We start from the raw sequence: 72089 nt of genomic DNA on the forward strand, positions 1-72089 counted from the left end.
TGGGAGGCTAGTTTTTTACTTTCTGCCGTTTTGTACTGGGAATGGCGATTTTTAGCATGCTCATGCACAGTGCATGTTTCAATCGCGACTGGCAGGGTCATTTGCTTGATCTTCAGTAACTGCTCCCGCAGAGGATCAGAGTGAACTCCAAAAACGATTTGGTCTCTGATGATGGAGTCAGTGATATCACCGAAGTTGCAGGATTGCGCTAGCAGTCTAAGGTTAGTTATATAGGAGTTGAAGGATTCGTCTTTACCTTGCAATCGCTGCTTGAATATGTAGCGCCCAAAGATTTTGTTGGTGTCCACCTCACAGTGGCTGTCAAATTTGTCCAGGATGGTCTGGTACTTTGTCTTGTCCTGGTCTTCGGCGAAGTGAAAAGAATTGAATATTTCTATGGCATGATCACCCGCTGTGGTGAAAAGAAGAGCTATCTTCTGTGCATCAGACGCACCATTGAGGTCTGATGCTTCAACGTAAAGCTGAAATTCCTGTTTGAATGTCCGCCAGTTGGCACTGAGATCGCCGGTGGTCCTGAGCTGGTGAGGAGCCTGACTCTTTTCCATTGTGCCGGTATGCAGTCGCTGGTCGTCACGGATCTTGCTGAGTTGAACTAACTAGATTGAACAGACTCCTGGTATCATGTTGTGTTATGTAGTTTGGAATAACACAGGCTGTCATTTGGTGCAGTTTTAAGTAAAAGATGCTCCAGACTTTGAAATGAGTTCAATGTGTTTATTGAACTATTAACACAGTTCTCAATGAGTTTGACTCTCTGCTAATCTAATTGTAGTACCTCAGTCTAACTGAACCAGCCTTGCTCTAAGCCACGTGCTGGGGTGTGATGCTGAAGATACACCCTGTCTCGCTCTGTAGATGTTGGTCTGTGGAAAGAGGCGGGGTGTGAGTGCCTCAACCCTTTTATAGTGAGATACCACCCCTGAGTGTCCTGACTGCTCATTGGTCGTGTCCTATTCTAAGTGTTCATTAGCTGCATGTTTGCATATCATGACAATATTAAACTGTTCACACACAATCTGCGTTATGTGACTTCCAGAAAGAAAAATTGAATCATTTGTAAAAAACAGAATTTGCATTTGGCAAGCATCTATTTTGTATTCAACATATCAAAATGTGTCACAGTTAATTTCTTACTTTTGAAGTGTAGTCCCTATTATGAAGACAAATAAAACAGTCAATTTGAATCCAGCAATGAATTGCATGACTAGTTATTAAGTTTAGTTGATAATGCTTTTTAAAAAATAATGCCATGGTGTCGGTTAGAATTACTTGAACTTGGGGACAAACTACAATTCGAACTGAAACATGGAGCTGGATTTTTAAATTAGTGCAAGGTCTGGAATGGGGCGGGCAGTTGCACAATTTGGTACCAGTTCATCGCCATGATCCTGTCCCTGAGCTATTTTCAATGAGTGTGGCTTGAGGTGGAATCAGCTGCCCATTTGAGATCAAGCTGCAATGATTCTGCTATTATACTGCAAGAGGGCTGATGATTGCGACCATAGTGTACTATTTAAAGGAACCCGCTGAATGTAGAACAGAGTCATTAACAAGAGTGAATAACTTGTATGCTGAAAGAAAAGAATAGGTGAGCTGATGTCAGTCAAGGAAATTTCTGATTGAATGAAAAAAGAATCAAAGTTTCCAAAAATGACAGGATTTAGGATGAAACAAGACTGCAGTAAGTTAATTTTAGTGTAAAGTAAGTAAAGTTGCCATAAAGATGACAGTAGGCTGCTTTTCCCTTTGAGGGGGAGAGCTGACTGGTGGTGATTTAACCTGAGGATCACCACACCTCAGGCAAGGGGCAAGTTTGAGAAGGCGAGCCCTTCAAGAATAACCTCAGCTAGTACGGGAATTGAACCTATGCTGCTGGCTTTGCTCTACATCACGAACCAGCTTACTAGCCAACTGAGCTAAACCGACCCCCAAAACAAAGCAACCCACTTGATTGGTACCCCATCCACCACCTTCAACATTCACTCCCTACACCACCTGGCTGAAGATAATTTCAAATGCTTCAGTCTGGCAGAATAAGGAAATAAACACAGACATATTTCAAAATAATGTGATTGATACTTAAAAGGCCAGTGATCTTATTGAAGTTCGGAGATACAGGGAAGCAATCCGGATGCTAGCCTGGTGAAGCTATAACACTGGATTACATGCACGGTAAACTTCAGAAGCAGTATGCAATATACTGAACAAAATCATTCCACAACCAATGGTTCAGATCAACACTCTACAATCCTGCCATGTCCACTTCTGAAAGATGGTGGCCAATTCAGCAACTGACTGGAGAAGGTTCAACAAACATCCCATCATCAATGATGGAGGAGCCAGCCCAGTACATCAGTGCAAAATACAAGATTAAAGCATTTGCAATGATCTTCAGCCAGAAATGTAAATAGCTGATCCATCGTGGCCTGCTCCTGAGATCCCCATCATCATAAATGTCAGCCTTCAGTCAATTTGTTTTCTTTATTCTTTTATGGGATGTGAGCGCTTCTGGAAAGGCTGTTCCTCTTTTCTAATTTCCCTTGAGAAGGTGGGGCTGAGCCACCTAAGAGACCAATTGCTGTCCATTAGGAGTGGCACAGTGCTGTTAGGAAGTTCCTGGATTTTGATCCAGTAACGGTAAGGGAATGGTTGATATAGGACACGATTTAATTGAAAAGGTTTCAGCATAATTTTGAGCGCGATTGATGAGGTGTTTCTCAACAGCTGGCTGTGTGAGATTGCAGCCCTTTTTTAATGACACTTAGTGCCAAAAATGAGCCCCCACGGGCGTCTCGCCATTACTGGTAGTCTTGCCAGACTCGTGCCTCAGCGTCTCACCACTAACAAAGGGGAGAAACTTTTAAATGCTCCCTCACTACTCACTCCCAGTAAACACGCAAGCTTGGAAGCACACACACACACACATGCCCCTCGCTTTGGGGATGCCTATGTGGACAGGCTTCTCGACGCTGTGAATGAGAGACAGGGTGCTGCACGATCAATTAAACTCAAAGACGAGGTTGTAACATAACTGAAGGCTTTAATAGACTAGATCTGTTCCCCAGCAACTTCGATACTGAATGAGAGCGGCTGGGATGGCACCGGTTCTTATACCCCGCCTGTCAGGGCGGAGCTACATACCAAACAGCCAATGGTAAACTCACAGGTTTACCCAATGGTCTACAGCCTCTCGGGTACTGCAATACCTGATAATACCACACGGGGCATCCTGTTCCCCCAAGGGTGTCAGGGGGCCAGCAGCAGGGACACCAATACCGCCTAGGAGGCAGTGACAGTGGCTGTCATTGCAGGCAACATGACCAGGGGACCAGTGTCCAAAGTGGGAAGAAAACCAATGACCTCCACCGAGCTGCAAGGGTAAGTTAACACCTCTCCCCTGGCATTAGTTCCGCCTGCCACCCCTCAAATTCCCAACCCCCCGTTCTCCACCCCCCCCACACCCCCACCCCACACCCCACCCCCAACCCCCCCCTTTTCTCACTTAGCCTTTTACCTTCCCTTTTCTACCTCTTACCTTGCACTGACTTCATCCCTATCGCTTACAGCCTCTCTCTCTTTCTCTTCCCCATTATTTTTCTCTCTTCCTCTCTCTACTCTAAACTCTGTGGCAAGCATCCTCCTAGCTTCATGGGACTGCCTTGATGATGATGGAATTTCATATCCAAACAATTGCCCTAACCTATCCATTCATTCTCTTGGGGATGATCATATATCTGTAGTATAGGGTTAGAGTGTTAAGATTACTGATAGAGCATGCAGTCGATTAACCTAGCCAGCAATCCTTCAAGGTGCCTTAAAGGCTGCTCGGAAAAGGCAAAGAAATTTCTAATTTGTATTCCTATAAGGTCACAAAAATGTTTTGGCCTAAAGAACCCTTTGCAACTTACCAACATAATTAAAATGAAGCCAAAACGTAAAGTGATTTGGACCTTCTGATTCTTTGGGCAGGTGGTACGGTTAGCCTGGCAAATTCACACTTTTCAGCTGTAAAATGATCAGGCACTCTTGTATTCTCTGGCATAGGAGATTTGATAATTTTATATCATTTTTCAGTTATTTGAGAATTATAAAGCAGCTTTAGCAAGTGGCAACAATTCAAAAATACACTAAGTACATTTAAGTAGATATCTCCAAATGTAACACTGCGACTATAAAATGTAGCATCCTGTACACTTAAAAATAATTAAACTATTGTTTAATTGAATTGAAAATTGGTGTTGTTTCATTACATTAAAAGGCTCAACGTCATCAATTGTGATCCATCAGGGCACTAGTTGCAACAGTCGGAATATCTCATATTACCATTTTCTGTGCTTTGTATGTCTGTCCCATGAGAAGCTAACTGATTAGCACTCAGTCCTTCACCTAGTTTTCCTGGAATAGCAACTAAATTATAACATTTTATAAAATAACCATACTGGCAGTATTGTTATTTAAATGGGAATTGTGTCCTTTTATGATTTATGCCTCTTGTCTCATTGGTAAATTTTGGTTTAAACAACAATAATAACATGGAAATCTACAATACCTTTAATATAGCAAAATCTCCATGGTATTTTACATTTGGGGATGAATCAAGAGTAAAGTTAAGAGGGTAGAAGGAAAACAAGGTCAACGGACTAAGTTTTGAGGATATTTTAGGAGGGCAGTCCTAAAGCACTGAATGAAGGATTGCAGAAATTGGGAAGCATGCAAAGTGATCAGTGTCAATCAGATTGTAAAGTAAACAAGTAATATCCTGGCTGACTAAAAAATATTCAGTTGACCCTTTCTCAGGATTGAGGAATCTTACTGATTTTGTGAGGTTCCTTCTTCCACTAATTAATGCCAACCCGAATCCTGTCCCCAGTGCCAATGAAGCATTGCGGAAGGAGGTTGCTGGGAGGTAAGTCAACCTTTAAAAGCACTTCTCTTTGCAGGGGCAGGCCAGTCGATTTCGGCGGCGTGAGAGCAGCTGGTTAGTCAGTTTCAGCGGGAGCATTGCGGAAGGAGGTTGCTGGGAGGTAAGTCAACCTTTAAAAGCACTTCTCTTTGCAGGGGCAGGCCAGTCGATTTCGGCGGGAGTGGAGCTGGCTGGTTGGTCAATTTCAGCAGGAGCTGAGAATTTTTCTTTTTTTTTTAATTAGTTTTTTAGGCGGGATCAGGAAGTCGACCCGCGGACGTCTGGGAAGACCCTCCCAATAAATTCTGGTGGAGAGGAAACCCGAGACACTACACGTGTAGTGTCTCCCACCCACCCTCCTCCTCTAACCTAATAATAAAACCCATTGGTCTGAGGTAAGTACCATATTTTTATTATATTATTATTATTTTTTATAAAAATTTAATTTAGTTGTTAGCCAGATCTTGGTAGAAAGTTAGAGGAATGGCAGGGAAGGGAGTGCAATGTTCCTCCTGCAGGATGTTTGAGGTGAGGGATGCAGTTAGTGTCCCTGCTGATTTTACCTGCAGGAAGTGCTGCCATCTCCAGCTCCTCCAAGACCGAGTTAGGGAACTGGAGCTGGAGTTGGAAGAACTTTGGATCATTCGGGAGGCAGAAGGGGTCATAGATAGCAGCTTCAGGGAATTAGTTACACCAAAGATTGGAGATAGGTGGGTAACTGTAAGAGGGACTGGGAAAAAACAGTCAGTGCAGGGATCCCCTGCGGTCGTTCCCCTGAGAAACAAGTATACCGCTTTGGATACTTGTGGGGGGGACGACTTACCAGGGGTAAGCCATGGGGTACGGGCCTCTGGCACGGAGTCTGTCCCTGTTGCTCAGAAGGGAAGGGGGGAGAGGAGCAGAGCATTAGTAATTGGGGACTCTATAGTCAGGGGCACAGATAGGAGATTTTGTGGGAGCGTGAGAGACTCACGTTTGGTATGTTGCCTCCCAGGTGCAAGGGTACGTGATGTCTCGGATCGGGTTTTCCGGGTCCTTAGGGGGAGGGGAGCAGCCCCAAGTCGTGGTCCACATTGGCACCAACGACATAGGTAGGAAAGGGGACAAGGATGTCAGGCAGGCTTTCAGGGAGCTAGGATGGAAGCTCAGAACTAGAACAAACAGAGTTGTTATCTCTGGGTTGTTGCCCGTGCCACGTGATAGTGAGATGAGGAATAGGGAGAGAGAGCATTTAAACACGTGGCTACAGGGATGGTGCAGGCGGGAGGGTTTCAGATTTTTGGATAACTGGGGCTCTTTCTGGGGAAGGTGGGACCTCTACAGACAGGATGGTCTACATCTGAACCTGAGGGGCACAAATATCCTGGGGGGGAGATTTGTTAGTGCTCTTTGGGGGGGTTTAAACTAATGCAGCAGGGGCATGGGAACCTGGATTGTAGTTTTAGGGTAAGGGGGAATGAGAGTATAGAGGTCAGGAGCACAGATTTGACGTCGCAGGAGGGGGCCAGCGTTCAGGTAGGTGGTTTGAAGTGTGTCTACTTCAATGCCAGGAGTATACGAAACAAGGTAGGGGAACTGGCAGCGTGGGTTGGTACCTGGGACTTCGATGTTGTGGCCATTTCGGAGACATGGATAGAGCAGGGACAGGAATGGATGTTGCAGGTTCCGGGGTTTAGGTGTTTTAGTAAGCTCAGAGAAGGAGGCAAAAGAGGGGGAGGTGTGGCGCTGCTAGTCAAGAGCAGTATTACGGTGGCGGAGAGGATGCTAGATGGGGACTCTTCTTCCGAGGTAGTATTGGCTGAAGTTAGAAACAGGAAAGGAGAGGTCACCCTGTTGGGAGTTTTTTATAGGCCTCCTAATAGTTCTAGGGATGTAGAGGAAAGGATGGCGAAGATGATTCTGGATAAGAGCGAAAGTAACAGGGTAGTTATTATGGGAGACTTTAACTTTCCAAATATTGACTGGAAAAGATATAGTTCGAGTACAATAGATGGGTCGTTTTTTGTACAGTGTGTGCAGGAGGGTTTCCTGAAACAATATGTTGACAGGCCAACAAGAGGCGAGGCCACGTTGGATTTGGTTTTGGGTAATGAACCAGGCCAGGTGTTGGATTTGGAGGTAGGAGAGCACTTTGGGGACAGTGACCACAATTCGGTGACGTTTACGTTAATGATGGAAAGGGATAAGTATACACCGCAGGGCAAGAGTTATAGCTGGGGGAAGGGCAATTATGGTGCCATTAGACGTGACTTGGGGGGGATAAGGTGGAGAAGTAGGCTGCAAGTGTTGGGCACACTGGATAAGTGGGGCTTGTTCAAGGATCAGCTACTGCGTGTTCTTGATAAGTATGTACCGGTCAGACAGGGAGGAAGGCGTCGAGCGAGGGAACCGTGGTTTACCAAGGAAGTGGAATCTCTTGTTAAGAGGAAGAAGAAGGCCTATGTGAAGATGAAGTGTGAAGTTTCGGTTGGGGCGATGGATAGTTACAAGGTAGCGAGGAAGGATCTAAAGAGAGAGCTAAGACGAGCAAGGAGGGGACATGAGAAGTATTTGGCAGGAAGGATCAAGGAAAACCCAAAAGCTTTCTATAGGTATGTCAGGAATAAGCGAATGACTAGGGAAAGAGTAGGACCAGTCAAGGACAGGGATGGGAAATTGTGTGTGGAGTCTGAAGAGATAGGCGAGATACTAAATGAATATTTTTCGTCAGTATTCACTCAGGAAAAAGATAATGTTGTGGAGGAGAATGCTGAGCCCCAGGCTAATAGAATAGATGGCATTGAGGTACGTAGGGAAGAGGTGTTGGCAATTCTGGACAGGCTGAAAATAGATAAGTCCCCGGGACCTGATGGGATTTATCCTAGGATTCTCTGGGAGGCCAGGGAAGAGATTGCTGGACCTTTGGCTTTGATTTTTATGTCATCATTGGCTACAGGAATAGTGCCAGAGGACTGGAGGACAGCAAATGTGGTCCCTTTGTTCAAAAAGGGGAGCAGAGACAACCCCGGCAACTATAGACCGGTGAGCCTCACGTCTGTAGTGGGTAAAGTCTTGGAGGGGATTATAAGGGACAAGATTTATAATCATCTAGATAGGAATAATATGATCAGGGATAGTCAGCATGGCTTTGTGAAGGGTAGGTCATGCCTCACAAACCTTATTGAGTTCTTTGAGAAGGTGACTGAACAGGTAGACGAGGGTAGAGCAGTTGATGTGGTGTATATGGATTTCAGCAAAGCGTTTGATAAGGTTCCCCACGGTAGGCTATTGCAAAAAATACGGAGGCTGGGGATTGAGGGTGATTTAGAGATGTGGATCAGAAATTGGCTAGCTGAAAGAAGACAGAGGGTGGTGGTTGATGGGAAATGTTCAGAATGGAGTACAGTCACAAGTGGAGTACCACAAGGATCTGTTCTGGGGCCGTTGCTGTTTGTCATTTTTATCAATGACCTAGAGGAAGGCGCAGAAGGGTGGGTGAGTAAATTTGCAGACGATACTAAAGTCGGTGGTGTTGTCGATAGTGTGGAAGGATGTAGCAGGTTACAGAGGGATATAGATAAGCTGCAGAGCTGGGCTGAGAGGTGGCAAATGGAGTTTAATGTAGAGAAGTGTGAGGTGATTCACTTTGGAAGGAATAACAGGAATGCGGAATATTTGGCTAATGGTAAAGTTCTTGAAAGTGTGGATGAGCAGAGGGATCTAGGTGTCCATGTACATAGATCCCTGAAAGTTGCCACCCAGGTTGATAGGGTTGTGAAGAAGGCCTATGGAGTGTTGGCCTTTATTGGTAGAGGGATTGAGTTCCGGAGTCGGGAGGTCATGTTGCAGCTGTACAGAACTCTGGTCCGGCCGCATTTGGAGTATTGCGTACAGTTCTGGTCACCGCATTATAGGAAGGACATGGAGGCTTTGGAGCGGGTGCAGAGGAGATTTACCAGGATGTTGCCTGGTATGGAGGGAAAATCTTATGAGGAAAGGCTGACGGACTTGAGGTTGTTTTCGTTGGAGAGAAGAAGGTTAAGAGGAGACTTAATAGAGGCATACAAAATGATCAGGGGGTTGGATAGGGTGGACAGTGAGAGCCTTCTCCCGCGGATGGATATGGCTGGCACGAGGGGACATAACTTTAAACTGAGGGGTAATAGATATAGGACAGAGGTCAGAGGTAGGTTCTTTACGCAAAGAGTAGTGAGGCCGTGGAATGCCCTACCTGCTACAGTAGTGAACTCGCCAACATTGAGGGCATTTAAAAGTTTATTGGATAAACATATGGATGATAATGGCATAGTGTAGGTTAGATGGCTTTTGTTTCGGTGCAACATCGTGGGCCGAAGGGCCTGTACTGCGCTGTATTGTTCTATGTTCTATGTTCTATGTTCTATGAAGCTGGTGTATGTGCCTCAGACGCTGTTTCATCTCATAGCAGCAACACATGAACTCCTCCATCAATTCCCTGCAGGTGCCTTCAACTTTGCAGGATCAGGCTGTCAAGGAGTCCATGTCAAAGAGTCAGTCTGTTTAATGTTCATCCCAATGTTTGGGACCATAAGAAAAGGATCACCTCAGTCCCAAGAGACATATAATAATTTGCAACAATCAGGCACATCTCAGACCTCAGATCCTCACAAGGTACATTTATGGTCATAAAAGGTGTGAATGAAGACAGAACCAAATAATTTAGAAACAGTTAAATAGTTCTAATAAATTACAGGAATGTTTGATGTAACAAATGTTTTATTTGCAAGAACAATGAGGAAGAGGTAATGTGCTGATTTTGAGGCTTTGCTCCCCCCTAACATATATATTATATAAAGTGGGATTCACATTGGGAAGTCCGCTGGGTAATTCATCGCTTCAGATCTTAGCTTAATTATTTTTTTGACTTTCCATTGGTAATGCAGAATGCAGGTCAAGTCTTCCAGAGTGTAATACCTATGGTGCCAAAGCATAAGCAAAAGTTTCCACAAGCAATTTCAATTGTACAAGGTAATTTTAACCAAGTAACCCATGTTGATGAGTGGGGCCTGGCAAATTGAATTTTTTAAACAGTGGTGCACATTCTAAAATGTGGAGATGCCGGCGTTGGACTGGGGTGGGGCACAGTAAGAAGTCTTACAACACCAGGTTGAAGTCCAATAGCTAGTTTGGAATCACTAGCTTTCGGAGTGCAGCCCCTTCATCAGATGCCAATATACTTTCTTCCTCACCTGATGAAGGAGCTGCACTCTGAACGCTAGTGATTCCAAACAGACCTGTTGGACTTTAACCTGGTGTTGTAAGACGTCTTACCACTTTCTAAAAGACAGATGGGAAGGTGAAAGTCATGGCATTTAGAACAGGTGACATCATCCTATCTGAACTTGATCACCTGACTGTGGCTGCCACTGGGAGAGTGGGCATTGTTTCAATGTGCACAGAAACAGGTCAGATGTTATGGTGGGGTGAAAAAGTATAAATGCCAATATACTTTCATCCTCAGTCTAGAGCCTTTGGGATCCCTGAGCTTCTGTTGTATGCAGTCACTGAATTACTCCATTTTGATTTTGTCAGAAATCTTGTTTTCTCTTGTTGAACTCAAGATATAAACTATGCGACAATGCTTTTCATCTGAGACAAGTTTTAAGATCTACATCCTAAGTCCTTTGAATATTTTCTGCTTTTCTTTCTGACAAAAGAAGTATTTGATCTTCTGTCAGCAAAGTTGATATCAAGCGGTCAACATATGGAAAATTACACACACAGACCCAGTAAAATTACAGACACAGTATTATATAAACATGCAAATATGTGAATTAGAAGCAGGAGTAGGCCACTCGGCCCCTCAAGCCTGCACTGCCATTTAGCAAAGAACAATAAAGCACAGGAACAGGCCTTTCAGCCCTCCAAGCCTGTTTCGATCACGTGTCCTATCTAGACCAACCATCTGTATCCCTCTTTACCCCGTCTGTTCATTTGCCTATCTAGATAAGTCTTAAAGGTCGCTAACGTATCTGCGTTAACCACCTCACTTGGCAGTGCATTCCAGGCCACCACCACCCTCTGTGTAAAAAACTTGCCCCGCACCTTGAACTTGTGCCCCTTTGTAATTTTAAATTCCGCCCTTGGGAAAAAACCTCCAACTGTTCACCCTATCTATACCCCTAATAATTTTATAAACTTCTATTACATTGCCCCTCAGCCTCCATCTCTCGAGGGAGAACAATCCCAGTTTATTCAATCTCTCAAGATCATAACTGATCTAATTGCAACTTCAGCTCCACATTCCTCTCTACCCTGATAACCTTTCACTCCCTTGCACCCCCTCGCTACATAACACATGCCTGAGATCATTCTCAAGATTAGTCTTCAAGCCAGACCTGCTTGTGATTGTAGCACTCTTCAAAAATAGTAACATGTTGTAAATCATGCTTTGAAAATCAGAACAGGAGTTCCATCAATCTAGACATTTTACTATATATATATTAAAAAGTTGCTGCCTTATGTTTTGTTCTTGGTTTGTCTTATTTTTTTTCCTCCATTATGCAAAATCTGAATATGTTACGATACAATTGTACACTTTCATTGTTCTTGCTTTATGTTTTTAATCTGTTCAGCAAATAGAGATGAATATTGCAAATTTGCATATAGGTAAAGCACATAATTTGCCTCCAATGTTTATATTTGTGCACAGAAAAGAAAAGTATAGTTCTCCTGTTCACCTTATTTGAGCATATTTAATCAGAGGGGAATTGAATTCCATTCAAGTGAGTTGAATTTAGTTAAGATCCTATGCAGGATAAATTGAAATCACTTCAAGTTACAATAAGCAGTTAAATTATAAGCAATTGCTGAATCTAGCCTGGGTCGCAGAGATATTGGATTTTCTCCAAGAAGGTGTAGTTTGCTTTGCACAGCAGGAGGAAATTATTGATGTATAACAGTTTGATTTTTAAATTTTTGACTACAATGCCAACAGAAGTGGGAAATAATACTCTTTGAGATCTGTAGGCCACTGTTTGGCTATTTGGAAAGAAAATGGGACAAAGCTACCACCCCCATGTGCAGTTGGATACTTACCTGTGCAGGTCTGCCAGGAGGATTCAACCTGTGCATGAAACTCCAAGCATTGTCATGGTTTAGCAAGATGATTCTTTCTTATACACAGCAGATGTGGAAATGCCATATTCTGACTGCATCTCACACACCAAAAATCTTGTGTATTGACCAAACCAAATCCTGAGCCTCCCTGCAAAAAAGCAGGAACATAGATATGAGTGTTTGTTCTCATCAAAAATACAATGATCAATATTCCCTATCCAAGATTCAGTTATCAAGGGCAGCATGGTGGCGCAGTGGGTTAGTCCTTTTGCCTCACAGCGCCGAGGTCCCAGGTTCGATCCCAGCTCTGGGTCACTGTCCGTGTGGAGTTTGCACATTCTCCCCGTGTTTGTGTGGGTTTCGCCCCACAACCCAAAAGATGTGCAGAGTAGGTAGATTGGCCCAAGCTAAATTGCCCCTTAATTGGAAAAAATGAATTGGGTACTCTAAATTTATTTCAAAAAAAGATTCAGTTATCAAGTGTTCTCATATTATGTAACAAAGTTGTGATTTAACATGAAGGAACAGGAAAATTAGGCTTAATCGTCCAATCAAATGTGAGCTTTGTACGTCTTTTGGTCAGTAACGTCATCTGTAGCACAGAAATGGGACACTTTCAGCCTTATCGGAATTTCTTTTTGATGAGACATTTTCTTAACATTTTCATCTTTCAACCTAGAAGACAAAATGGAGAGACAAAGCTTGATGCAAGATACAGTCACATGAATTTTATTGAAAAATAAATCTTGCTGCATAGTTTCCAATGCCTCACTACCAATACAAGCTTCATTCACACTCCTATATTGCAAGGTTGAAACATAAGGTACAGAAACAGGCCATTTTGCTGAACCAGTCCATGCTGCTATTTAAACACCACTCAAGCCTCCACCCATCTTTTCTCATCAAAATCTACATCCTGCGCCCTTTTCCCTTTTTCCTCATGTGCTTGTCTACTTGCCCTTCAAAATCAGCTGTACTGTTTGCTTCAACTCTTCCCGTGGTATTGGATTGTACATGCTCATTACTCTTTCGGTGAAGAAATCACTTCTGTATTTCCTATTGAATTTCTTGCTTTCTATTTTGCATTGATGGTCTCGAGAAATGCTCTTCCCATAAGGGGACACATTCTTCCTGTATCCACTCTATCAAATCTTTTCACAGTTTCAAAGATCTCTGTTTGGTCACACCTCAGTCTTCTTTTTTCAAGAGAGAAAGACCCAGCTCTTGAATCATTTCTTGATACCATACCCATGTATTTCTGGTACATCCTTTTTATAATATCCAAGAATTGATACGACCTCCCGGAAACACCTGCCAAGCGTGCGGTCGAAGATGCGGCTCTAGGATCGGGCTCATCAGTCGTGCAAGGACCCACAGAATCCATGACCAATAACGCAGAGTTTCTTAGGTGGACAATCATATTCATTAGCGAGTGATCACCATAAAAGAAGATGCAGTACTTTAAGTGTGGCCAAACCAATGTTCCATACAAGTTTGGCAAAACTTCCCAACTGTTCGATTTTATCCCTCTAGAAATAAAACCGAGTCCTTGGATTGCTTTTGAATGGCCTTGCTAACAGTTGGCACAACTTTTAATAAGTGATGTATTTGTACTCCAAGATCACTTTGTTCCTCTACCCCACCTTGACTTGCACTTCCCAAGTAATAAGTGACCTCCCTATTCTTCCTACCAAAAATATACTATCTCACATATAGAATCCTACAGTGCAGGAGGCCATTCAGCCCATCGAGTCTACACCTACCCTCCGAAAGAGCACGCTACCTAGATCCAATCCCCCACTCTATCAATTTAGCAATTTAGCTTAACCAATCCACCTAACTTGCACATCTTTGGACTTTGGGAGGAAACCAGAGCACCCGGAGGAAACCCACGCAGACAAGAGAAGAAGGTGCAAACTCCACACAGACAGTCACCGAGGTTGTAATCAAACCCTGACGCCATGAGGCAGCAGTGCGAACCACTGTGCCAGCATGCCTCTCCAAAATCAAAGTGGATAACGTGGGCATATCTGTGTTGAACCTTATTTGTCAATTATTTGCCCATTCTGCCAGTTTATTAATGTCCTCCAGTAATCTATTACAGTCTTCCTCAGCATTGACTATCTCCTTTTTAGTTTGGTGCCATCCACGTATTTAGAAATTGTGTTTTTGATTCCAAAGTCCAAATTGGTATAAATTGGAAACAGTACCGAACCTTCTGGAACACTGCTTTCTGCCACACTGAGCAACTTACCTTTATTCCCACACTCCGTTTTCTGTCTTGAAGCTAATTAGAAACTAATTCTGCCACTTGTGCTTTATCTTCACATTCTCTGATCTTATTCACTCGTCTACCTACAATGGGACATCTTATCAAAGGCCTTTTTGAAAACCAGATTAATTACATCTACTACATTGCTATTGTCTAGTCTCTCTGTCACCTCCTCAAAAAAATCAATAAGGTTGGGCAAGCAAGATTTTCCCTATTGAGATCCATACTATTTATTGTGATACTTGTCATTTCTGAATATGTTTTCCATTCTCTCCATTAGCAATGATTCCATTAGTTTTCTTACCAGTGACTGGTCTATGATTCCCCAGACATGTTCTGCCCCACTTCTTAAATATAGGAATTGCATTAGCTATCCACTAGTCCTGTGGCATTGCGCCTTTTTCTCATTAATTGATAAATATGTCTGGTGATGTCTCTGTTAGCTGTTTCTTAGATATTTTTAAAATATGTGAATGCAATCCATCTGGAAAAGGTGTATTATTCTATTTTGCATTTGTTTACTTTATACAATACATACTCTTTTTTTATTTTAAACACATTCATCTCTTTTCTCATCTCATCATTAAATGTCATGCCTACTTGTTCTACCTCCCTAGTAAATACCAGAGCAAAATAATTTTTTGATATTTCTGCCATCTCTCTGTCAAGACCTATATTATCCTGGTCCTATTCCCATCACAGCATTCGTGTTTCACTGTTGTGCCTGTCAAATATTTTGCCATTTTGTTTAATGTTCTTTGATAATTTCGCTTCATATGGAGGAATATTACCAAAAAATGGCAAAGTGGTAGTTCCAGTGAGAAAAAAGGTGCAAACCGCATCGGCGGGATTTCTCACGGATTTCTTAAAGAAAAGCTTTTTCTGCCACGTGACTCACGTCGGACTCTTGGCGCCCTCCCGCTGATTCATCTGCAATCCATTTAAACACCTCTCCGACATTCACCAGCACTTGTTTCAGATCCATTCGAGGGGATGGCTGCCAGGAAGCCAGCATCGTGTTCCTCAGAGGGAGCCTTGACCAGACTCCTGGATGGTATGCAACAGAGGTGGGCCGTCCCATGCCCGCAATCCAGAAAGCGACTCACCAGCAAGGTGACCATCCCCTCCTGGGACGACATTACAGATATAGAAATAAGTGCTATCTGCACGAAGAGGACGGGAGCAACCATGCCATAAATAAATGAATGACCTTCTTTGGGCAGCGAGGGTAATTTTTCCACCTGCAGTTTCTCAAAGCATTCCCTCATCCGGCCCTTGCACCTTTCACCCAGTCATCTCGCTGGTTGCCCACCTGTCACGAGGCTTCTTCCCTCCTCTCCCCAACCACCTTGGTGCTTCCCCAGTCTCAACTCTGTTCCTCACATCCTTCTCCCACTCCATTCACATGCACGCCAGTCCTCAACCATCTGAACTTGGAGGTATCATGCCTACACTCTCCCCATCTGTAAACCCACAGGACAAAATTGAGCACAACTGACGAGAGAGTGCTCAGCCACCCAGAGTCATGTGGGAGCTCCGCACCCTCACCCCCAAGAGTGAAGAGCCCTGAGTTGCCTGGGGAGGAACGTAACCATACCTGTGCTGATGGCAAAGTGGGGGCAGAGAGCAAAACTGAGAATCCTAAGGACAAATTGTCATTCCTCAAACCTCATGTGACTAGTGTGGCACGGTAGCACAGTGGTTAGCACTGTTGCTTCACAGCGCCAGGGACCGGGGTTTGATTCCTGCTTGGGCACCGCCTGTGCAGAGTCTGTACATTCTCCCTGGGCGGGATTCTCCCAAATCCCCCAATGACCCGACGGCAGCATACAAAAATGGCGTGATCCACTCTGGCGTTGGGCCAACCGGAAGTTGCGGAATGCACCGCACTTCTGGGGGCTAGGCCAGCGGCAGAGGGGTTGGCGGCATGCCAACTGGCACCGAAAGGCCAGCGAGAGTTAACGCATGCGCAGAACCGCCGGCGTGGTTCCGCACATGCGCAGACCAGCCGGCGTATTCTTGCGCATGCGCAGGGGGTTTCTTCTCCGCGCCGGCCATGGCGGAGCCCTACAGAGGCCGGCGCAGAAGGAAGGAGTGCCCCCACGGCACAGGCCCTCCCGCAGATCAGTGGGCCCCGATCGCGGGCCAAGCCACTGTGGGGGCACCCCCGGGGCCGGATCCCCCCGTGCCCCCCCCGAGGACGGCACCAGCCGGCCTACCAACCAGGTCCCACCGTGTGGGACCATGTCCATTTCACGCCGGCGGGACTGGCCAGAAACTGACTGCCGCTTGGCCCCATCGGGGTCCGGAGAAATGCCGGGGGGACCGCTGCCACCGGCCCCCGACCGGCGTGGCATGATTCCCGCCCCCGCCTGAAAACCGGCGACGGCGAATAAGGCAGCCGGTGTCGAATCGGCGGGGCGGGATTCACGCTGCCCCCCCCGGGGATTCTCCGACCCGGCAGGGGGTCGGAGAATCCCGCCCCCGTGGCTGCGTGGGTTTCCTCCAACTGCCCCAGTTTCCTCCCACAAGTCCCAAAAGATATGTTTGTTAGGTGAATTGGATATTCTGAATTCTCCCTCAGTGTACCCGAACAGGTGCTGGAATGTGGCGACTAGGGGCTAGTAACTTCATTGCAGTGTTAATGTAAGCCTACTTGTGACAGTAAAGATTATTAAGATTATAATAAAGATTATTATTATTATAAACAACTTGCCTAATTTATCCCCTATGGTGTATGGCCATCTCCCATCCCTTGTAGGGCAATCAGGAGAGCAGCCGGACAATTCTCGCGTCCTCTGGAAACCACAACTCTGAGCAGCTCAGGGTGGTAGTTCTTGGACATCAGCATCAAAGCGGCATAACATCTGTCAACTGCACCCACCACCAGTGCAGATACTCACACCCCGGTGGAATTAACTAGTAGGCAGGATCCTGGATCACTCAGCGGTAAGCACATCACAGCTGATGATGCACAGCAAGATAGAGGGAGGTGGTGGCGTAGTGATATTGTCACTGGACTAGGTTCACAAGAATGATCCCTGGAATGAAGAGCTTTTCATATGAGGAACGGTTGAGGACTCTGGGTCTGTACTCGTTGGAGTTTATAAGGACGAGGGGGGGATCTTATTGAAACTTACAGGATACTGAGAGGTCTAGATAAGGTGGACGTGGAAAGGATGTTTCCTATAGTGGTAAAAACTAGAACCTGAGGGCACAGCCTCAGACTGAAGGGACGATTGTTTAAAATTGAGACAAGGAGGAATTTCTTCAGCCAGAGGGTGGTGAATCTGCGGAACCCTTTGCCACAGAAGGCTGTGGAGGCCAAATCACTGAGTGTCTTTAATACAGAGATAGATAGGTTATTAATAGGGGGATCAAGGGTTATGAGAGAAGGCAGGAGAATGGGGATGAGAAACATATCAGCCATGATTGAATGGCAGAGCAGACTCAATGGGCTGAATGGCCTAATTCTGTTCCTATGTCTTAAGGTTTGGACTCGTGACCCAGAGACTCAGGATAATTCTCTGGGATCCCAGGTTTGAATCCCGTAATGGCAGTTGGTGAAATTTAAATGTAATAATAATCTGGAATTAAAAGTTCAATGATGACCATGAAACCATTGTTGATTGTCGTAAAAATTCATCTGGTTCACTAATGTCCTTGAGGGAAGGAAATCTGCCATCCTTACCTGGTCTTGGGCGGCACGGTGGTGCAGTGGTTAGGACTGCTGCCTCATGGCACTGAGGACCCGGGTTCGATCCTGGCCCCGGGTCACCGTCCAGGTGGAGTTTGCACATTCTCCCCATGTCTGCGTGGGTCTCACCCCCACAACCCAAAGATATGCAGGATAGGTTGATTGGCCACGCTAAATTGCCTCTTAATTGTGAAAAAAAAGAATTGGGTATTCTAAATGTATAATTTTAAAAATCCTTACCTGTGTAATGTTCTTGTCTGATGGCCTGATTTCTATTACAGGAACACTTGTAGCTAAAGCTATAAATGATTTCTTAACATTAACTGTGGGTCAACTATATATAAAACAACAGATGAATAACAGTATAATCATGCACAAGCAACCTGACTCTACCATTCATTTATATACTAAGGAGACTCCTAGTGGTCAGCCGGTGAATTAACACAACCATGATATCACCACATCCCCTTTCTTTTGAAGGAATGAATTAATACATTACCATCAGTATATTTACATGTGATATCATGAGTCTGTGAGTCTAACAGTATATATATACACACACAAAAGAACAGCAAGCATAGTATATATACATAGTCCAAATCTACAAATTGAGTCGATCGGATTTTCTTTTGACTCTGGTTGATCTTCTCAAAGTTTGACCCTGCTGCTCAGAACGTGTAGATTCAATGTTCTCCATGACATTCTCATGCTCAGGAACTGCTGAGCTATCTGACACTGACGTAGATTCATCATCCATCACGTTGTTGTGAAAGTCTTCTCCGGTTTTCAAGAGTGCGCGACGATTTCTTCTTAAAACGCTTCCTCAGTCTGTACGTTGTAGGGATGAGGTGCTACTTCTGAAGTACAATGACTTTTTTGCCTGAATCTTCTATTCTCACAATGTCATCACTACTGAGAGGTAGTAAAGTTCTAGACACTCAATCATAAAACTGCTTTTGTTTTGCTTTAATGTTTTGCATTTCCTGCTTGTGGGTATAATGGACTTGATGTGATGTGATTGAAATACATGACTGTGAAGTGTTACCACTCTTTACAGCGAAAACAAGGACCTTTGTCACTCACGATGACTTGAGGAATTCCGTGTCTAGCAAAAATTGTCTTGGTATGCAGTATTACACTGCTTGCCGTTATGCTTGACAGTTGAGCCATTTCAGGATAGTTTGAAAAATAGTCTATAATTAAATAATCTTTCCCTTGTAAGTGAAAGAGATGCATTCCTACTTTCTGCCATTGTGCCGTAGGTTCTCTTATTTGCTTGCAACAATGCGTCGGGCATGTGTCACAACAACTGACCATCCTGTCAATATCCTGGTTTATACCTGGCCAGTAAACAGAGTCACAAGCTCTCCATTTACATTTCTCAATCCCGAGATAATCTTCATGTATCCTCTTTAGTACACCCTTGCGAAGAGATTGAGGTATAACTATAGTGTTCAAACAAAGTATCACTCCATTAATGGTACTGAGTTCAGATCTTATATTTTAGAACTTCATACATTGACCTCTGGGCCTGTGTGAGTTGATGTTCCTCATCACCTCTTGAAGAGTTTGATCCTTCCTGATCTCTTCTTGGATCTCACGTAGTTTCGTATCTGACACTGGTAGTAGTGTGGAAATAAGATTGACATGCAGATCTACATTTTCAACAATTTTACTCCCAATATTTTGTATTGGTACTGTCAATAATGCATCTGCTAAGAACAAATATTTGCCTGGCGTGTAGATGAGATTGAAGGCATAGCGTTGTAACTTCATCATCAACCTCTGAATGCGCGGAGACATCTGGTTGAGATTTGTTTTGATGATGTGAACCAAAGGATGATGATCTATCTCAAATGTGAAAGTTGGAAGCCCATAGACGTAGTCGTGGAATTTATCCAAGCCTACAACTAAACCCAGGCATTCTTTTCGATTTGAGCTTACCTCTGCTCTGTTGTCATCATGGATCGTGATGCATACGGGACTGGTTTCCAATCGTCATGGTCAAGTTGCAGAAGGACTGCTCCTGGACCATCTTTGGACAAGTCTGTTGACACTTTAATCTGATTAGATGGGTCACAAATTGTGAGAACTGGCATGGTGGTTAATGAAGTCTTGCGCTTCTTCCACTCTTGCGCATGTTGCTCAGTCCAAGTGAAATCCATTGTCTTGTGCAGGAGATCATGTAGATGTGTTGTTTTTGCTGACAGGTTTGGAATGAATTTCCCTATCAAATTGATCATACCCATCACTCTTAAAATGGCTTTCTTATCGTGTGGTTTTGGCAATTTGAGAATTGCTTGGAATTTGTTCTTGTCAGGTTCAATGCGATGAAAGCTTGTCACCTAGGAATGTGACTGCAGTTACTCAAAATTGGCATTTTTGCTTGTTGAGCTTCAGCCCATTTCTCCTGACGCTCGTTAGAACTTTAAGCAACCTCGTATTGTGCTCTTCTATGGCTGAACCCCAAACAATGATATTATCCAAAAACACATACACCTTTGATGCCTTCGACTGTGTGCACCATGGCACGGTGAAAGGTTTCTGATGCCAAAATCATGCCAAACGGTATTCTCACAAAGCAGTACCGTGCAAATGGCGTGTTAAAAGTGCAGTACTTTGTACTTTGTTCCTCTAACTTTAGTTGCCAGAAAACTTGCGATGCATCAAGTTTCATAAAGAATTGTGCACCAGCCATCTCAGATGTGATTTCCTCATGCTTTGGCATTTGGTAATGTTCTCTATTGATTTCTCATTAAGATCTTTAGGATCCATGCATATACAATTATCACCATTCTTTTTCTTTACACAAACCATGGAGTTTACCCAATCGATAGGTTCTTCTATCTTTCTGATTACATTTAATTTTATCAATCTGTCTAGCTCCTTTTTGAGGCAATCCCGAAGAGGTGCAGGTACTCTTCTTGGTGTCTGCATCATAGGTTTGCATCCTCTTTGAGTTCTGTCTTGAAGATGAATGATAGCGCACCAAAACCTGTGAACACATCACTGAATTTGCTGATAATGTTCTCAGAATAGTTGGAATGTTGATCCAATCCTTCGTGGATGCCATATACCAACTGCACTCGCCTAATTTTTCACAGGACTGATCACCTAATAATGAATCCAAGCCCTCAGATACAATATAGAATGGGACGGAATAAACTGTGTTCTTCACCACCATACTCACATCACAAGCACCATAACATTTAAAGCTTGAATCATTATAATCTCTCAGAAATTATCCCTTTATTCCCATCCTATTCATGCATTCATCAAGATGCCACTTAAATGTCACTATTGAATCTGCTTCCACAAACCCCCACCCCCGCAGCATGTTCCAGGCATTTGCCACCCTCTGTGTAAAAACATTTGCCTCGCACAACTCCTCTTAACTTTCCCCTTCACACCTTAATTCCTCCATTGAGTGCCACTAGTTGTCATTTTGCTTTTCCATTTTTGTGGAATAAATTTTTCCTGCACTCTTTTGAACACCATTTTAAATATTTCCTCTTATTTCCTCTGTCACTCTTTGCCAATATTGTTCTATTTTATTTTCCTAAGTTCCGTTCTCATCCCCTGCAAAATCAGTTTTACTCCAATTTATTAACTATCATCAGTTTAAAGTGGCTCACGCAATAATCTTGAGATTATTTTACCCCTGAAATCCTGCTTTTCAATGTTGAGCTTAACTCTGGATCCTCGTTCAGATATGGCTCAAACTGAATTAAATAACTAATTTGAAATGGGACTGGGAGAAACATCAACATCAACATCACAAAAGCTTCAAAGAACAAATAAAGCAAGGTACTGGGCGCAGTTTATCTAAATGGGAACAAAGTTCCATAGCGAGCATGTTTAGCCGTGTGTTTCCCGGTGCTGCAAGCGTTGTATAAGGGGGTTCAGCGGGTAACACATGACTGAGGCTGCACATAACCCCATTTTCTGCACAGTCCGTGTGCAGTTTGCACATTCTCCCCGTGTTTGTGTGGGCCCAAAGATGTGCAGGGTAGGTGGATTGGCCATGCTAAATTGCACCTTAATAAAAAGAACAAAAAAGGGAAGGAAATCTTCCATCCTTACCTGGTCAGGCCAGAATGTTACTCCAGACCAGTGAGCCACATGAATGGCCCTCCTTCATCGCAGTTGGCCACAAGACTGAAATCGGACGTGTTCACTAACTGTGACAAAACAAATAAGATCAAAGGTGTTTGTATGTTTGATTGGGACACTAGTGGAGTGATGCAGTGACAACAATCTATCCCTCAATGCCAGCACAACTAAAGAGTGGGTCATTGACTTCAGGAAGCAAAGTACTGCACACATCCCTATCAGCATCAACGGGGCTGAGGTGGAGATGTTTAACAGTTTCAAATTCCTAGGGGTACACATCACCAAAAATCTGTCCTGGTCCACCCACGTCGACGCTACCACCAAGAAAACACAACAGTGCCTATACTTCCTCATGAAACTAAGGAAATTCGGCATGTCCACATTAACTCTTACCAACTTTTACAGGTGCACTATAGAAAGCATCCTTCTGGCTGCATCACAGCCTGGTATGGCAACTGCGCAGCCCAAGACCGCAAGAAATATAGAACATAGAACATACAGTGCAGAATGAGGCCATTTGGCCCATCGAGTCTGCACCGACCCACTTAAGCCCTCACTTCCACCCTATCCCTGTAACCCAAAAATCCCTCCTAACCTTTTTGGACACTAAGGGCAATTTATCATGGCCAATCCACCTAACCTGAATGTCTTTGGACTGTTGGAGGAAACCGGAGCACCCAGTGGAAACCCACGCAGATACGGGGAGAACGTGCAGACTTGAACCTGGGACCCTGGCGCTGTGAAGCCACAGTGCTATCACTTGTGCTACCGTGCTGCCCAAAACTTCAGAGAGTCGTGAACACAGCCCAGTCCATCACATGAACCTGTCTCCCATCCATTGACTCCATGTACACCTCCCGCTGCCTGAGGAAAGCGGGCAGCATAATCTTTTTTCTTTTAATTTTAGAGTACCCAATTCATTTTTTCCAATTAAGGGGCAATTTAGCGTGGCCAATCCACCTAGCTTGCACATTTTTGGGTTGTGGGGGCGAAACCCACACGAACACGGAGAGAATGTGCAAACTCCACATGGACAGTGACTCAGAGACTGGATCGAACCTGGGACCATGGCGCCGTGAGGCCGCAGTGCTAACCCACTGCGCCACTGTGCGGCACTACGGGCAGCTTAATCAAAGGCCCCTCCCACCCAGCCTACTCACTCTTCCAACTTCTCCCATCGGGCAGGAGATACAAACGTTTGAGAACGCACATGAACAGACTCAAAAACAGCTTCTTCCCCACTTTTACCAGATTCCTAAACGACCCTCTTATGGACTGACCTCATTAACACTACACTCCTGTATGCTTCACCCGATACCAGTGTTGTTGAGTTACATTGTGTACCTTGTGTCGCTCTATTATATATTTTCTTTTATTTCCTTTTCTTTTCATGTACTTAAGGATCTGTTGAGCTGCTCGCAGAAAAATACTTTTCACTGTACCTTGGTACACATGACAATAAACAAATCCAATCCAATATGTAGGGGTTGGCTAAGTTCCAAATGTGATGCTACTGTGCTTTCAGCATGATGAGTAAATAAAAGCCTTGAGGAAGATAAGTTGTTGCTTAGCAACTGGGGCCTTGTAAGGTAGGGAAACTTCTAAGTTTTAGTTTAATTAATTTGAGGGCAGTTGGAGACAGGAGCTTGGGGAGCTCAACTGTGCCAGAACAAAGATTGGACAGAATGGGAGCTGCAAAGAGGCAGGCTTACAAAAGTACAAGTCACAGTTGAGGTAATCAGGCAATTGGGACTGAAATAATATTTATGACGACATGAGTTAAGTGAACAAAGATCAAGTTATTGTTCAGCAGAATTTAAGGAAGAGTAAACAGTATTTTGAGTTAAAGAGACAATTGCAGTAACCAGAAGAATGGGGGGACAGCAGCCTTCAAAGCAGCCTTCAAAGGTAAATCAGACGTCTGATGCTATTTTAATACAGTCTGGGAATTGCGAGTTCAAGCAATTGTGAACAGCTTTCACAGCAAGACAAAGAAATCCTAAAGGTGTTTGATGTCTGTGTTAAAACTAAGTAGCAGTCCTGTGCTTTTGTTGCTCCATGTTTTATATTAAAAAAATAAAAGTTACGGTCTTTTGAGCCAGGGTTCTATTCTAGGATCTTCCCATCCAGTAATATCAACTAGGATCGTAGTAATTATGAAATAAAATATACTTTCAAACTGGTGAATTGACCCATATCCAAATTCTTGAGAGTCACAACATTTCTAACCTTTGGAACTGCCAACTCTTTTGTCAATCCAGTTTCATCCCCTCCTCGTATGCTTTGCCCTACTGGTTGAGCTGAACTCACTGACCCTGGTGCTCCTAGCTATTCTTGCTTCTGGTCTGCCTGTAACCAGCTCTCCTCCTGTTGCATCTTGGCTCCTAATCTCAACTTTAAAAAAAAATTCACAGTGGCTCTTATGTTTTGAAAGTGCTATAAGTGTTTATTACACTTCTGAAGTTGGCCTTCAACTCTATTTGAAACTTCAACACAGAGCTGAATATTGTCAATGTCACGGTGGTGCAGTGGTTAGCACTGCTACCTCACAGTGCCAGGGACCCGGGTGCAATTCCGATCTCGGGTGACTGCCTATGTGGACTTTGCACATTCTCCCCTTGTCTGCTTGGGTTTCCTCCTGGTGCTCCGGTTTGCTCCAAAGATGTGCAGTATATGCGGAGTCGTCACATCCTTTTACTAAAACAATAAAAAATATATACAAGGCCAAACGGTACAAACACTAATTTTGTGTTGGAGAAACAAGGTACCCTCCCCTCAGTACCAACATACGGGGAGGGGGTAGGATACTCTGATTATTAAAACAGTTCGGATTGGCCATATCTTTTTATTAAAACAGTACAAAATATATACAAGGCCAAACGGTACAAACACTCATTTTGTGTTGGAAAAACAGGGTACCCTCCCCTCAGTACCAATGTACGGGGAGGGGGGGCGGGGGCAGGGGGGGGTGGGGGTGGGGGGGAGTGGATACTCTGATTATTAAAACAGTTTGGATTGGCCATGCTAAATTGCCCCTAAGTGTCCAAAGGTGGGGTTACGGGGGTAGGGAGGTGGTGCGGGGGATTCGGCCTCGATAAGGTGCTCTTTTGGAGAATCGGTGCAGCGTCAATAAGATGAATGGCCTCCTTCTGAATTACTGGGATTCCAGGATTAGCAATTACGTCCTTTGGCAATTACTTTGTTAAGCCAATTGCATTGTTAAAAACAGGTGATGATCATTGCCTCAACCAGCTGGAAAGGTTGGGTGAGTGGAAATAGATAGCGATTATAATATGGCTGAGTTACTCTGAGAATAAAGTGGTTTAAATTGAAAGCCAAGTTTCAAACATATTCCTTCACCATATACTATCACTAGTTTTAACTAATATGAATGGTCACCTTTATTTATGGCCTTCCTGCCCCAGCCCTTTTATGATTTCTGTAGTTCCAGGTGACACACTGACAGCAGGTCTTGGCTCATTGATGGTCTTTTTCAGAGTAAATTGTTAATATGTTGTAATCTCTTAGTTATTTTGATTCATGGGTGCTTGATTGTACCTACTCTGTGTTAATTTATTGAATGTTTTGCCCAATACTTTAATTTATTTTGGCTCTTTCTCCACCAATTTAGTTATTTGTTAGCACTTGTCCACTGGTGGCTGGCGTTCCTTTGATTTATTATTCCCATGTATGTCTGTCCTGCATGAATTTATTAATTTTCTGTTTCCATTGTTCTATGAATGTACTGATTCAGCCTGTTCCAGTATTGTATTCATTTATCAATCACTGGTGCTTTCTAGCTGTGCTTCAATGCTTATTAATGACCTTTGTTGTCCCAAGTGGGTGCTCATGCATGCTATTCATAAAGGGTGAGTTTCCGAGCAGTGATTGTACAGTGTCAAAATCTAACATTTCAGTTTAATTTATGTTCTGCATTTTATGCCATTAATTTTTAATCTCCCTCGTAATCATTACGGTTCAGATTTTTGTCATTAATTGCTTTTGGATCTGTTATGAAAACATTTTTAGGAACATAAATGTAAATTATTTTGAAGAAAATAAATTGTTTTGACTGCCCATTGGGAATGTTATGAGAAGTTGTTTTTGAATAAATTATACCACTGGGTTTTCTGCCCCAAACTCTCAATTAAGACATTGATAATTTTTTAATGACATTTGAAAGTTTAAAGTACAGGTTGATATCCCTTATCAGACATGCTTGGGGCCAAGTGTGTATCGGATTTCTGAATATTTCGGAGTATAATGTGCATTTGTGGCGCATTGGGACAGAATTTTTTGCGGCATGTTCAGACCTGCGCATCGCCCGGGGACCTTCCCAGAGCCTTTAGGGATTTCCCACTCGTCGTCATGTCAGCACTCGAAAAGAAGTGCGGATTCTGGAATTTTTCAAATTTGAATAAGGGAAACTCTGGGGTGAATTGCTGATCTAGCTGTTGTAAAAGAGGGAAGGTGAAATACTTGAAATTTAGTGAGAGGGGGCCACCACCATGCGACTATCTTCCTCCATTTGAAGGGTGTAGTGACTTGCACACGACTCACCCAGCTGGAGATGATTGTTTCCCGTGCTCATTGGACTGAGTTCATCCTGCATTAGTATAAAAGGCAGCTGTTGTAGAGCCAGCCAAAAAGGAGTGAGGACCTGGTGAAATGTAACTGGGCCCTGTGTGTGATAATGCTGTTGCTGAATAAAAACTTTTAAGAAACTCGTTGTACTCCCCTCGCTTTACAACAAAGGAACTCAGAGTTGTTACTGCCACTTCTGGGGGTTTAGAGTCACTGTCCTTATGGTTCTGGAAAGTGCCAATAACCCCTCCGCCAGGGGCTGGTGTAGCACAGGGCTAAATCGCTGGCTTTGAAAGCAAACCAAGGCAGGCCAACAGCACTGTTCAATTCCTGTATCAGCCTCCCCGAACAGGCGCCGGAATGTGGCGACTAGGGGCTTTTCACAGTAACTTCATTTGAAGCCTACGTGTGACAAGAAGCGGATTCCATTTCCTGTCATTTAATTTCACCGATGAACAGTGGCAGCTGTGTGTACCATCTACAAGATGCACTGCAGAAACTCACCAAGAATCCTTAGGCAGCACCTTCCATACCCACGACTACTATCATGTAGAAGGACAAGGGCAGCAGATACCGCCCGGAAGTACCCCTCAAGTCACTCACCATCATAGAACATAGAACATAGAACAATACAGCGCAGTACAGGCCCTTCGGCCCACGATGTTGCACCGAAACAAAAGCCATCTAACCTACACTATGCCATTATCATCCATATGTTTATCCAATAAACTTTTAAATGCCCTCAATGTTGGCGAGTTCACTACTGTAGCAGGTAGGGCATTCCACGGCCTCACTACTCTTTGCGTAAAGAACCTACCTCTGACCTCTGTCCTATATCTATTACCCCTCAGTTTAAAGTTATGTCCCCTCGTGCCAGCCATTTCCATCCGCGGGAGAAGGCTCTCACTGTCCACCCTATCCAACCCCCTGATCATTTTGTATGCCTCTATTAAGTCTCCTCTTAACCTTCTTCTCTCCAACGAAAACAACCTCAAGTCCATCAGCCTTTCCTCATAAGATTTTCCCTCCATACCAGGCAACATCCTGGTAAATCTCCTCTGCACCCGCTCCAAAGCCTCCACGTCCTTCCTATAATGCGGTGACCAGAACTGTACGCAATACTCCAAATGCGGCCATACCAGAGTTCTGTACAGCTGCAACATGACCTCCCGACTCCGGAACTCAATCCCTCTACCAATAAAGGCCAACACTCCATAGGCCTTTTTCACAACCCTATTAACCTGGGTGGCAACTTTCAGGGATCTATGTACATGGACACCTAGATCCCTCTGCTCATCCACACTTTCAAGAACTTTACCATTAGCCAAATATTCCGCATTCCTGTTATTCCTTCCAAAGTGAATCACCTCACACTTCTCTACATTAAACTCCATTTGCCACCTCTCAGCCCAGCTCTGCAGCTTATCTATATCCCTCTGTAACCTGCTACATCCTTCCACACTATCGACAATACCACCGACTTTAGTATCGTCTGCAAATTTATTCACCCACCCTTCTGCGCCTTCCTCTAGGTCATTGATAAAAATGACAAACAGCAACGGCCCCAGAACAGATCCTTGTGGTACTCCACTTGTGACTGTACTCCATTCTGAACATTTCCCATCAACCACCACCCTCTGTCTTCTTTCAGCTAGCCAATTTCTGATCCACATCTCTAAATCACCCTCAATCCCCAGCCTCCGTATTTTCTGCAATAGCCTACCGTGGGGAACCTTATCAAACGCTTTGCTGAAATCCATATACACCACATCAACTGCTCTACCCTCATCTACCTGTTCAGTCACCTTCTCAAAGAACTCAATAAGGTTTGTGAGGCATGACCTACCCTTCACAAAGCCATGCTGACTATCCCTGATCATATTATTCCTATCTAGATGATTATAAATCTTGTCTCTTATAATCCCCTCCAAGACTTTACCCACTACAGACGTGAGGCTCACCGGTCTATAGTTGCCGGGGTTGTCTCTGCTCCCCTTTTTGAACAAAGGGACCACATTTGCTGTCCTCCAGTCCTCTGGCACTATTCCTGTAGCTAATGATGACATAAAAATCAAAGCCAAAGGTCCAGCAATCTCTTCCCTGGCCTCCCAGAGAATCCTAGGATAAATCCCATCAGGTCCCGGGGATTTATTATTTTCAGCCTGTCCAGAATTGCCAACACCTCTTCCCTACGTACCTCAATGCCATCTATTCTATTAGCCTGGGGCTCAGCATTCTCCTCCACAACATTATCTTTTTCCTGAGTGAATACTGACGAAAAATATTCATTTAGTATCTCGCCTATCTCTTCAGACTCCACACACAATTTCCCATCCCTGTCCTTGACTGGTCCTACTCTTTCCCTAGTCATTCGCTTATTCCTGACATACCTATAGAAAGCTTTTGGGTTTTCCTTGATCCTTCCTGCCAAATACTTCTCATGTCCCCTCCTTGCTCGTCTTAGCTCTCTCTTTAGATCCTTCCTCGCTACCTTGTAACTATCCATCGCCCCAACCGAAACTTCACACCTCATCTTCACATAGGCCTCCTTCTTCCTCTTAACAAGAGATTCCACTTCCTTGGTAAACCACGGTTCCCTCGCTCGACGCCTTCCTCCCTGCCTGACCGGTACATACTTATCAAGAACACGCAGTAGCTGATCCTTGAACAAGCCCCACTTATCCAGTGTGCCCAACACTTGCAGCCTACTTCTCCACCTTATCCCCCCGAAGTCACGTCTAATGGCATCATAATTGCCCTTCCCCCAGCTATAACTCTTGCCCTGCGGTGTATACTTATCCCTTTCCATCATTAACGTAAACGTCACCGAATTGTGGTCACTGTCCCCAAAGTGCTCTCCTACCTCCAAATCCAACACCTGGCCTGGTTCATTACCCAAAACCAAATCCAACGTGGCCTCGCCTCTTGTTGGCCTGTCAACATATTGTTTCAGGAAACCCTCCTGCACACACTGTACAAAAAACGACCCATCTATTGTACTCGAACTATATCTTTTCCAGTCAATATTTGGAAAGTTAAAGTCTCCCATAATAACTACCCTGTTACTTTCGCTCTTATCCAGAATCATCTTCGCCATCCTTTCCTCTACATCCCTAGAACTATTAGGAGGCCTATAAAAAACTCCCAACAGGGTGACCTCTCCTTTCCTGTTTCTAACTTCAGCCCATACTACCTCGGAAGAAGAGTCCCCATCTAGCATCCTCTCCGCCACCGTAATACTGCTCTTGACTAGCAGCGCCACACCTCCCCCTCTTTTGCCTCCTTCTCTGAGCTTACTAAAACACCTAAACCCCGGAACCTGCAACATCCATTCCTGTCCCTGCTCTATCCATGTCTCCGAAATGGCCACAACATCGAAGTCCCAGGTACCAACCCATGCTGCCAGTTCCCCTACCTTGTTTCGTATACTCCTCGCATTGAAATAGACACACTTCAAACCACCTACCTGAACACTGGCCCCCTCCTGCGACGTCAAATCTGTGCTCCTGACCTCTATACTCTCATTCTCCCTTACCCTAAAACTACAATCCAGGTTCCCATGCCCCTGCTGCATTAGTTTAAACCCCCCCAAAGAGCACTAACAAATCTCCCCCCCAGGATATTTGTGCCCCTCAGGTTCAGATGTAGACCATCCTGTCTGTAGAGGTCCCACCTTCCCCAGAAAGAGCCCCAGTTATCCGGAAATCCGAATCCCTCCCGCCTGCACCATCCCTGTAGCCACGTGTTTAAATGCTCTCTCTCCCTATTCCTCATCTCACTATCACGTGGCACGGGCAACAACCCAGAGATAACAACTCTGTTTGTTCTAGTTCTGAGCTTCCATCCTAACTCCCTGAAAGCCTGCCTGACATCCTTGTCCCCTTTCCTACCTATGTCGTTAGTGCCAATGTGGACCACGACTTGGGGCTGCTCCCCCTCCCCCCTAAGGACCCGGAAAACACGATCCGAGACATCACGTACCCTTGCACCTGGGAGGCAACATACCAAACGTGAGTCTCTCACGCTCCCACAAAATCTCCTATCTGTGCCCCTGACTATAGAGTCCCCAATTACTAATGCTCTGCTCTTCTCCCCCCTTCTCTTCTGAGCAACAGGGACAGACTCCGTGCCAGAGGCCCGTACCCCATGGCTTACCCCTGGTAAGTCGTCCCCCCCACAAGTATCCAAAGCGGTATACTTGTTTCTCAGGGGAACGACCGCAGGGGGTCCCTGCACTGACTGCTTTTTCCCAGTCCCTCTTACAGTTACCCACCTATCTCCAATCTTTGGTGTAACTAATTCCCTGAAGCTGCTATCTATGACCCCTTCTGCCTCCCGAATGATCCGAAGTTCTTCCAACTCCAGCTCCAGTTCCCTAACTCGGTCTTGGAGGAGCTGGAGATGGCAGCACTTCCTGCAGGTAAAATCAGCAGGGACATTAATTGCATCCCTCACCTCAAACATCCTGCAGGAGGAACATTGCACTCCCTTCCCTGCCATTCCTCTAACTTTCTACCAAGATCTGGCTAACAACTAAATTAAATTTTTTATAAAAAATAATAATAATATAATAAAATATCCTGACTTGGAAATATATTGCTGTTTCTTCACTGTCACTGGGTCAAAATCCTGGAATTCCCTCCCTAAACAGCAATGTGGCTGTACCTACACTACATGGACTGCAACAATCCAAGAAGCCAGCTCATCACTATCTTCTGAAGATGCATCTAGGGATGGACAATAACTGCAGGCCGAGGCAGTGATGCCCACACCCGGAAATTAATAATTTATAAAGAAATGAATTCCACATTAAGTTTAAGTGTAACACACTCCAGTCCCAAATATGAATCAAAAACTTAAAACAGAACTAGTTACTTAGGGTTGGATTCTCCACTGACCAACACCGATATCAGGTTTTCCGATTGGACAGAGAATGGAGCACTGGCTAAAAAACTGGATCACTGCCAGGCACCAAACCCATTCCTATACTCTGATCTTCCGCTGCCGGTGGCAGCGAGATACATGCTGAGTGCCAGTGGCACAATGTAAAACTGGGATTTGCATGCAGTTTAATCTGAATAACGGACTGCAAGCCCAATTCTTCCCCCACATGATGCTCCATCCCTCACAGCCAGGAGTCACGCCATAGCCATTGAGAGGGAGCATGGAGAAAAGCAAATCTTCTGAACCTTACGGACTTACTAGGAGTGTAGGCCTGGACCTCAGGGAGTGGCGGGGAGTGACTTGGTGGCCAGTGCGTGGACCCAGGACCGGGGTGCCCTGGCTGAGACCCCAACTGCTGCATACAGTCATTTAAACCAACCCCCTAACTGCAACCTAAAGGCTCCAGGCTGTTGTTACCTCTGGCTGCTCACAGACCACTGCAAATACTCTGAGGGCAACTGGTTGTGTGGCACCTCACCCAGCCTGCCCATCTGTACACCCTAATATCCCAGCATTATTATCAAGGGGATGGATGTGGCCATGCTCAATCGCCGGCCCATCAGGTGTTGGCACTCCTCAGTGCTCCACAGCAGAAGCATGATGTCATCCATCCCAACCACGGCCAGGAAACGTGATCAGCTCTCTGTCACAACCTATTTTTAGAACCCAGGCTCCACGTTACACTTCAGCTAAGACCCCAGAAAATGCACACATCTCTTAACATAGAGCCACATGCCTGCACTGAACATCTCCACCATATAGCTAGTTGCCTTTTGGATGGACAGCAGAAGGCCCACCCAGTGAGGAGACCCACAGTAGACTCCACTGGGAGAAACAGGAAGGAGCCACAGAGCCTCTCGCTTCCATTGGTTGCGGGAGCCACCGAACCCCTGATGGTGGGGATGGGTAGTGAGGTTAGAAGCTCCCCACATCATAGCCCAGTGTCAGTCACTGAAGGGGATAGGGATGGGGAAGGTTGAGCAGATTGCAGGAGATGGTTAAGGGTTAGGGCTCTCACTGGGGGTGCTGCCATACAAGGCGGGCTCACAGTGCTGCCCCTATGCCCTGCCGCTTCACAGTCAGGGTATAACCATGTGGGGCATTGTATATATCACGGGCATCCTGCTGGCCCACCCGGCCATTGCACAACACCCAGCCCCAGCTCATTCTTAACACCCATCAGACAGAGGTTAGAGACAGATCTGATTGGTGGTGCAAGTGGTTAATTGTGGCTATTTACAACATTATGTGCTCTTCCGCCTTACTATCTACTCTCTACTACACCTGTGCCAATTTAAGTGTCAGCTATCTTTCTACTTTTTCACGGCCTAACACTTCTTTCATGTGTTTTCCCAGACAGCACATCAGGAGTGGAGGCGGCCTGCTGGTTATCTCGCCATCTGCCCTAAAATGTCCTTGGTCATCGTCCTCTGGAGGGCCTGGATTTGGATGGACATGGCCACCTTTCGGGTGTCACAGATGACAACGTGTCAGCCTTTTCTGCCCACTGCCCAGCAGTTGCGCCAGTGTCAGGTGTGGGGGGATTTGGAAAGGCTGAAGTGTTCCACTGTGTGTTGGCATAGGTCCCATCACATCCTCCTCCCTCGGGGTGCTCGCTGGTCCCTGGGCTACTCCAGGGGACAGAGGGGAGGTCGGAGTGAGATCCGGAGGCAAGACCATCACCTGGCGCTGCCAGTCCTGGAGGCCCACCCACATCTGAACAATGGTATTGATACCTCTGCCATGGCGCACTGAAACTGGGTCATGTCCATCAGCGAGTGAGCCAAGTCCCTCATTGCCTCAGTCATGTCCCTTTGTGATTGTGACACGTTCCCTCTGTGAATGGATAAGGTCAGCCAACGCCCGCCTAATGCTCACGATACCCTCAGCCCTTTGTGAATGCTCCAAGCAGCAACGTCCAACTGCGCCCGAGACATGCCCACCAGTATCTAGTGTAGCCATCTGGGATGGCCACGTCCCGATTACAAAATGGACACTTGCAAAGAATGCAGGGAAAATTGGACAATACCGAAAAAGCAAGCAGGTGCAAGGTCTGTCAGTTGATTAGAGCCTTAGCTCTCAGACAAGACCAGTACTGCTAAGCCATCTACATACTAATGAGCCATCCCCGGGAACAAAAGGCAACATTTAGGTAAACAATGCTAACGCAGACATCCCGGCGCCAGAGGAGACTAAAACAAAGCAAACCAATGGCCACCTAGGACACACCCAGCAACCAGGGAACCCACCCCTCTATTGGAGGAAAATCAATAAGGACGATTGGGAAACGGCCCAATTAATTGGGGCCACGTTTAAGGCCCGCCCAAAAGCACGCGAAGCCCTTTTGGGGTATAAAAAGGACTCCCCAAGAGAGGATCACTCTCTTGGCCTTGGCTCTCAGCGAGGAGAGACCTGCCTAGCAGCTACGCCAGACCAAGTAAGTTCCAAGTCAACGCACGCTACTAGATAGACACTCCTAGTTGCTATCCTGTAAACAGCTCAACCCAGCAGCCTCAGAACCGAGCAACGGTCATTGTTCCTCTGACTGAGTGGGCACCCGAAGCTAAGTATAGGCTTTTAGTAATAGTGGTAGTTTAGGTTGTAGAATGTTATGCATGAGTAGATTTGACTGTGTGTAAATAAATGAACATTGCTTTTGAACTTACTAACTGGTGTATCGAGTCTTTGATCAGTATTTGATTTTGAACCTTGTGGTGGTATCGTAAGATACCTGATGACTCTTGAGCAAACGTAATGAAACAGAGCCAAATTAAGAGACAACAGCAAGTTAGCAACACTGGGCTCCCCTGTCCTGCACCTCAACTATGGATAGCACAGTGTGCCCCAAGCCTTGGACGTCTTGACACAGGGGCCCTGACATCTTGCCCCAGGCCTTCCACCACGTCTGCCACTCTTTCAGTGTTGGCCTTGGTGCCATGCATTGTCGGCACCACCTTCTGTGCCTGAAGGCGAGTGGACTCCTCCAGCTGCCCTTGCAGGCACTGCACTGTTGCTGACAATACCTCCTATAGCTTCTGCACCTGCACCACTGATGTGATCATTTTTTCCAGAAGCACAACATCTGTCTAGGCGACAGCTATTCCTTGGGACAGACCCTCCGACCGTCTGCTCCCTGGGGAGTCCCTGCCTCCGCCTGATGTGCTGCAGCATCTGTGTGGTGCTCACCAGAGGGTGACCAAGGGACCTAATCCTTAACATTACCAAATGAGGTGATAGTCTTTGCAACGTTGGATGATGGCGGTGACAGCAGTGTCGAAATGTTGGTGTTTCCCCTGGAGTCTTGTTCTGGGCTGTTCAAAGAATCATAGAATTTACAGTGCAGCAGGAGGCCATTTGGCCCATCGACTCTGCACCGGCCCTTGGAAAGAGCACCCTACCCAAGCCCATACCTCCACCCTATCCCCATAATCCAGTAACCCCACCTAAGCCTTTTGGAGACTAAAGGCAATTTAGCATGGCCAATCCACCTAACCTGCACATCTCAGGACTGTGGGAGGAAACCAGAGCACCCGGAGGAAACCCACGCACACACGGGGAGAACGTACAGACTCCTCACAGACAATGACCCAAGCCGTAAATCGTTCCTGGGACCCTGGAGCTGTGAAGCAACTGTGCTAACCGCTGTGCAACTGTGCCCCCCCCGCTGTTCTGAGGGTCTGGATGGGGGCTGTGTCCCTGGATGTCCGGGACTTGTCTGTAGGGAATTCTGCAAGACAATTGTCGATTGTCGTAAAAGCCCATCTGGTTCACTAATGTCCTTTAGGGAAGGAAATCTTTTGTCCTTACCTGGCCTGGCCAACATGTGACTCCAGACCCACAGCAATGTGGTTGACTCTTAACTGCCCCCTCAAGGGCAATTAGGAATGGGTATTAAGTGCTGGCCCAGTCAACCCGTGATGCCTACATCCCAGACCGCGTTCAGTATAGCAGGTTTGAGTCTCTGCCCCACCCTGGGAAGGGGCTGTTCCTCCTCTCCTCAACGGCGTCCAGCATTCGGTCACTATCAGCATCCAGGAACCTTAGTACAAGTCTTTTCATTGCCATCGTCTTGGCTGGAATGACAGTCTGTGCTGAGTGGTGCGCTGAAAAGCTGCTCCAGCTTGTCAGGCTCTGCGTGCTGGCTCATTTGCAAGACGTGAATCGCCCCTGGCCAGCACTTCTCGTGGCAGCGTGCAGTTCCCGCAATTCTCCACCAGCAGCAGCACATGAATGGCAAATCCAGCCCATAGTGTGAGGGGAGAGTTGGATAAGGTTATAATAATAATAATCTTCATTGTCACAAGTAGGCTTACATTAACACTGCAATGAAGTTACTGTGAAAAGCCCCTAGTCGCCACACTACGGTGCCTGTTTGGGTACACAGAGGGAGACTTCACAATGTCCAATTCACCTGACAAGCACGTCTTTAAGGACCTGTGGGAGGAAACCGGAGCACCCGGAGGAAACCCACGCAGATAAGGATCATGTTCAATTAAAAGAAGAGTCTCACAAAGTTGTTAAGAATTGTAGTAAGTTGGGGACGTCCGGTGGCAGCCATGGGGGAGTAGGTCGCACATTTGATAGCTCCCGCCTGTAACGGACTTTTGGACCTTTTTCCCCCGTTTTTTTTTGGATTTTATGGGATAAATCGGTGAAGAGTGAGACAGTAAGGAGAAATCCCCCTCCGGTGTATGGAGAATTGGACCAGAAGTGGCCGTGTGAGACGACAAAGTTCTATAAGGAAGATGCGAGCAGAGCTGGTAAAGCGGGACAGCATGGCAGGGCAAGGGCCTCGGGGAGACGGCACAGTGGTCGACGGAGCAGCTGGTGAAGTTTTTCAAGGATTGCTTCACCAAGCTGAAGAAGGACACGCTGGACCCAATTACGGCTTTGTTGATCAAGTGGTTCAGAATCCGGAAACCCACGGGAAAGCGATCCAGGAGGTGGAACAAAAGTTGTCTGAGCACGAGGAGTATATAACCGTGCTGGAAAGCAAGGTGGAGATGATGAACGACTGCAAGAAAAGAATGCAGGAGAAGCTGGAGGACCTGGAGAACAGGTCCAGGAGGCAGAATCTCTGAATTGTTGGCCTCCGTGAAGGCAGCGAGGGATCGGATGCGAGACCTTATGTGATGGACTTGTTGGAGAAGTTGATGGGGGCTGGGGCATTCCCTCGGCCCCTGGAATTGGTCAGAGTGCACAAAGCCCTCGCGAGGAAGCTCAGAGCGAACGAGCCGCCGAGGGCCATGGTGGTACATTTTCACCGTTTCATGGACAAGGAACACGTTTTGCGGTGGGCCAAGAAAGAACGGAGCAGCAAGTGGGAGAACTGTGAGTTGCGCATTTATCAGGACCTGGGAGCGGATTTGGCCAAGAGGCGAGCTGGGTTCAATCGGGCAAAGACGACCCTCTTTAAGAAGGAGGTGAAGGTCGGGATGCTGTACCCAGCCCGTCTGTGGGTCACACATGAGGAACGGGACTTCTACTTTGAAACGCCAGACCAAGTATGGACCTTTATTAAAGAAATGAAGCTGGAGGCGAATTAAAAGACACTGAAACCTTGGAGAAGTACTGTGGCGGCGATTTGTGCTGCTGGATTGTATAAATTTAAGTAGCTCTATGAGAAATAGTGGGCTGTGTGGATGGTTAAAGGTTGCTTTGTCTTGCAGTGACCTGGTTAGAGGGGGGATGGGCTTTGAATTTAGTTCTGCTTTTTGGGTGACTATTTTTCGAAAGGGACTGTTTCTTCACTGTTTTTTCTGATGTTTGCTTACTGGGGAATGTGATGCTTTTAAAATGTTTATTCATGTGGGGGAGAGGGGAGAGAACAGTAGGGAGACAGTCTGCTTGGTGCCAGGGGCGGGAGCTACCAAGTCAGCATGGGTCAGCTTATTTCCTCAATCTCAATTGGGGCTCCCAGCGGAAGCGCAGTGGGGGTGAGCAGGTGTTAAGCTGGAGCTTGACTTGGGGGATTAGGTTTCTAGTGTTGTTGCTAGGGTGAGTGGGAGGTGGGGGGGAGCTGCTTTGCTGACAGGGGAGGAACTGTTACTCGGGGACAAATGGGAGGTCGGGAACGGCGACTGCCCGTGTGTGGACTCGAGGAAGCAGAGGGCGCGAGCTCAAGGCTGGCCTAAAAAGGGTGCTGGCTAGTCGGCAGGGGGCCGGGGGAGAGGGGGGGAGGAGTGGTTGGAAGCCTCCCGTCCAGGCTGATCACATGGAACGTGAGAGGACTGAATGGACTGGTCAAGAGGCCTCGCGTGTTCGCGCATTTGAGGGAGCTGAAGGCGGCAATGCTACAAGAGACACACCTGAAGATTACAGACCAGACGAGATTGAGGAAGGGGTGGGTCAGCCAAGTGTTCCACTCAGGACTGGACTCAAAGACCAGCGGGGTAGCGATCTTGATCAGCAAACGAGTGGCATTCAAGGCAGGGAGAATCGTGTCAGACAAGGGGGGTAGGTACATAATGGTGAGTGGGAAGCTGGAGGGGGTGAGGGTGGTACTCGTGAACATATGTGCTCCGAATTGGGATGACTTGGAATTTATGAGGCGGGTGTTAGGTAAGATCCCAGACTTGGAGTCACATAACCTGATCATGGGAGGGGACTTCAATACAGTCATTGATCTGGAATTGGACAGGTCAAAATCCAGGACAGGGAGGAGGCCGGCTGCGGCAAAAGATTTGAAGGGGTTTATGGAACAGATGGGGGGAGTAGAACCATGGAGGTTTGCACGGCCGAGGACGAAGGAGTTTTCCTTTTTTTCACATGGCCACAAGGTATACTCTCACATCGACTTTTTTGTTCTGAGCAGGGCGCTAATACCGAAGGTGGTGGATACTAAGTACTCGGCAATCGCAGTGTTGGATCATGCCCCGCACTGGGTGGATCTACGGGTTAGTGGGGAGAGAGGGCACCGCCCGCTTGGAGACTGGATGTGGGATTGTTAGCGGACAAAGCGATCTGTGGGCGGGTTAACAAGTCCATCCAGAGCTACCTGGAAACAAATGATACGGGGGAGGTCTCTGCAGCGACGGTCTGGGAAGCTTTGAAGGCAGTAGTCAGAGGGGAATTAATCTTGATACGGGCTCATAGAGAAATGGCGGAACGGGCTGAGAGGGACAGGTTAGTTGAGGAAAAACACCAGGTGGACAGGAGATACTCGGAGGCCCCGGACGCGGGTCTACGGAGGGAGCGATGGAGGTTACAGGTGGAGTTTGGGCTGTTGTCCACAGGGAAAGCTGTGGAACAGTTGAGGAAGTCAAGGGGGGCGATCTATGAGTACGGGGGAAAGGCAAGGAGAATGTTGGCGCACCAGCTCAGGAAAAGAGAGGCGGCCAGGGAGATAGGGAGAGTAAAGAGTAGAGACGGTAATACTGTCCTGGACCCAGTGGGGGTGAACAAGGTGTTTAAGGATTTCTATAGGAAATTATATGAGTCGGAACCCCCGGCTGGGCTGGAGGGGATGAGGCAGTTTCTGGATCAGTTGAGGTTCCTGAGGGTAGATGAAGATCTGGTGAAGGGGCTGGGAGCCCCAATTGAGATTGAGGAAATAATCAAGGGACTGGAGGGCATGAGGTAGGGCAAGACCCCGGGGCCGAACAGCTACCCGGTGGAATTCTATAAGAAGTTTTCAGAGATATTGAGCCCACTGTTGGTGAGGACATTTAACGAAGCAAAAGAGAAGGGAGTCCTCCCCCTCCAACAATGTCGTAGGCCTCGATTTCATTCATCCTGAAACGGGAGAAGGACCCAGAGCAATGCGGGTCATACAGGCTGATTTCTCTACTGATTGTGGACGCCAAACTGCTGGCTAAGATACTGGCCACAAGGATAGAGGACTATGTCCCGGGGGTGATAGGGGAAGACCAGGCGGGATTTGTTAAGGGTAGGCAACTCAAGGCCAATGTTCGGAGGCTGGCCAATGTTATTATGATGCCCTCAGAAGGAGAGGAGGCGGAGGTGGTGGTAGCGATGGATGCGGAGAAGGCTTTTGGTTGGGTGGAGTGGAATTACCTGTGGGAGGCGCTGGGAGGGTTTGGGTTTGGTGAGGGCTTTATTGACTGGGTACGGTTGCTCTATCAGGCACCAGTAGCGAGTATGCATATGAATTGGCTGAGGTCGGGGTATTTTAAACTACACCGAGGGGCGAGACAAGGGTGCTCCCTCTCCCCATTACTGTTTGCTCTGGACATAGAGCCATTGGCCATGGCGTTAAGAGCCTCTAGGAACTGGAAAGGGCTGGTTCGAAAGAGGCCGAAGTCTTGGCCTTTGCCTCCCTAGTAGCCCGGAGATGGATCTTATTAATGTGGAGGGACCTGAGTGTAGAGACCTGGGTTAGTGACATGGCTGGGTTTCTCAGTCTCGAGAAAATAAAGTTTGCCTTAAGAGGGTCAATGTTAGGGTTCACCCGGAGGTGGCAGCCGTTCGTCGACTTTCTCAGGAAAAATTAAAATGTCAGCAGATGCAGTATTCCGGTGGTGGGGGGCGGGCGTGGATTGTTGTTGTATGGTTGAGGTGCGTGAAGATTGGGCTGGGGGGGAAATTTTTATTTTACCATGTTGATGTCATTGTTTATGCTTACTGTTATAAAAAATTTCAAATACCTCACTAAAATATTATTTAAAAAAAAAAGAATAGTAGTAAGTTCAAGGAGTAGTAAGCATGTGACACACATTATCACAAGGAGTAGTTGAGGTGAATAGGTGCATTCAAGAGGAAACTAGTATGTGCATAACCGGGAAAGAAATGTTGATACGGTTGGATGAAGACTGTTGGGAGGAGCATAATGGTTGGCTATTTCCTTTTTTTCCTTTCTTTTCCTCTTTCTCCTTTTCCTGCCTCCTTTTCCTTTTACATTCCACAATTCCACCTCACAGTAAAATGTAACATTTGCACCAGCTATTATACATATGAGAATCTCACAAAGCTAACTTATGATCTGCAATGAAACCACACTGCAGGCAAAGTTGCCAACGTTTAATTTCTTTAACATTACCCTTGCCATTATTTATCAACTCATAGTATCTTTCCTGAATGTTTTTTTCATTAATTCTACTACTTCCCCAATGACTTCAGACTGTCGAGTGGAAGGCTGCTGTGCTCAAATGTGAACCCTTGAAATGCTGGTTACCTGTGGGTATTCTAGCCAGAGAGAGTTTGGTTGCAAACTGTAATTCTTAGGTTGCTGTTGCAGCAATTTTCCCAGCTGGCTTTCTGGCACAATGCCTGGCTTGACGTACTTCCGGAGATCTGTACATTTAGTAGATGGGAATGGTAGAATGTCAGCTGATTGGGATCAAGTGCTGGCCTTTTCATAAAGCAGATTGCAATCCTTTCACATCTTCACCACCACCATGTTTGCCTGCTCATCTGTCCATTGTGGGTCTCCTGGTGCATCTTGTGGTGTTCTTTGTGTGATTCTGTTATCAGGATGGATGTTGTAGCATTCACAAAGACCACAGAAGCTAAGTACATTAACAAAGCTAACTTTTATTTGTACTATTTATTGAAGGTCGGCCACTTACTCCTATAGTAAACAATAATCTAGTAATCTAAAATCTACATTCTACTAACACTAGTTTCTACACTCTATATACTGTACACCTTCTCACTGCTCCTCTCCAACCTTCTCCCAGAGTCAGTGCATAGTTCTGCATCTAGCTCCATCTCGTGATCAATTATGATATGACATTAACCCTTTTTTATTCTGAACATTTCACATAATGCCACACAACCCACCATTGTCCATAAAGCATTCCCCTGAGGTGAACGCATGTGAACTGCTGGGTAGGAATGCATGATGCTGGCCATGTTGGTGTTCCTGCGAGGTTCAGGCTTAACTGTTCCGAGCCGTTGGCACAGCCTATCCTCAGAGATGAAGAATACATTCAGTGAAAATGTTCCTGCTGGATGTTTGTAAAACAACCGACCCAGAATTTACAATTGTAACGTAAGGGAAACTTACCAGAGCAAGCAGACATTACTGTATAAAAGTATCAGCAAATTCTGGCATTCCATATGTGCAGTTAAATGTGCAATTCTGGAGGTTGCCTTCAATAATACCCTGGTTCTCCCCACAGTGTGCACTATTAGATCCTTCACAGATGTAGTGGGCAAAGAATTAGTCATTTGATGTGAATCTCAGCTTCGTATCTCTTGCTGTAAAAAGTAAAAAACGTTACACCTTGTTGAATGACCTGTGTTTTTAAGTGTGCTAAGTTATAATTGTTGCTGAACAATCTCTACCTGGAAAGCTAATTTAGATGTCTGAGTCTCGTTCTCTTCATTTCATGACAACAAATTCTCTGTTTTAAAAAACTTTATGATATTTCAACTTCTACCTTCGTGTATGCCACAATTTATATTCTGCTTTCTGCAAAGTGCCCCGCTCACGCCGCTGACACCTCAATTCTCTTTAAACAAGTCGATGAACGGCTTCCACCTCCGGGCAAACCCATCAACCGACCCTCTCAAGACAAACTTGACTTTCTCTAACCTTAGGAACTCTGCGAGGTCGCTCGCCCACACAGCCCTGGTTTCTGCGGCTCCGTGTCCCTCCACTCCAGCAAAATCCATCTCCGGGCTAGCAGGAGGCAAAGTCCTGGACATTGGCCTTTCTCACCCTCTGGACCCCCGTGTCTTCAGACACCCCAAATATCGCCACTTCTGGATTCGGGGCCACCTTCAGCACCTCAGACATTACGTCCGCAAATCCCTGCCAGAATCCCTTCAGCTTTGGACATTCTCAGAACATGTGAACATGGTTCACGAGCCTCCCTGTGCACTGCCTATACCTGTCCTCTACCCCCTCAAAAAACCTAAGTCATCGTAGCCACCGTCATGTGCACCCTATGAACTACCTTAAACTGGATAAAGCTGAGCCACTCACATGACGAGGACACATTCACCCTCCTCAGGGCCTCCTCAAAGATCCCGGCCTCCATCCCCCCACCGTCTCCTCCATTTTCCGATTAGCCTGACCCTGGGACTCCAGGATAAAAGCAAATTACTGCGGATGCTGGAATCTGGCCTGTGACTCCAGCCTCTGTTCCATACGGTCAATTCTTGCTTTGGCTAGGTCCTCCTGGGCTTCCCTCCTCTGCCTAAACTTTTCATTTAAGAAGTCCACCTATTGCTCCGTCAACCATTGGGCAGGCAGGGCTGGCCCTTTATCCTCCGCCATCTTGACCTGTGGCGCATGAAGATTCTCTTGCTCCAACTGTTTCCTTATTTTCACCCAGGATCCATCCACCAGCCCCACCAGTGGAGTTTAACTTTCTCCAGTCACCCTTGCATATTTTTTCAGTGCAAAATCCAACCAACAAACAGGGAAAAGGCCCGAAAAAGCTGCCTCGAGCGGGAGCTGCCAAATGTGCGACCACTCACTCCATGACCACCAACCGGAAGTCCCTTTCTGTAAATGATTAAGAAGTAAATTATAATCTACTATTTTCACCTCGTGGTTTTCTGTCTGAGAGAATTCTTCAATCTGATTGGCTGTTCAGCCTGCTTGATGATTTCACTGTTGCACACAACAAATCCCCTATAAATTGCATGAGACTGAAAGTTACATGTGAATAGGATAAATTAACATTCTGAAATCCAATAAATCTTTCCAAGTGCTGCCCCTTCTCCTAACAACACAGCATGGCAGCATATAGTATACCCATGGAGAGAGAATAGTGACGTTGATTTAGTTTTGGATGGCCTGGAAATGAACTGTGTAGCATCATTGGGTCTCTGAACCACAATAGTAAATTTGGAAAATTCAAAAGGGTTAATATTAGAATTCTGGGAAGTTCAGACAATACTCTCAGAGCAACAAGCCAAACAAAAGGCTCTTAGAACAGATACCCATTAGTGCCTCGTGCACATCCGTCAAGGCCACTGAATGAATGGGGTATGTTGTTTGACAAGATAAGGAATATCTGGGGTTGTCCTTGGAAAGTCATTTTCTTATCAAGTTTTGTTCAAAAGCTAGTTTTCATATCAAATCTGATGTGTTTGTGTTTGTTGTGAATAACACCTAAAAATGAATTAAAATACAAAATGAAATATAGTGATCAGACCCATAAGAAATAAATGGGGAAATGGCAACATGGCAGCACAGTGGTTAGCACTGCTACCTCACAGCACCAGGGACTCGGGTTCAATTCAGGTCTGTCAGTGTGGAGTTTGCACATTCTCCCCGTGTCTGCGTGGGTTTCCTTCAGGTACTCCGGTTTCCTCCCATAGCCCAAAGGTGTGCAAGTTAGGTGGATTGGCCGTGCTAAATTGCCCGAGTGTCCAGGGATGTGCAAGTTAGGTGGGGTTACAGGGATAAGGCCGGGGAGTGGGCCAAGCAGGGTTCTCTTTCAGAGGGTTGGTGCAGACTTGATGGGCCAAATGGCTTCCTTCTCACAGTTCGGTATTCTATGGTTCAATGGGTTATTGTGAAGTTAAGTAAGTAAAGAATCATGTTTTGAAGATGATATTGAGCAGCAGCAGAAATTGTGCAATATACTATCATGTGTTCCAAGCACAAGATCTATGAATTCAGAGAGATTCAAAGAACATGCTGCCAGCTTGAGTGGGATGCTATCGTAGGGCATTGTGATGATGTCTTCTTCCATGAATAGAATGGTCAACTGCATGCAGCAGTAATGGAATGGAACGAGTGCATGCAGACTCCAAAATGGGTTTGCACATTCCGGATGTCATCTTAATGAAGATGAAGTGCCCTAGCCTAGGCCTTTCAGCACCTCATTGAACGGCGATAAACTGTTCGCTAGCACAGCGGTAATGCAGCTGGGCCATACAAGCCTTAACCATTTGCTCTACTTACTGTAGCTTCCCCCACCAGTTAGTAGCCAACATGCTGTCTCATATCCCCATGGGCATGTACTGTGAACACAAGCAGGTGAGAAAGCAGCTGGGAGTACTGAGTACATATTGGCATACTTCCCTGAGGTTGCAACTGCCCCCTCAATTGCTACTGTTTACTTGCTTTGCTTTCACAACCGAGTGACAGGAAGCCAGTGGATCCAAAGATAAACTTAAAAGTCCATGTTAGTATTGCTCTAATTGAGTGATTAACACATGTTAAGAGACAACGCGCCCCTCCTGAAAGGTTTATTAAATGCCGTCTAACACAGTGCAGTGAAACTTAAAAGTTGGAGAGTTCATCAGCTTTAACCCCACAAAACACACATGCGTTAAACTCAGGCCATTGAGAAGATACAGCACAGATTCACGAGCATGATGCCAGGGATGGGAAATCACAGAAGTCCTACTGTGCAGAAGGAGGCCGTTCAGCCCATCGAGTCTGCACCGACCCTTTGAATGACTACTCTACATAGGCCCACTCCCCACTGACCTCGTGACCGCATAATCTAACCTGGACACTAAGGGCAATTTAGCATGATCAATCCACCTAACCCACACATCTTTGGACTGTGGGAGGAATCCAGAGCACTCGGAAGAAACCCACGCAGACACGGGGAGAAAGTGCAAACTCCACACAGACGGAATTGAACCCGGGTCCCTGGAACTGTGAGGCAACAGTGCTAACCATTTGCGAGGATAAATTAGATAAAACAGGACTTTGCATGTGAAGCAAAAAAAGATGAGAGAATATTTCGCAGAAGGTTTTAAAACGCTGAAGTTTTTTCAAGTAAATAGGGATTGGGCGCGATTCACCCCAAAAATTACTGAGGGCATGATTCAGTGGACTCAAGTTTCAGCCCGGTTTTTGTTGCACTATTTGGGGAGTTTTGTGATGGTCATGTTGACGAGAACGCAGCCCGTATTCAACCGCACTTAGTGCCAAAAATGAGCCCCCACAAGATTCTCAACATTACTGGCTCCCTCACCATTTGATTCGCTCAACTCGCTCTTCAGCAGTTCGCCGCTAACAAAGGGGAGCTGCTTTTAAACGCTCCCTCACAACTCACTCCTGGTTGACACACAAGCATTGTAGCGCCCAGACCTGCTCCTCACTTTGAGGATGCCGACCTGACCAGGCTTCTCGATGTTGTGGATGAGAGGTGAGGCACCCTGTTTCTCGAGGGGGTCGGAGGACTAGCAGCAGGGTCCGCAATGCCACCTGGGATGTAATGGCAGCGCCTGTCAGTGCAGGCAGCATGAGAAGGAGGACCGCTGTCCAATGTCAGAAGAAGACCAATGACATCTCCCCATCAGTTCTGCCTGGCGCCCCTCAAATTCCAGAAACCCCCTCCCCACCCAATCGACTGGCTGACATCTCGCACCCTCCCCACATCCAATCTTCGAGCTTGTTGCTCAGAACCCACTGGCATCCACCAGCACAACCCCTTCATGTCCAGGTGTGGTGCCCACACTTGCCACCTGCTATAGACTCCCCTGACCCATCAAGCAAACGGCTCACAAAGCCCTCTCTTTGTCCCCACAAGAGAATGTAGCCCATAATCAGCAGGAAATGGCCAAGTCGGAGGGTTAGAGTACCAGAGATTTGAGTCCACTATGAGGAACGGGCCCTGGAAATTGTGGGTTGCCCGAGGAGAGAGCAGTCACCAACAGCAAAGTTGACCTGTGCCAGAGAGGTGAGGATTCACTGCCCCTTCGCCCGGATGACCTGTCTCAAGCGAGTTGTTTATGTTAGACAAAATTGTGCTACCGTACTGCCCAATGGACAGCAGACCACCACAAATAATAATAATCGTTCCATTGGTGCCAACGCAAAGCTATATCAGCTCATTCTCACAAAAGAAACAAACACATGGTATCACCCCTCGTAGGTTCATCAACAGAAATGGAGGATAAGCCTGAGAATGTGTCATCATGTCCAGAACTGTGTTGTCGAAATGATCTGTCATCAATGTGTGACTTGTTCCACGAGTCAGTGGCATTCTCCGTCCAGGAGCCGCAGCTACGCATGACAAATGTTGAATTTTTTACCCGTCAGTCTGGCCTCAATAAAACTCGAGATGGATTTGTAGGCATAGTATTATTTATTTTTAACCAACTTGCAAGTCTGACTCGCTTCATAAAAACCCAGAACACAAGCTGCCTCCTGGGTCTTCCGAACCGAGTGCTATTGGAGACAAAGGAATCTCTACAAATACATTCAAATGGCATCAAGTTTCACATACACGATTCCCATAGGTCATCCTATACCCCTCCTGACCTGGTCATACATCCTAATTGGCTCACTTCTCATTCCTTAACCCTGGGCCTCTTGTTACCCAGCATCCTTTTCCCCTTCTCTACCAGACACCCCTCCCCCTTCCTTGCCATGCTTGCTGAAATCCTTTGTCCTTTGTGAACTCACTAGAATTAAACTGGCTTACATCTACATTACTGTAACTAATATTTAAACTTACTATTTTATATCACATTCGTCACGCAGACCCTCCCACACGGCCCAATCTCACCGGAACCAAATCCTGGCATCCACATATTCCACTGGTGCTCAAATTGCAATTGAACATCCTTGACTTCCAATGCGTTGAACCCGCGGTGATGTGCCAGTTGCATGCGACACTCATCACACCAGCAACAAAAGAATCAGCAATCCACAAAAGCATTTCTTCAACAGCGTTAGCAGATGGCCCATTTGGAACAATGCCACGGTCCAAGTCCCGCAGCATCTTCTTGCTTCAAACCGGTTTGCCTTCTGGACTTAAATGTCCCCCTGATTCAGGTGTTCGAGGACCCAGATATCTTAGAAAAAATAGTTCTTCATTCGGCTACAGAAAAGGAAGGAAACAACAACAACAATCTCCAGATATCTGCAGCCACCAGCAGGATAAAACAACAAACACAACCTGCAACTGTGAAGTGCTCTCACAATTAAAAAAGCTAATTATCTTTATTATTGTCGCAAGTAGACTTACATTAACACTGCAATGAAGTTACTGTACAAATCCCCAAGTCGCCACACACTGGCACCTGTTCGGGTACACAGACGGAGAATTCAGAATGTCCAATTCACCTAACCTCTCCGCTTCCCTGGTGCATCTGGTAGGCAGCAGACAGAACAGGGCGGCATCAAGCCACCTGGGACACCCGAGCAACAGCCAGGCTGATGCATGATCAATTGTACAAAGACTAAGGTTGGGTACAACTGTGGCTTTATTGCAGTCAGATGAGTGGCCTCCTGCTGCAGCTGGCGAAATGGCAGCTGAATGGAGGACACGCATATTTATACTCCTACTGGGCGGAGCCAGCCGGCAGGGGCTACCGGCAAACCTGTAGTACAGGTCCTACCTAACATCCCCTAATACAGGTGTACAGTGGTTCACCACATTCACTCCCTGTTAAAAATGAGTCCGGCGGGGGTGGTGTGAACTATATACAGTGTTGAACATTATTTACAGTGTCGTAGAAGCAACATGAAGAGAGAGAGAGAAAAAGAAAATTGTCTATTTTGAAGGTCCAGTTAAAGGTTCAATCTGTCTGGAGCCTTGACGTTCCACTGGGAGCCGCGTAACGGTTGCGGCGACGGTGGTGCTGGTGGTGCTCGCCTGCTGTTAGATGATTCTGGGAGCATGCCGAAATCTTTGTCGTCCTCTTGCGTGGGCAGGAGAAGGAGGGATGGGCCCAGTGGGGACATGATGGAAGCGCCGGGGAAGGGGAGGATGGTGCCGGGGCGGGTGAGTGTGTTCGGTTGGAACCTGGTGATGCCAGGTCCCTGAGGGAGACAGTATCTTGGCGGCCGTCGGCGTACGCAACATAGGCATACTGGGGGTTGGCATGGAGCAAGAGTATCCTATCCACCAGCGGGTCCACCTTGTGGAGTCGGACCTGCCTACGGAGCAGAACCGGTCCTGGAGCTGCGAGCCAAGTCGGGAGCGAAACCCCGGACGTGGACTTCCTGGGGAAGGTAAAAAGACATTCATGGGGTGTGTTATTCGTAGCGGTGCACAGTAGTGACCGAATGGAGTGCAGTGCATCAGGGAGGACTTCCTGCCAGCGAGAAGCTGGAAGGTTCCTGGATCATAGGGCCAGCTGGACGGCCCTCCAAACCGTCCCATTCTCCCTTTCTACCTGCCCGTTTCCCCGGGGGTTGTAGCTGGACGTTCTGCTGGAGGCGATACCCCTGCTGAGCAGGAACTGACGCAGCTCATCGCTCATGAATGAGGATCCCCTGTCACTGTGGATGTAGGCGGGGAAACCGAACAGAGCGAAGATTGTGTTGAGGGACTTGATGACGGTGGCGGACGTCATATCAGGGCATGGGATGGCGAAGGGGAACCTGGAGTACTCATCGACCACACTGAGAATATACGTGTTACGGTTGGTGGAGGGGAGGAGCCCTTTGAAATCCACGCTGAGGCATTCAAAGGGGCGGGAGGCCTTCACCAGGCGCGCACGGTCCGGCCGGTAGAAGTGCGGCTTGCACGCCGCACAGACCTGGCAGTCCCTGGTGACTGTCCGTACCTCCTCAACGGAGTAGGGCAGGTTGCGAGTCTTGATGAGATGGTACAGTCGTGTGACCCCCAGGTGACAAAGGCTGTCGTGTAGGGCCCGGAGTTGGTCTACTTGTGCGCTGGCACATGTACCTCGGGAGTGGGCGTCTGGGGGCTTGTTGAGCTTGCCGGGGCGATACAAAATCTCGTAATTATAGGTGAAGAGCTTGATTCTCCACCGCAAGATTTTATCATTTTTGATCTTGCCCCGCTGCGTGTTGTTGAACATGAAGGCTACCCACCGTTGGTCAGTGAGGAGAGTGAATCTCCTGCCAGCCAGGTAATGCCTCCAATGCTGCACAGCTTCAACGATAGCCTGGGCCTCTTTTTCGACGGATGAGTACCGAATTTCACAGGCACGAAGGGTGCGGGAAAAGAATGCCAGGGGTCTGCCTGCCTGATTGAGGGTGGCAGCAAGGGCGACATCTGATGCGTCGCTTTCTACTTGAAAGGGCAGTGTCTCGTCTACTGCGTGCATCCCTGCCTTGGCTATATCAGCTCTGATACGGGTGAAGGCCTGTTGTGCCTCGGCCGTGAGGGGGAACTGCATTGTCATAATATACACCAGTACATCATGGTACAGATACACACACACTGATGGATACACAGCGGGACCAATCAACACACACAGCACCGCAGCCAATCACCAGTTAGAGCACACATACTATAGAGACAGGGGGCATCAGAGTTCCCGCTCATTCGAGCTGCAGCCTCCTAGTAGGACAGAGCTCACAGCCTGCAGCACAGATCTTCACCATGTGCTGAGTGCATAGACTGGTTAGGACAAGGCATAGGTCTTTAGTTCAATCTACTATCGTGTTAACCCACAGTGAAAGTATGTTCAACAGTTTTTGACTTAATAAAATAGTATTGCACTATTTTAAGTGTTGGTGGCCTGTATGTGTTCCACAGATCCAGAGCACCCAACACATCATGATACCAGGAGTTGAGGGATATTAGTACTACTTAGACCTACCTGCAAGTGATCTGCCTTCCACCAGCATACCGTCATCCTGCAAAATGGACAGCGTCTGCCCGCCGCCACGCCGCATCACCGGTAACCTAGGGGCCAACTGGAAGATATTCAAACAACGCTTCCAGTTCTACTTTGAAGCCACAGACCGGGGGGATGCCTCGGACACCAGGAAGATCGCTCTGATCCTGTCCACGGCCGGGGACCATGTCATCCACATTTTCAATTCTCTCACCTTTGCGGATGATGAAGATAAAACAACGTTCAAGACGGTCCTCCTCAAGTCTGACACTCACTGCAGCAGAGAGGTGACTGAAAGTTTTGAGCGCTGTATATTCCAACAGCGTTTGCAGGGTAAGGATGAACCTTTCCAGTCCTTTCTCACCCACCTCCGCATCCTTGCGCAGTCCTGTGGCTACGGGCCCACCTCCGACTCCATGATACGCGTCCAGATCATTTTCGGTGTTCAGTTGGACCCCCTACACCAGCAGCTCTTCAAGGTAAAGCAGCTCACCCTAGCGACCGCCATCGAGACCTGCGTGCTACACGAAAACGCCACAAGTCGGTATTCCCACATCCAAGCGGCTGAAACGGCGCGGCAAGGTCCCCACGAGGCAGAACGGGTCCAAGCAATCGAGCAACTCCAGGGACTCAGCCTCGATGAGGGCGGCCATTTTGCTCGCTTTTCGCGTACTCCCACGCTTGTGCGCACCAAACAAGGGGACGGCGGCATCGATGAACGTAATGCGCAGGCGCGCACCACGTAAGACCGCACCGTGCATGCGCGGTGGCGCAGCGAACGTACTGACGCTCCGACGTGCGGCAACTGTGGCTCCGCCCATTTAACGTGGCAATGCCCTGCCAAATCCCGACAACGCCTGAGATGTGGCAAACTTGGACACTATGCTGCCTTATGCAGATCAGCTCAGCCTGCCAACTCATCGCTTCAGCCAGCCTCGCTGGAGTGTCCGGGCCATTCAACCCACGGTCACCGAGTCCGATGTGGACCTACTACCCAACATTGACAAGGAGGACACAAAGGCACCTTTTCGAGTCGGTATCGTTACAAGAAACAAGGTGTCCCCGAAGCAAAGAATCCAGCCTCTATCGGTATACAGTATCAATCCAGACGATGAGTGGTGTGCCACCTCGACGGTCAACCGGCCCCAAATACAATTCCGCCTGAACACTGGTGCCTCCGCCAATCTCATTGCTCGGTCTGACCTCCAAAGCCTTTGTGTCAAACCAGCCATCCTTCCATCAGCCTGCCAGCTATTAGATTACAATGGCAATGCCATTGATGCCAGCGGCTCGTGCCAACTTGAAGTGACGCACAGGTCACGCAAAGCCAACCTTCCCTTTGAAATCATGGGCTCCTCAAAAGCGTCCCTGCTTGGTGCGCAGGCATGCAAGCTGTTGAACCTAGTTCAGAGAGTTCACTCTCTCTCTCCTGACGACACGTCTGCCTTTCAGGACACCGACTTCAGGGCGCAATTCAATGCCATTATCAACCAGCACCACGATGTCTTCGAGGGCATGGGCACGCACCCATACACCTACAAGATCTTATTAAAACAGAATACCACACCTGTGGTGCACGCACCTCGCAGGGTCCCAGCACCCCTTAAGCACCGCCTCAAGCAGCAGCTGCAGGACCTCTAGAACCAAGGAGTGATTTCCAAAGTCACGGAACCAACCGACTGGGTCAGTTCCGTGGTATTTGTAAAAAAAGCCTTCCGGCGAATTGAGAGTTTGCATTGATCCCAAGGATCTGAATCGCAATATCATGAGGGAGCATTATCCAATTCCCAAGCGCGAAGAACTCCCATGTGAGATGGCTCGTGCCAAGCTCTTCACCAAACTCAACGCCTCAAAAGGATTCTGGCAAATCCAGCTCGACAAATCCAGCAGGAAACTTTGCACATTTAATACCCCCTTTGGCAGATATTGTTACAATAGGATGCCGTTTGGGATCATCTCTGCATCAGAAATGTTCCATAGGATTATGGAACAAATGATGGAAGGCATTAAAGGTGTTCGCGTCTATGTCAACGACATAATCATTTGGTCCACCACCCCGCAGGAGCATGTTAGTCGCCTCCAGCGCGTATTCAAACGTATACGTGAGCATGGCCACAAACAGGGCCAAATGCTCTTTTGGTCAGACGGAACTCAAGTTCCTCGGGGACTACATCTCCCAATTGGGTATGCAGCCGGATGCGGACAAGGTAGCTGCTATCACAGCTATGAAAACACCAGAGGACAAGAAGGCGGTCCTCCAATTTCTGGGCATGGTAAATTTTTTAGGGAAGTTCATCCCTAACCTCGCCTCTCATAACACGCCTCTCAGGAACCTGGTCCGGTAGACGACAAACTTCCTATGGCGCCCTGCCCACAAGCGCGAATGGAGGGAACTAAAAACAAAACTCACCATGCTCCCGGTCTTAGCTTTCTTTGATCCAGCAAAAGAGACCAAAATTTCGACCGATGCCCGCCAATCCGGCATTCGGGCAGTGCTCCTTCAACGGGTGATGAGGCCTCATCATGGGCCCCGTTGCATATGCGTCAGGTGCCATGACCCCCACGGAGCAGCGCTACGTGCAGATAGAAAAGGAGTGCCTGGGCCTTCTGACCAGTGTGGTTAAGTTTCACGATTATGTCTACGGACTTCCTCAATTCACCGTCGAGACCGACCATCGCCCGCTGGTCAATATAATACAGAAAGACTTGAACGACATGACGCCTCGCCTCCAGCGTACTCTTCTCAAGCTCCGGCGATATGGCTTCCAGCTGGTATACACCCCAGGCAAAGACCTCATCATTGCTGACAGTCTCTCCAGGGCAGTCAACACTCCATGTGACCCAGTGGGATTTGTCTGTCAGGTTGACGCCCATGTGGCATTCGCGGCCTCCAATCTACCTGCCTCGGATGAACGCCTCGTCCAAATTTGCCGCGAGACGGCGGCTGACCCCTTGCTACAGCGTGTCATATGCCACCTAACAGACGGGTGGCTCAAGGGCCAATGCCCTCAATTCTATAATGTCAGAGATGATCTGGCGGTAGTAGACAGTTCTTCTAAAACTGGACCGCATTGTCATCCCGCATAGCATGCGCCAGCTCGTCCTGGAACAACTACACGAGGGCCACCTTGGTGTGGAAAAGTGCCGCCGACGGGTCCGAGAGACAGTGTACTGGCCCGGCATCAATGAGGACATAGCCAACACAGTGCTCAACTGCCCCACTTGCCAGCGCTTCCAGCCGGCCCAACCACGTGAGACCCTGCAGCCCCACGAGTTGGTCATGTCACCCTGGACCAAGGTGGGCATTGACCTGTTCCACGTGCTGGGTAGAGACTATGTCCTGATCGTGGACTACTTTTCGAATTACCCGGAGGTGATACGGTTGCACGACCTCACCTCATCCGCAGTCATTCGTGCCTGTAAAGAAACCTTTGCTTGACACGGCATCCCGCTCACGGTTATGTCGGACAATGGCCCCTGCTTCGCCAGCCAGGAATGGTCCAACTTTGCCAGGCGGTACAATTTTGCCCATGTGACATCCAGTCGCCTGTACCCCCAATCCAACGGCAAAGTGGAGAAGGGAGTACATATAGTCAAATGGCTCCTCTGCAAGGCTGCCGATGCTGGGTCTGATTTCTACCTTGCCTTGCTGGCCTATCGCTCCGCCCCACTGTCCACTGGCCTATCGCCAGCCCAGTTGCTCATGGGTCATACCCCGAGGATAACAGTGCCGTCCATTCATGTCCCAGACCTCGACCACGTTCCGGTCCTTCGCCGGATGCAGCTGTCTCGTGCACAGCACAAGGTGGCTCATGACTCCCGTGCAGCTGATCTCCTGGCTCTGGCTTCAGATGACAACGTCCGCATCCATCTTCCGGATGGTGGCTGGTCTGCGACCGCTGTTGTCCTTCGGCAGGTGGCCCCCCGCTCGTTCAAGGTTCATCTACCGGATGGCTCCATTCGGCGCCGTAATCGACGCGCCCTTCATCTCGTTCCGCGCTCGCTATATGATCCTCCTCTGTCGCCTCGCCCTCCTGCTGACCCTCCCACGGACTATGCAGAGCTCCCTGTCACTCTGCATCCCCCTGACTCTGACACAGTCCAGCCCGCTCCTGAACCGGCGGCTCTCGACCCACCTTTGAGGTGGTCAACCAGAATTCGTCGCCCACCTCAGATGCTTAATTTATGAACTTTGCGGACTTATAGACTTTCTGAATTGTTTTGTTGCTTTGTTTGATAGTTGACCTGGTTTGTATATAGTGTTGAGCTCGTTATTCTTGTTGCATACTGCTTTTCTGCACCAGGCACCTTCCCATGTAAATAGCTTAGTTCTCATGTACGTAGTCCTGTAAATATGTCTTCACACCCAACACATAGTTAGGAACATTCTCACCATACACTATTTATTGCCACACATATACGTTCTTTTATAAAAGGGGGGATGTCATAATATTCACCAGTATATCATGGTGCAGATACACACACACACACTGATGGACACACAGCGGGACCAATCAACACACACAACACCACAGCCAATCACCAGTTAGAGCACACGCACTATAAAGACAGGGGGCATCAGAGTTCCCGCTCAGTCGAGCTGCAGCCTCCTAGTAGGACAGAGCTCACAGCCTGCAGCACAGATCTTCACCATGTACTGAGGGCATAGACTGGTTAGGACAAGGCATAGGTCTTTAGTTCAATCTAATATCATGCTAACCCACAGTGAAAGTATGTTCAACAGTTTTTGACTTAATAAAATAGTGTTGCACTATTTTAAGTGTTGGTGGCCTGTATGTGTTCCACGGATCCAGAGCACCCAACACATCATGTATGAGTGGGCAGGCCTTGTCCGCATAGTTTGGGACCCACTGAGCGTAGTACGAAAAGAACCCCAGCCAGTGTTTGAGGGCCTTGGGGCAGTGGGGGAGGAGAAGCTCCATGAGGGGGCACATGCGGTCGGGATCGGGCACTAGAACTCCATTCTGGATCACATAGCCGAGGATGGCTAAGCGGGTCGTGCTGAACACACACTTCTCTTTGTTATAAGTAAGATTGAGGAGGGTGGCGGTGTGGAGAAATTTAGCGAGGTTGGCATTGTGGTCCTGCTGATCATGGCCGCAGACAGTGACATTGTCTCGGTACGGGAACGTGGCCCGCAAACCGTACCGGTCGACCATTCGGTCCATCTACCTTTGGAAGACCGAGACCCCATTAGTGACGCCAAAGGGAGCCCTAAGAAAATGGTAGAGATGACCGTCCACCTCGAAGGCAGTGTATGGGTGGTCGGATTTACGGATGGGGAGCCGGTGGTAGGCGGATTTTAATCGTTGAGAAGACCCGGTACTGTGCAATCTGATTGACCATATCAGATATGCATGGGGGGGGGGGTACGCGTCGAGCTGCATGTACCGGTTGATGGTCTGGCTGTACTCCATGACCATTCCGTGTTTCTCCCCAGTTTTAACGACTACCACTTGGGCTCTCCAGGGGCTGTTGCTGGCCTCGATGACACCCTCCCGAAGCAGCCGCTGGACCTCGGACCTGATGAAGATCTTGTCCTGGGTGCTGCTCCTGGTGGCGACGGGCTTGCAATCTGAAGTAAGATTGGCAAAGAGGGAGGGGGGGTCGACCTTTAGGGTCGTGAGGCCGCACACAGTGAGGGGTGGAAGGGGCCCGCCAAATTTGAGGGTGAGGCTCTGGAGGTTGCACTGAAAATCCAGGCCTAACAATAGTGCAGCGCAGAGGGTAGGAAGGAAGTAGAGGCGAAAGCCGCTGAACTCTATGCCCTGGACTGTGACAGTGACTGTGCAGAACCCTCGGATCGGGACAGAGTGGGACCCGGAGGCCAGGGAGATCCGTTGATTGGCGGGGTGGACCGCGAGGGAGCAGCGCCTTACCGTATCCGGGTGTATGAAGCTTTCGGTGCTCCCGGAGTCCAGTAGGCAAGAGGTCACGTGGCGTTGATTTTCACCATTCTCGAAGCAGTGGACAGGTTGTGTGGACGAGACTGGTCCAGCGTCATCGGGGTGAGCTGCGTGTGATCGTCACTGGTTTCAGACGAAGAGCGTTGGGGGCCCAGATCGTGGAAAGTCATTGGCGTCCATGCCCCATGGGGAAGGCAAGATGGCGGCAGCTGGAGATCCTGCGGGGAACAAAATGGCAGCGTCCATGGGGCGCACATTGTGGGGCAGGACAAAATGGCGGCACCCATGGGCCGCACGTAGACTGAGGGGGAGAAGGTGGCGGTGCCCACTGGCTGCGCGTGGCCCCGGGAGGTGAAGATGGCGGCGCCCACTGGCCGAGTGTGGTCCGTGGGGATGAAGAGAGCCGCGCCCATTGTGCATTTGGCAGGGGGGAGTGGGTGATAGCGGCGACTGCGCAGGCCTGGCACACTGCGGCGAAGTGGCCCTTTTTGCTGCAAGCCTTGCAAATGGCGGCGCGGGCCGGGCAGCGTTGGCGAGGGTGCTTCTGCTGACCGTAGAAATAGCATCGGGGACCCCCGGGGTGCACGGTTTTGCGTGTGGTGCAGGCGTATTGGCTAGGCAGGGCCCCAGCTGAGGCCCCAGCTGAGGCCCCAGCTGAGGCGGTCGTTTGCAGGGTCCAGGAGGGATAGGGGGGTGGGCCTCCCGGTTGGAGGGGTAGGCCTGAACATTACGGGACGCGACCGTCATAGAGAGCGCTAATTTTTTGTCTCCGCTAGGTCGAGTGTGGCCCCTTCCAGCAATCGTTGTCGGATGAATTCCGACCCAATCCCCGTTACGAAAGCATCGCGCATGAGGTGATTTGAATGTTCGGCGGCCATAACGGCCTGCCAGTCACAGTCCCGGATGAGTGGGATTAGGGCCCGCCAGAAGTCTTCATTGGACTCACCAGGGAGTTGAGAGCGAGTGGCGAGTACGTGCCTGGCGAAGAGTGTGTTCGCTTTCTGCGCGTAGTTCTCTTTGAGGAGTGCCATGGCTTCCGCGTAAGTCGGGGCGTCCTGGATCAGCGGGAACACGCTTGAGCTCAACCTGGAATACAGGACCTGTATCTTCTGAGCCTCCATCGGTGGGGTGGTCACTGAGTTAATGTAGGCCTCGAAGCAAGCTAGCCAGTGATTAAAGTCTTTTCTGGCGTCGGTCGATTGCGGATCCAGCTGCAGGCGATCTGGTTTGATTCGGATGCCCATCCTGTAGAAAATCTGACTGCAATAAATTGATGCACGATCAATTGCACAAAGTCTAAGGTTGGGTACAACTGTGGCTTTATTGCAGTCAGATGCGTGGCCTCCTGCTGCAGCTGGCGAAATGGCAGCTGAATGGAGGACACGCATATTTATACTCATCCTACTGGGCGGAGCCAGCCGGCAGGGGCTACTGGCGAACCTGTAGTACAGGTCCTACCTTACATCCCCTAATACAGGTGGACAGTGGTTCACCACACAGGCCAATCCAGGCCCAGCCGCCCTGGAAGACAGCCGCCAATGGGGACCCAGGTCACAGGGCAGGAATCACAGCAGGCCGCTTCCACTGCTGCTGTACCGTCTGGGGAACCACCTAGGCATAGCTTTAGGGCCCATAAGGCCAGAAAGTTAGACACCAGTTCAGTTGGCACAGGTGCAGGGCACAGTTTAGTTATAGGGGCTAGGGCACAAATCTGTCCATATTTGTTCACAATAAACACCTGTTACCACTGTTACAGCCTGCCTCGGTGCTCTGTCAGATGGGCGTGAGGAGTGGGCTGGTCTGAGCTAGACTAAGGGAGTGGTGGAAATGGACAGACATTGTGTGTGGCTCGGGCTCCCCCACTCATCCCCCCGTCCCCACCGCCGTCACCCCAGGGATTCGATGGCACCGTATGATGGAATGGCAGCTTGCATGCAGGGATCACCCCGGTAGAAGATGGAAAGTGTTACCGTGGGCAGGAGTCAGGTGTTGACATACAATGTGGAGCACAAGAGCTCATCGCTGAGCGGGTTGTCATAATCCTCCACCTCATGGACCAGACTCGCTGTTACTGCCAACACAGGGCCCCCACCCCGTAGTGCTGCAGGTATATATCACGGAGGGGGTTGCAGATGAGGGGTGGCTGCGGGTGGGTGGTAGTGAAGAGGTGTGGGGGTGGATGCAGTGTCCATACCCCTGGCCAGTACCCCCTCCCCCTCCACCCCCACCCCCCAAGTAGGTGAACCTGGAGGTGATCAGAGCGTCCCATGCGCCTTGGCCTTGGCGTACAGGTTGTATGGCCTCCCGTGCCTACCTGGGCCCCATGTCCTGCCCATCCTCCCCCTCAACCTCCATGTTGGACGAGGCCTAGTGTTCATGCCCCTTCTCCACCACATCGCCCCTCTGCTGCGGGATATCGTGGAGGACGCAGCAGGCCACCCCGATGCGACCCTCTCAGCGTCATACTGGAAGACCCCTGCAGAGCAGTCCAGGCACCTGAACCGGATCTTCAGGAGCCCGAAGCACCGCTCAGTCATGCTCCAGGTTGGTGTTATGGGTGTCGTTGTAGAGAGTCTCCATGTCGGTTTGTGACCTTTGGATAGGTGTCATCAGCCACGACTGCAGTGGGTAACCCCTGTCGCCCAAGAGCCAACCCCCCAACCGCGAGGGCGTCTTGAACATGTCAGGAATCATCGAGTGTGCCAGGATAAAAGCATTGAACACACTACCCAGATATTGGGCGCAGACATATAGGATAGGTAGCTGATGGTCACATATCAGCTGCACGTTCATCGAGTAGTATCCCTTTCAGTTGATGTAGAGTGGCCAGTCATCTGCAGGTGCTTGTAGGGGGACATGCATCCCGTCCATCGTCTGCAGGGGGTGAATGGCCGACATGTTATCATGGTGCATAACCTCGTGCCCAACTAGGTCCTTCGGATGGCGCCGGGGGCTCTGCGTGTGTGTCCCCTCCCGCAATCCCCGCACCCCTTCTACATCTTTCTCACCAAGCCTTGGCAATGCTTGGACATCTTTAAATAGATCCCCACCAAGCCTTCGACTATGACTTGCTCACTACTCTCATCACTAACCTCAGACTGTAAATTTCTCTTTACCTCCGCCAATTCTTTTTTACGTTCAAGCTGCTTGATCTATAATTGAATTCTTGCCATTTCCAATGATTCTGACTGTGTCTCAGGCAATTTTAAATGCTCAGCTACTGCCGCAATTACGCCTTCTGTTCGTATTTTGTCAGGCAATGTTAACTGCAATATTTTTGCCAAATCTAAAAGCCTTTTTTTAGTCTCCGTTTGTAAGGTACTGCACATGACCTCCTCCACCCCAAAAAACCTCTGAGCTCTGAAAGAGCCATTGTCCACAACATATCCCTATTTAAACTTGAATACAACACCTGAAAAGCAAACACAAATATACTCACCCTTCGCTGTCTTTAAACTCACTCGGCCAATCCAATCACGAAAGACAGACTTTTATCCCACGAGCCCCAAATTTTGTTATGGGTCAGGGTTTAAAAACTCCAAAGTGTATTATGGAGTCCACCTGACCTACAACCTTTATGCTGAATTTGGCTAGGATGAGCATATGAGCCTTCCTTTCAAGTGTTATTCAACAGGCTTCTTAGACACTTTTAATCAAAAGAAATCTAGCTTTATTCTAAGAATTTAGTTAATATTTGTATAAACACACACAGCAAGAATTTTTATCAATTACAAAATAAAGACCCCACACAGCTACAGTAATCTATGTATAACGCTTAATAAATTCGCCCTTAACTGTTCCAATTCAAAAACAAAATCCAATTAAAACTAGAAATCCCTTTTCAAAGGCATGGCCCAGAACACTGTATTCTCACATGACTAATAAGAGTTACTGAAACTCTGTTCCACTTTTCAACCAGCGGATTTGAATTTGTTCCAGAAAGCAATTATATCTCCAAGGCCACCACCAAGTTGATTTTGTACTGGAACAGTTTAAAAAAAATAAAAACAGAGAAAATACTTCTTTTCTCTTTGAGTTCACACCAGTCAAAATCAAAAGCGAAAGTAAAACTCACAGAGCCACAGCTCAGCTCCATCCACACAATGACAGCAATGAAGCCATGTGATCAGACAAAAACCTTTCTTAAAGGGATACTCCCATGACAATAGTGATTTTTAATGCCCTCTCCCATGGTGAGTTTCATGGTGAGAGGCATTTAATCGGATGTGTGATGTGTGGGCAGACCACCTTAAACCCAATTAAATCTTTGTGGGTAGGCTTTTGAATGGCCTTTCCACATCTGCCAACAGAGGCTGCAATTTATGATCACTTGAAAGAGGCTCATCTTACTGCCACTGTCATTCACCCAGCAGCGGGAGGGAAGTGTGACAAGCAAACCCATATGGTGTTGTCTGTGGGCTTCTGGGGGTGAGGGCTGCCTCGTTCCAAGCCACTCACTCTCTGATTGAGGGACCTAGCATTGAGTGCTCCCTGCCTTTGCTGCCAACAACTCTCCCTTATGATCCTCACTCTACAATCCACAACCCGTCAACACTCACTTTGTAGCCTGGGTCCAGGACAATCCGGGGCCTCCGGAGGGTGCCACACTGGCAGCAGCCACTGCCTCCCCGAGATGTTGCTATTCAACAGAGCTTCCAGTCTCTGATTGGCTGGAAATGTTCAGCAAATGCATCTGCTCCCAGCTACAAGCACAGGATCAACTACTGGCAATGATTTAGACTACTGTTGCAGTTTCAGATTCAGGGAGGAGATAGTTAATGAACTAGTTAATGATTGGGCTGGTTTAGCACAGGGCTAAATCGCTGGCTTTGAAAGCAGACCAAGGCAGGCCAGCAGCACAGTTCAATTCCCATACCAGCCTCCCCGAACAGGCTGTGGAATGTGGCGACTAGGGGCTTTTCACAGTAACTTCATTTGAAGCCTACTTGTGACAATAAGCGATTTTCATTTCATTTCAACTGCTTTGAAGATAACCAACATTGGACAACATTGCCATGATATTTGTGATGTACATGGAGTAGCAACTTGACTTAACAAAATATTCTGTTGCTTTAAGTTTTCTTGAGGTCCATCAGCTTGACCCATGCTGTTTTCTCCTCCAGACTTCAATAGTGCAATTGTTAGGAGCAGGGGTGAACTGGTACCCCTCTATTCAACCTCCTCAGTTGGTCACAATAAAGGTTTAAGTTTCTTTTTTGCAAGGATATTCCTTTTCCAATCAGAATGTATTTAACTGTTTAAGTTGTGAACAATATGGAGTCAATCAAACAGAGTTTTCTTGAGTTAAATGAAGAACAAATTTATTACCCACTAAAGCTGTGAAAAATAATAAATATGTGTCGTCAAGCATTTGACTCTCATGCAGCCATTAGGGCCCACACACACACATAGGTATTAGAAATAAGAAGAGTTAGAGTTCAATTTTTGAATAAGTAAAATAATATACTTTTACCTGTCCTTTGATTGTCCTTGAAGTGTAGATTTTAAATGTTATGACCAATTTGGGTTAGCTGGTTTCTTGGATGTGGTCAGATGTAGAAGATATTGCAATTATTATGAGATCTCAGTTCCCTCGTATGAGTGGAGTGAAGTGGAATAGAGTTGACTTCTCAAACTGGGCAACACTCTTACTCTGAAAGAGAAAGAGAGTGCAGCTTTAATCTTGTTTCCTTCATTCCTGTCTGCTTTATGTAGCTCTGGTGGTTCCCGTGCACCCATCCATACCCCACTCCAACCCCCCCCCCCCCCCCCCCCAACCCCACACCGTTTTATCCGTTGTTGGCCTCGAACAGGTCTTGGAATAGGCTGATGAATGGCCCCCATGGTATGCGGAAGCCATCTTCCGATCCTCGGATGGTGTACTTGATATTCTCCAGGTGGAGAAATTCCAGTAGGTCTGCCAGCCGGTCAGCAGCTGTGGGTGGTGCTGCTGATTGCCAGCCGAGCCGGATTCTCCAGCGAACAATTAGGGAAGCAAAGACAAGGGCATCGGCCCTCTTCCCCATATGAAGTTCTGGCTGGTCCGATAACCTGAAGACTGTCACTCTCAGGCATGGCTCCACCCTCATCCCCACAACCTTGGACATCGCCTCGAAGAAGGCCGTCCAGAACCCGACAAGTCTAGGGCAGACCCAGGACATGTGGGCGTTGTTGGCCGGGCCTCCCTGGCACCATTCACCTTTGTCCTCCACCTCTGGAAAGAACCTGCTCATTTGGGTTCTTGTAAGGTGCGCTGCGCACCACTTTAAGCTGCATGAGGCTTAGCCTCGCGCAGGAGGAGGAGGAGTTGGCCTTGTTCGGTGTTTCGCTCCAGAGTCTCCACCTTACTTCCGTCCCTAATGCTTCCTCCCATTTCTCCCTTGTTCCCACCAGTGGGGAGTGTGTCCTTTCTAAAAGTCGTCTGTATATGTCCCCGCAGTTCCCCTTTTCTAGATTGTCTGTGTTCAGTAGCTCTTCTAACGTTGCATCTCTTGGGGCCCTAGGGTACCTCATCATCTCCTTTCAGAGAAAGTTTTTGACTTGGATATGTCAGAGTTCCTGTCTGTTCGGTTCAAGTCTCTCCATCAGCTCTTTGAAAGTTGCAAGTCTGTTCCCCGTGTAGAAGTCCCTAACTGCTAGCGTTCCCCCGCTCTGTCTCTACCTCTGAAAGATGGCGTCTAGCATGGCTGGTGGAAAGCTGTGGTCCCTTGTCCTTCCTGACCTACATCAGCTCCGGTTCATCAATGTAATATTTCAACCCTCATGTTGAATTTCCTTCGGGGCCTGCCTCTATTTATTTTTGTAACATCTTCAAACCATTTGACCACTACAATCACCCCCCCCCCCACCCCCCCCCCCCACACCCACCCCCCCCCCCCCCCACCCCCCAGTTGTTTTCTGTTCATTTAGATTTTTAGCTTTTGTGCATTTGTCCTGAATGTGTAGCGATGTTATACATTGTGTAAAAAAAAGGAAAAATTTTCCAAAACACTTCTTTTTTTGTCATTTTGTAAAACCGAGATGTTAAAATATGGAAAAAAAATTGGCAAACCCAAGAAGAAGAAAAAAAAAAGATATATTTGGGAGGTTAAAAACACAGGTAAAAGTCGAGTTTTGACTAACTTGGGTGCCAGGTTACTGTCTGAGGTTTGGTTGTTTAGTATCCATTAAGAATGATTCATCCTAAAAGTGTCCATGCAAATTCAACATTTGTTAAAAGTAATTGACAGAGAAAAGGAAGCTGGAGTCAGTATTTCTTTCATGATTCAATGACCATTTCCAACCAACTTTATTACACTTCCTGTTAGTACTGAAGTGAAAATGTAAATAAATTATGAAATTCCAAAAAGTATGAAGACTGTCACTTTGTAATTATTAAAGATGGCTTGGCCTGTTAGTATCGGTGTTCTTGTGCAGGATTTTCTATCTGAGAGACTAATGTTGCCGCTGGGAAGGAATTGCCTGTGATTCGCATTCCCATTGGGGGCGTTACTCAGAAAGCAAGTCTTGAGATGCGAATGGACCAGCGCTCTGCTCATGTGAATTTAGATCAATTCCCAATTCCGCTGACGTCTGATTCGCTGGGGCCAGAGTTAGCACTAGAGAGCCTGACAAAGCTGGGGCTGCTTATAAACACTGCACTCCCCACACACTCTCATTCCAGCCATGGAGATGGCTCCATGGGGAGCTGCCACCAGATCCACAGAGACTGAGCTCGATCGAATGCTGGGTGCAATGGAGGAGTGGAGGGATACCCTCATCCCCTGGGTGGGGTGCAGACAAAAACCCAATTATTGTAAACAGGGCCTGGGAGTAGGCTGCAGAGGTGGTCAGTGCTGCCAAGCTCACCAGGAGGACTGGAACACAACACAGGAAGAAGATGCATTGCCCACAAACTGAGAATGCAGGTTTGGAAACTGCTCCAATAGTTCCTGAGTTTGGAACCTTTATCCTACCACGTCATAACACAGTGCTTATATTTAAAAGTACCTGGCCACAAATAGTGTACTTGCAAGAATTTTCCTTTTAAATTACTGAAAGTTGGCATACTAGCTATTTAAATGTCTTATTTACCTAGCAAAGGAAGGCAAAAAAAATCATAGGCAAACAAAAATGAATAGATCAGCTATTAGTACCAGGGTCAAATTGGACCATTTCCCTTGTGATATATTCACAGGGAAATTATTTTTATCGTGCTATAAATTACAGACTTTATTGTGCAGTCCAGGGATTATAACATAACTTGTTACAAATCATCACTTCTCTTGCCATTCAGAGTACTTAATGCCTGGGCGTAAAGTACATTGCTGAAAGAAAGAATGGTGGGTAGGAGCACAGAGTCAACGTGGAACCAGTCCAATTTTCCTTTCCTTTAATAGAGCAAAAATTGGGCAGATGCCATTATGGGTATGCACTCTCCTCTCTCAATCTGCCTCTCTGCCCTATATCTATAGGCACGGTTTTATGCACAGGAAGTTAAAAACTCTTGTACATTACATTTTCACTTATGCAACAAAGTGAAAAAGATTACAGTTTGCAAAATAATTTTAAAAACAGTTGAAGAGGTTTTATCCAAATATAGCAAGATTAAAAGAAAGACATGGGTATGCTTTCTGGCTAAGATACTCTGGGATCCATTTTGGTGGGCAGTTTCAGATTCTCTAAGCTTTCCCTGCTCTTTTATTATCTCTAGGGTTCTACATCAGTACGTCATGTTATTTGGAGTAGAGTTGCTGTTAATATCCCACATAAAAAGGTTAAGAACCTGCCTGTAATACTGAAATTAGCCACTTATTAAAAATACAATCACTTGATCTGGTGATTTATTTCCAACAGGTTAGAAATCCAGAATTAAAGGCCTACTTCTTCTTGGGGGATAAAGCATTATCTGGCTGCAGTTAGAATTTGGACTGGATGCTTCATACTCTCTTATTCACTATTGGCATTTTTCATTTCAGGCATTAAATTTGCTGAATTCTACGAAATGTTCCAATAATTATCTTTTTACTGGGACTGGTGGACAGCAGCGACAGGGACTGGTTAATTTATGCCAATGGTAAGAATGAAAGATGCCAATCAGAAATGTCCATGTTTAGGTTGACCAGGATATCAGTAGGATAACAGGGGGATATTTAAATTTAGAGATGAGCTTCAAAGGAGGCTAGTCTGTAATGTTGTGCCACCAAAGTGACTGCCTGGGCTAGAATAGCCCTTCTATTATGCCACTATGGCAGTAACATACTGCTTAGGGATGCCTCCAGTTATAGGAAAGATAGAATTTACTTCCACTGTGATGCGTAAACAATTATTTGCTTTCAGTAAGTAAAAACAGACTCCGGTTTCTCCAATAACATGGTGGCTAAATGCATCATGTAATACAGTACATGATATACAGACGCAGAAGATTCTCAAATTGGGTCGTTGGTCTGTGTTCAGTGATCTCAACCTGTCTTCATTTCTAATGGAGGCTACAAAACTGGCTGACTGCTGTGTTATTCCAGAATTTCCTGGTTTTATTTCATGCCTTGGATTGAGTAAGATAACATTAGAAAACATTGTTAGTTACGGTGTTTTGATGCCGAATGAGATGTATTGTTAGGGAGTAGAATTCCTAAATATATTGGCATTAAACTTGACTTTGCATAACAATTTTATATGTATTTTCTTTCAAGTAGTATTTTATTTCCATGCTTCACTTGGTCATTCACTGCAGAGAGTACAAAGAAAAATGCCTTTCTACGTAATTTCACTCCTACAGGTGACAAGAGGCTACAATACTGAGAGTAATTTCAGACCAGTAGTTCAGTAAGAGTTAGATTTACAGCTAGCAACATCTTGTTTACATTGCCTGGCCGTGAACCTGGCTGGTAAATTTTAAAGGGCACAAGGCAAAATTGCAGAATTTCCATGTGTGTGTGTGTGTGTGAGAGAGAGAAAATGGTGCAGTACCTGAATTCATCAAAGAAAGCAGAGAGTTGTGGGTGCTCATGATGGGTTTTGTGCACAGGAGGGGTGTGTAGCGCACAATGACTTACGAGAGAGACGAATAGAGGTGAAGTCGATGAGGCTTTATTAAGCGTGACTTGTTCCCAGCAGTTCAGCAACAGACTGGAGCTGCGGGGAGAAGCCCAGGTTCTTATACTCCGCCTTCAGGGCGGAGCTAGGGATCAACAGCCAACCAGGACCCGGGATCTGTCAGCCAATAGCATCACGGCTTCACAGTCCCACATGACCCCTAATGCATACTACCACAGGGTGAATACCATTTGTTGAGGGTAACTGTCAATAATGGTTTTGGGAGGGCATTAGGCTGAGGGTAAGTATCAGTGATGGCTGTTCAGGTGGGGTTATGAGAAAGTGCCGAGAGAGAGAGAGAGAGAGATGTATGAATCAGCAAGTTATGTTGGTTTGAGATGTACTGTGCAGGACAGTGCTGGACAAGCCAAAATGTGGGGTCTGACACCTGTAAGTGTTGCATCACTCATCTATCATGACCCCCTGATATTTTCATAGTGCACTCTCTTCAGTTTGGAGGGACCACACTTCTGCTGTTGACTTCCTCACCACTTCCATCCATGCCTACTTCGTGGGACGTTGTTCTCTTGCTCCTGCCTTTGGGAGAACTCACTTTATTGTCGCCCTTAAAAGCCTGCAGCAGAAGATTCAGATAAGAGTGAGACCCACAGGGAACAGCCTCTCCATTCCTCTGCTTGCTGTGGCTTAAAAAATCACAAGGAGCTTCCCAATCCATGGCTCGATCACTTTAATTAAAAATCTTGCCTTTGACTGAGTGGATGAGTCATGCCAGCCTCCCTCCTTAATTGGTCAGGGAACCCAGAGGAGGGATGTTAATTGGTTTGCTCTCGAAAAGCCATTCAGCCTGTTGCACAGGGAATCGTGTTCCAAACCTGAAAATGACCCTGCTGTTGGGCCAGGGACAATGGTTAGGATTCCTTCCTATGTCTGCTGAAAGCAGGTATCATTTCCATTTGTGGCCTAAGGTAGGCCCCGCAGAGGGATTAGTAAGTACCATCTTTCTTCGCTTTACTTCCGGAGATAAGGCTGGAGAACGGGATTCATAGAATTTACAGTGCAGAAGGAGGCCATTCGGACCATTGAGTCTGCACCAGCCCTTGGAAAGAGCACCCTACCTAAGCCCACACCTCCACCCTATCACCATAACCCAGTGACCCCTCCTAACATTTTTGGACACTAAGGGCAATTTAGCATGGCCAATCCACCTAACCTGCAAATCTTTGGACTGAGGGAGTAAACCGGAGCACCAGGAGAAAACCCACGCAGACACGGGGAGAACGTGCAGACTCCGCACAGACAGTGACCCAAGCCGGGAATCGAACCTGGGACCCTGGAACTGTGAAGCAACAGTGCTAACCACTGTGTTTCCGTACCCTGTGGACACAATGCACCGAGGGATCGTTTTCTGTGCTGTAAATAACAAATAACAAAAACAACTTCTGTTTTCGCTGAGACTCTTGGAGCAGCAGCGTGTTGTTTGATGGTTATACTGGCTTTATGAAGAGAGTGCCCTTGCTGCTCGCCTACAGGTCTGGATGGACGAGCTGTATTGTTTCAATGACCCCCATCTGCAAATCACTGCTGGAATCTCGAGATTACAATGTTTCAAGTGTATAATTAAGATCACATTGCCAAGAAATATTACAAAAATCTAAACTTAACTTTGTAGAATGACCATGAGATTCTACAGATCCTGAGAATTTCAAAATGAGGTTTTTGCCTCACACTAGTATGATATTAAGTGACCCAAAGTGGTGTGACGTGTCTCTTCCATGATGGTTGGCATCTCCCTCGTTCAGACTGTCACCGGGAACTGACCCAGGAGTGATGTTGTCACTTTGTCTTGTTTTGAAGAGGACAAACTGCACCCTAAAGTAACAACAAGATGCACCTGTCATTTTAAGAAAGACAGAATAATAACAGTTAGTCACCTTTCTTACGCTGATGAGTGTCTTACAAATAGCAAAGGGACATGTAAGTTTTGGCTGTACAGTAAATATTTCTGATGAAAAGGTGTTTAGAAAATCTTTTTGTTTGAGCAGAGATTGAAGCCAGAACCACCATGTGGCATTTTTCTTGCAACGACTTTGAAAACAAATTTCTGTGCAGGTTCATCAGATTGTCCAGTATACGTTTGTCAGAAAATCAATGGAAATCTCAGAGAATAAGCATAAAGGACCAGAGTTATGGTGGTGTTCAAAGTAATTCCTATAGGAATTCATTTGCAGCATTCCTAAGCAATATCAATGTGCAATTCAGAACTATTTGGCCTGGATTTTTGCTCCCAAGGCAGTTGGACAGAGTTGGGAAACATCAAGCCTGCGTCAGGAAAAGAGTGACCCAGATTGTGGGATCTCCATTCCAGGAGGGCTGAAGGGTGGATGGAGTCACCACCACCTTTGGATGCAGATCAGAGGCAGCCACAGGGTCTGGCAAGTGCTGAGATGTATGGTTAAAGGCCCCCTTCAGTTCTTTGGACTTCCTCCTCATTGCTTTTCAAAACAATGTAAGACCTGTTTGTTAGTCCTCCCCCTCACACACCTTACCACCCCACCATGCATTCTCCAAACCCAGACATGCCTATGCATGCACGCATGCCACTCCTATGGCCCCTAATAGCCTCTATTCCAACTTACTGCCAATTTATGACCCTCCCAGGCACTTGCCTTTGCCCTTTCACCCTACAAGCCAACTCACCCAGCATCCACTATGGGCAGGCTTCAGGAATCATGCAGGGGTTAGATAAGATAAAATCTTAAATATCTATCTATCTTTTGAACTGTCGATCTATCCTCATTCAGGAAAGCCCCTTCAATACATTTAAAATGAAATTCCCTCAAGTAATTAATCCCACAAAAATATAACTTATATTCATAACTCCATATCAAAGAAAGCTAACCCCTTAATAACCTCTTTGACCTGCCCATAAAACTGTGAACTTCAAGCTCCACATTGTGATAAATATAGGTTGTGGACAGTAGGCAAACATTAATAATGCAAAAAGTTAGCCCTTGGGTTTAAGTTATCAAGCAGCTATTGAAATGGCAAGAACAGAATTTTTAAAAATTCATAGGCAGTTTAAACATTTTATTTACTTTGAAATATTTAAATAACTGACAGTTCTACAAATCTTATCTATCCTTCATGAGCATTTATATCTACTTTAAAATTTTGTAGCTCTCACATTGCGGATTAAGGCTCTTGCTGCATGGCAAATGGGATCTGTTTGAACTCAGTACTGAGTTTCCCAGATGCGGGAGTCATGTTCCACCCCTGTTACCCCCTCCACCAATTGTGTGAAAACAGGATCTATTGGAAATTAGGGCGGAACTTGCTAATCTGGATCCTGTCTGCCACTTTTGAAGGTCGCTGGAGTCTCCACAACTCTACAAAAATCGAGGCCTTTATATCATCAAGTTCTGTATTTAGAAATAAACACAAGAGCTTGTCAACAAATTTTCCATTAAAATATCCATATTGGAACTTCCACCAAGTCCGTTTCTCCAATCTCCTGAGGCTTGCTGATTTCACATTTTGTTTTGTCTCAGTATGTGGGCAACGCTGGCTGAGCCAGTATTTATTGCCCATCCCTAAATACCCTTGAGACGGTGATGGTGAGCAGCCTTATTGGACCACTGCAGTCCATGTGGTGTAGGCACACCCACAGTGCTGTTCAGGAGGGAATTCCAGGATTTTGACCCAGCGACTATGAAGGAACAATGATATAATTCCAAGTCAGAACAATGTGTGACTTGGAGAGGAACTTACAGGTGCATGCCTGGTCAACCTCCAAGATGGTTGAGGTTGAAGGTTTGGAAAGCCTTGGTGAGTTCCTGCAATGCATTGCTGCCACTGTGTGTTGGTGGTTGAGAGAATGGATGCTGAGGCTGGTGGTTTTGTGCCAATCAAGCTGCCTGCTTTGTCCTGGATGGTGTTGTGCTTCTTGAGTGTTGTTGGAACTGCACTCATCCAGGCAAGTGGAGAATATTCCATCCCACTCCAGACTAGTGACGTGTAGATGGTGGACAGATTTTGGGGAGTCAGGAGGTGAGTTACTCTGCAGAATTCCAGCCTCTGACCTGCTCTTGTCGTCACAGTATTCATATGGCTAGTTCAATTCAGTTTCTGGGCAATCGTACGCTCCCAGGATGTTGATTGTGGGGGATTCAGTGATGGTAATGCCATTGAATGTCAAGGGGAAATGGTTGGATTCTCTCTTGTTGGAGATGGTGAGATACCTGTGAGGCGTGAATGTTACTTGTTACTTATTGCAAGGTGAATGTTGTCCAGGCCCTGTGCACATGGACACGGACTGCTTCAGTTTTACATTGGCTCCTGGCCGAGCAACTTGCCAAATTTTACATTCTTATTGCTGTGTTTAATTCCCTCCAAAGACTCAGCTTCTCCTCTCCCTGTAACCTCTTGCATCCCAACAAACCTCCAAGATATCTGCACTCTTCCAATTCTGTCCTTGTATGCATCCCAGATTTTAATCACTGCACATTGGCAGCTGTCCTTTCAGCAGCTGAGGCCCTGAGCTCTGGAATTCCCTCCCTTGAACATCTCCACTTCTCTACTCCTTTCGGATGCCCCTTAAAACCTGCTTGTTTGAACAAGATTTTGGTCACATGTCCTAATATCTGATTGTGGCTTGGTGTCAAATTTTGTCTGATAGCACTCCTCGGAAGAACCTTGAGAATTTTACTTAACTAAAAGCAGCAAATATATACCAGTAGCTATGCTTATTGTAAGCCCTTGGTTTAACAACACAATCAAACAATCTGACTTCCAATCATGCAATATTTCCCCAGTACTGCATTGGACTATCCTTCTTCTCAAGTATGTGATGAAGTGGGGCATGAACCTTGATCTTGTAGGCAACATTATTTTCACAAGTCGGCAATCAAGATTTTAAAAGATTTAAGCAAATGGAAACATAAAATGAAACAATAACAATGTAAATTCAGGGATATGAAGTATATGGCAGATAGTATTGTATCTGATGTCACACCCAAATTGCACTTGGTCTGCATGTTTAATAATACCTACATAGCATTATCATCTGCCTTTATTTTTCATGGGACACAGAATGTTGTTCGTTCGTCACCATAGATGCCACGATTAATATTCTGATTCAGAAAGATATACCTCTGGTTGGTTACCCAAGCTAAATACTTGACCTCCAGGACAGATACATCTCTGTTATTTTGTATAAATAACAACTTGCATTTATAGATACCCCTTTAACATACAAAAATGGGGAGACTTCCGGTGACGGCGGGCGGGAGGCAGCTCTGGAAAAGAAATTTTGGAGTATTAACGCCTGGTCCCTGGGGCAATGGAGGCTGAAAAGGCTGTAAGAAGGCACAGGGAGGAGAAATGTCCAAGTTTGGGAGAAAAACGGCCGTGAAAAAGGGGGTTCGTAGAATCATAGAATTTACAGTGCAGAAGGAGGCCATTCAGCCCATCGAGTCTGCACCGGCCCTTGGAAAGAGCACACCACCCAAGCCCCAAACCTCCACCCTATCCCCTTAACCCAACCTAACCTTTTTGGACACTAAGGGCAATTTAGAATGGCCAATCCACCTAACCTGCACGTCTTTGGACTGTGGGAGGAAACCGGAGCACCCGGAGGAAACCCACGTACATACGGGGAGAACATGCATACTCCACATAGACACAGTGACCCAAGCCGGGAATCGAACCTGGGACCCTGGAGCTGTGAAGAAACTGTGCTAACCACAATGCTACCGTGCTGCCCAATGAGAGTCTGCCGGTGAGTGAAAACGTCAGCGCAAGAACTATAAGGAAAGCGGAGGCTGGAGCACCAGGGGAGGCCGCATCGCTCACAGCAGAAGAAATGACCAAGGTGATGGCTGTGGAACTGGAAAAACAGTTCCCAAAACACATGGAAGCGATGAAGAAGGAGATGGGGGCGGTATTGAAAGTGCCGGTGGAGGAGACGATTGCCCCGGTGAGGGCGGCGGGATCAAGCGCAGCGGCGGAGGTGCAGGAGCAAGGTGAGACACTGAAGGAAGTGGAAGAGGCATTATCGCAACACAGTGATCAACTTACCTCGATGGGGAAGTAGCT

The 72089-nt window shown here is 47.0% G+C and overlaps 1 long non-coding RNA gene across 1 annotated transcript; it reads right to left on the bottom strand.

The window, feature by feature from the left end:
• Nucleotides 1-22059: 22059 nt before the first annotated feature.
• On the bottom strand, nt 22060-43144 carry LOC140430015 (uncharacterized). Its single transcript, XR_011949275.1, has 3 exons — nt 43070-43144; nt 41579-41772; nt 22060-22151 (listed from the first exon to the last, which is right to left on the bottom strand). It is a non-coding gene; the product is annotated as an uncharacterized lncRNA (long non-coding RNA).
• Nucleotides 43145-72089: the final 28945 nt, after the last annotated feature.

The sequence above is a fragment of the Scyliorhinus torazame genome, chromosome 9 (genome assembly GCF_047496885.1).
Source record: "Scyliorhinus torazame isolate Kashiwa2021f chromosome 9, sScyTor2.1, whole genome shotgun sequence".
NCBI lineage: Eukaryota > Metazoa > Chordata > Chondrichthyes > Carcharhiniformes > Scyliorhinidae > Scyliorhinus > Scyliorhinus torazame.